Raw genomic sequence first — 72089 nt, 5'->3', positions numbered from 1 at the left:
GGAATTAGAGAGAATGTTCTACATGAAAAAGTTGCATCTCAATGATATCTTTCCAACGGCATATCATTTGAATCGTTTCGACAACAGGTTTGTAAAAAATTCGTGAAAAACGACCGCTGCCATTTGTCGTCTGCCACACGATTTTCGAAATTAACTTAAAACTGTAAGGGATCTCAAAACCATTTCTACATATGAAAGTTGCGCCTTGTCCATAGCTTTCCAACGACGTATTACATGCCTCGTTTCGACAAACGGTTAAAAAACTAGAGCGAAAACAGTACCAAAAATTTAAATTTTTTTGAAAAACATAATTCCGGGATTTAGTAAATTTGAAACTGCTCTTAAACTATAATGAATTAGAGAAAGAAATATATATGAAAAATATGAGCCTCGACGATATCTATCCAACGGTGTATCATTTACTTCATTCCGACAAGCGGTTTAGAAAAAAATGCGAAAAATGCTCGCTGCCACTCTTTGTGGGCCGCACCATTTTCAAAACTATTCTTAAACCATGAGGAATATCGAAAAGTGTTCAACATAGAGAAGTTGCGTCTAATCCATAGCTTTTCAACGATATATTACACACCTCGTTCCGATAAACGATTAAAAAATTAGAGCAGAAACAGTACCGAAAAAACACTGCGTGCAGTTTTTTGCCACGGGAAGTTCACTCGCCTCAGTACTACAGCACACTTGGTTCAAACAATGACGAGCACTTGCATTGAGCGTGCAGTGCGGAAGTGTTATCAGAATAGACCGACTGTAACAACTCATCCACAATTTCATGTATGAATCAGAAACTTCATTGAAAACTAACAAACTATAATCTGAGTCATTGAAGCAATTGCAATTTATCATAACATCGGAAAGAGTCAATATAAGAGCTTTTCAGCAAGTCCATATACTCAACTATCATTGAGTCTTTCACAATTGCTAACACTCATGCAATATTTTTGGGTATGAAGTTTTAATCGGACACAGAGAAAGATAGGGGCTTATAGTTTTGCCTCCCAACCTTTTACCTCAAGGGTAATGTCAACAATAATAGTTCATGAAAACTCACATCCAATTAGCTATATATATTAAGATCTTTCCAATACATTGTGCTTTCCAAAGGATAAAATGTAAAAAGTAAAGGTGAAGATCACCATGACTCTTGTGTAAAGTATAAGACAAGAATAAAAGATAGGCCCTTCGCAGAGGGAAGCACAGGTTGTCATGTGCTTTTATGGTTGGATGCACGAAATCTTAATGCAAAAAACGTCACTTTATATTGCCACTTGTGATATGGACCTTTATTATGCAGTCCGTCACTTTTATTTCTTCCACATCACAAGATCATATAAAGCTTATTTTCTCCACACTAATAAATCATACATATTTAGAGAGCAATTTTTATTTCTTGCAACAATGACAACTTACTTGAAGGATCTTACTCAATCCATAGGTAGATATGGTGGACTCTCATGGCAAAACTGGGTTTAAGGATATTTGGAAGCACAAGTAGTATCTCTACTTGGTGCAAAGAATTTGGCTAGCATGAGAGGGAAAGGCAAGCTCAACATGTTGGATGATCCATGACAATATAATTTATTTCGGATGTAAGAAAACATACACCCATTACGTTGTCTTCCTTGTCCAACATTAACCTTTTAGCATGTCATATTTTAATGAGTGCTCACAATCATAAAAGATGTCCAAGATAGTATATTTATATGTGAAAGCCTCTCTTTCTTTATTACTTCCTATTAATTGCAACGATGACCAAAACTATGTTTGTCAACTCTCAACAACTTTTACTCATCATACTCTTTATATGTGAAGTCATTACTCTCCATAAGATCCATATGATCTCTTTATTTCTTTTTATTCTTTTTATTTTATTTTATTTTTATTCCCTCAAGATCATAGGAAGATAGCAAAGCCCTTGACTCAACACTAATCTTTATTATATATAGCTCACGGACTCGATTACATAGAAAGATCATAAAGCAAAACTCAAAACTAGATCATACTAAAACTTTATTCTACTAGATCAAGATATTACTAAAAGGATCGAACTGAGAAAACCGATAAAGATAAAAAAGTGTGATGGTGATACGATACCGGGGCACCTCCCCCAAGCTTGGCAGTTGCCAAGGGGAGTGCCCATACCCATGTGTTTATGTCTCTTTCTTCAGGGGTGGTGATGGTGATAATAATGACAATTGTGCCTTCAGCTTTTTTATGTTGTAGTTGAGAAGAGCGATCTCCTCCTTTAAATCATCGACCTTCGATTCCAGCTTCAAGATTTTGTCACATAAATCGCCTTTGCTTTTCTGCTGAAAACGAGAAGGAATAGATCGGTTGTTAGACAGTTTAGCCCTCTTAGGGAGACTAGACTTCTTGAACTTCACGTGCATATCCCCAGGTTGAGGTAAAGGAACATCCTCCTCCTCCGAGCTTGAATCATTGATCATCCTCAAATGAGAATCCTCCTCATCATCCGTAGTTCAATCACAAGGAGATAGGTCCCCATAGGTCTTTGGGTCAGCAATGAGATGTGAGACATAGCTCTCTCCGTCGGAGTCTTGAGATGACATCTTGCTCTAAATCTGCAGCAAAAATAGCTTGAGACAAAGATAGAGGATATTTGCGTGGTATGGTGGTCAAAACCTTCAGGAGATTATATAATGAATTTTTACCGACCAAAAGAAGTATCGTGCAAGAAATCGGAGTCTGGAAGGCACATGAGGTGCCCATGAGGCAGGGGCGTGCCCAGGAGGGTAGGGCGCGCCCTTCACCCTCATGGATGCCTCGTGTCCCTTTCAGACTACTTTTTATTTTCCTATTTTCTTAAATATTCCAAAACGGAGAAAAATTGCCATTAGAACTGTTTTGGAGTCGGTTTACTTACCGTACCACATACCTATTCCTTTTCGGAGTCTGAGATGTTCTGGAAAGTGTCCCTTATATATTCCTCCAGGGTTACGGTTTCAATAACATTAGTTTCAACATTTATTGGATTACCTGAGATATAATGTTTGATTCTTTGACCGTTCACCACCCTCGGATTTGTGCCTTCAAAGTTGTTGATTTTTATGGCACCGGAACGATAGACCTCTTGATAATGTAAGGACCTTCCCATTTAGAGAGTAGTTTGCCTGCAAAAAATCTTAAACGGGAGTTGTATAGCCACACATAATCACCTACATTAAACTCACGCTTTTGTATCCTTTTGTCATGCCATCTTTTAACTTTTTCTTTAAACAGTTTGGCATTCTCATAAGCCTGGGTTCTCCATTCATCAAGTGAGCTAATGTCAAAAAGCCTCTTCTCACCGGCAAGTTTGAAAATCATAATTGAGCTCTTTAATGGCCCAATATGCCTTATGTTCTAGTTCGAGAGGTAAGTGACAAGCTTTTCCATAAACCATTTTATACGGAGACATACCCATAGGATTTTTATATGCAGTTCTATAAGCCCATAATGCGTCATCAAGTTTCTTGGACCAATTCTTTCTAGATCTATTAACAGTCTTTTGCAAAATTAGCTTAAGCTCTATATTACTAAGTTCTACTTGACCACTAGACTGCGGGTGATACGGAGATGCAATTCTATGATTAACATCATACTTAGCAAGCATCTTACGAAAAGCACCATGAATAAAATGTGAACCACCATCAGTCATTAAGTATCTAGGGACTCCAAACCTCAGAAAAATAACTTCTTTAAGGATCTTAATAGAGGTGTTATGATCAACACTACTAGCTGGAATAGCTTCTACCCACTTAGTAACGTAATCAACAACAACTAAAATATGTGTATACCCATTAGAGGAAGGAAACGGTCCCATATAATCAAAGCCCCAAACATCAAATGGTTCGATAACAAGTGAATAATTCATAGGCATTTCTTGACGTCTACTAATATTACCAATTCTTTGACATTCATCACAAGACAAGACAAACTTACGGGCATATTTGAAGAGAGTAAGCCAATAAAAACCGGATTGCAATACCTTATGTGCAGTTCTATCTCCAGCATGGTGTCCTCCATAAGCCTCGGAGTGACACTTGCGTAGGATCTATTCCAGTTCATGCTCAGGTACACAACGTCTAATAACACCATCTACTCCTTCTTTATAAAGGTGTGGGTCATCCCAGAAGTAATGTCTTAAATCATAGAAAAACCTTTTCTTTTGCTGGTATGTGAAACTAGGTGGTATAAATTTAGCAATAATATAATTAGCATAAACAGCATACCATGGATCAGTACGAGAAGCATTTATGACAGCTAATTGTTCATTAGGAAAGCTATCATCAATAGGCAGTGGGTCATCAAGAACATTCTCTAACCTAGTCAAGTTATCTGCAACGGGGTTCTCAGCTCCCTTTCTATCGATAATATGCAAATCAAATTCTTGTAGCAAGAGAACCCATCTAATAAGTCTAGGGTTAGCATCTTTCTTTTCCATAAGATATTTAATAGCTGCATGATCAGTGTGAACAGTTACTTTAGAATCAACAATATAAGGTCTGAACTTATCACAAGCAAATACAACTGCTAAAAATTCTTTTTCAGTAGTAGCATAATTTCACTGGGCACTGTCTAGAGTTTTACTAGCATATTGGATAACATTTAATTTCTTATCAACTCTTTGTCCTAGAATAGCACCTACAGCATAATCACTAGCATCACACATAATTTCAAAGGGTAAATTCCAATCAGGTGGCTGAACAATAGGTGCAGAAATCAAGGATTTCTTAAGTATTTCAAATGCTTCTACACAATCATCATCAAAGACAAAAGGAACATCTTTTTGTAAGAGATTAATCAGAGGCCTGGAAATTTTTGAGAAGTCTTTAGTGAACCTCCTATAAAAACCGGCATGACCAAGGAAACTTCTTATACCTTTAATGTCCTTAGGACACACCATCTTTTCAATAGCGTCAACCTTAGCTTTATCAACTTCAATACCTCTTTCAGAAATTTTAAGCCCCAAGACAATACCTTCATTAACCATAAAGTGACACTTCTCCCAATTCAAGACAAGATTAGTTTCTTCACATCTCTGCAACTCTCGATCAAGGTTGCTTAAGCAATCATCAAAAGAAGTTCCATATACGAAGAAATCATCCATGAAAACCTCAACAATCTTTTCACAGAAGTCAGAGAATATAGCAGTCATACATCTTTGAAAGGTAGCAGGTGCATTGCATAAACCAAAAGGCATATGTCTATAAGCAAAGGTACCGAAAGGGCAAGTAAAAGTGGTCTTTTCCTGATCCTCTTTCGACACAGGTATTTGAGAGAAACCAGAATAACCATATAGAAAGCAAAAATGTGTATGTTTAGATAATCTTTCTAGCATTTGATCAATAAAAGGTAAAGGGTAATGATCCTTTTTAGTAGCTTTATTTAATTTGTGGAAATCAATTACCATTCTATAACCTATAACAATTCTTTGTGGGATCAATTCATCTTTATCATTAGGAACAACAGTAATACCTCCCTTCTTAGGGACACAATGGAAAGGACTCACCCATTGACTATCAGCAACGGGATAAATTATACCTGTCTCTAGAAGTTTTAGTATCTCTTTTCTTGCCACTTCTTTCATCTTAGGATTTAACCGTCGTTGGTGGCCAACAACCGATTTAGCGTCTTTCTCCAATTTTTTTGTGCTGGCATAGAGTGGGACTAATGCCCTTAAGATCGTCAAGAGTATATCAAATAGTTGTACGGTGCTTCTTCAGAGTTTTCAATAATTTCTTTTCTTCAAGCTCTGAAAGGTTAGCACTAATAATAACAGGATATATCTTCTTCTCATCAAGATAAGCATATTTAAGAGTATCAAGCAATGGTTTAAGCTCAAACACGGGATCACCCTTGGGTGGAGAAGGGTCCCCTAGGATTTCAACAGGCAAGTTGTGTTTTAAAATAGGTCCCTGTTTAAAGAATACTTCATCTATTTCCCTTCTTTCATCCATAAACATATCATTTTCATGGTCTAGCAAATATTGTTCTAAAGGATCATTAGGAGGCACGACAATAGAAGCAAGACCAATAATTTCATCTTTACTAGGCAATTCTTTATCATGGGGTTGTCAAAGAAATTTAGCAAAATTAAACTCATGAGACATATCTCCCAGACCAATAGTAACAACATCCTTTTTGCAATCTATCCTAGCATTAACAGTATTCAAGAAGGGTCTACCAAATATAATGAGACAAAAGTTATCTTGTGGAGAACCAAGAACAAGAAAATCAGCCGGATATTTAACTCTCCCACACAAGACTTCAACATCTCTAACAATCCCAACTGGTGAAATGGTGTCTCTATTGGCAAGGTTAATTGTAACATCAATTTCCTCTATCTCAGCAGGTGTAATATCATGTAACATCCCAAACTTTCAATTTGGAATGTTATACATTAGATCATCATGCATATCATATTTTATTGTGCTTTTTGGCTGATCCTAGAAAATTCTACGCAACTCAAGGACCCACGGAGAGAGTTGGGGATTTCGTTATTTTCATATTTGAGTTTTCTCAAATTTTGAGAATAGGATCATTTGATTTTATTTATTTTATCATCAATTATTTCTATTACAAAAATATGAGAGAGGGAATAAAATGACTTTCCCAAAATAAAGAAATAATGAGGATTTAATAATAAAATCAAATAAGATTTTATTTCGGAGTTTTTCGGTGTTTTATTTGAATTTAGGAAAAAAGTGCGTTTTTCAAAATTGCATTTAGGTCCCAAATAAATGTTCACCTTGTGCGACTTAATTTTAGAAGCCCGTGAAAATTTATTTCGGAATTTTTGGAGTCCGTTTAGTATTTCTTTTTATTTTTCTTCCGAGTGGAATAATTAAAAAAAATGTGAACCGACTTAACGGGCCGTGTCCGACCTGGACGGGCTTTATATAGCCGGGGAGAGCCCAGCCCCAGCCCCCAGCAAACCCTAGCCGCGCGCCTCGAGCTCCGCGCCGCCGTCGCCGCCGTCCGCCGTCGGATCCTGCCGCCGAGGTTCGTCGTGCCTCGTTTTCCGTGCCGAAAAAAGAGAAAAAAATATCGGCGTTCATCGTTTTTTTTTCTCGGATTAAATCCGCGATTTTTCTGATCGCGATTCCTGATCCGATTTTCGTTTTAGTTTAACTTTTCGCTCGTTTATCGGAATCAAGCGATTCAAGCGCCTAGAGTTTCGTCTCGAAACCCTTTATCCGTTTAACCAACTTAAACAAGATTTTGCTACTGTAAAATTTGCCCTAGATCCAGGTTACTAGAATGAAGTTGTTTCTTTCGTCGTTTGACTTTCGTTGCTTCGTTCGATTTGATTCTTTTGCCAACCGGAGTTCTTCAGTTGAACCTTCTGGTTAGATCTCTTATTTGAGTTGTACCTGTGCATTAGATGAGTACTTATTGTATGCTTGTTTGTTTGTCTGTGATAGAATACCCGGAGTGCGCCGCCTGTTACTTCGAATCGCTAGGTTTCGCGGATCATCAGCAAGGCAAGTAACACTTTGATCATACCTTTTCTACTACCCAGTTTTATTGCATTAGATCAAATCCTCACACACTGCATGTTTAGGATCTAATTAAATTGTGGGATGGGAAGTAGCTGAGGTAGTACCTATTACCTGTTATTATCAAACCTTTGGGAGTTACTTCTACGTTTTCTTATTATGCCCTACTATGCTAGTACACGTGGATTGGGTGAGTGATATCCATGACAGATGTGAGTTTTATTAATTAATGGTTTATCTAAGGTGGCAACTTAAACACACATCTGGGTGGATTGAGGCACCTGGGTATTCCAGGACTTGCCTGTTTTCTTTTGGACCGCCACCCAGGCCCAAAGGGATCATGAGATTATTCATGCTAGAAACTTCCGTGTGCAGCCACAAGCTATTATGGGCTCTAGCATAGTTGACTAAGTTGTGCGAACTTTTACAATGGTAGACTAGCAGATTTAGGGGATGTAGGTGGTACGGTCTACCCGATCGTAAGGTGCTAGCACTTCTGAAAGACTATGTCTCGGTCATCCGTCTTCTCAAACACCATGCAGTGCGAGAAACCAAACGGAGGCAATCGAGTCTTGTGGGGAAAAGTGCGCAAACCTCTGTAGAGTGTATAAACTAATCATGATTAGCCGTGTCCCCGGTTATGGACATCTTGAGTATCTAGTACCTAGATTTTCATGTGAATCTCAACATGTTACTCTAAATTAATTTTGTTGGGTTATGTTTAATGATGATGCTTAATTGAGATTGAGGATGCTGTCAACCATTCTCAATGTTTAACAACCACCATGATAGTTAAATAAAATTATTCCTTTGAAGTAGGGAAAAATTGGCTTTACGCAAAACTATAACCATAGAGCTTTCCACCAGCCAAATATGCATGTAGTATAGCTGTTTCATTCCATTACTCTCTATGTGTTACCTTGCCAGCATATTCCATGTGCTGACCCGTTTTCGGGCTGCAACATTAATGTTGTAGACTTTTTAGATGACGATTAAGGAGTTTTTAGGCCGTGGTTCTATACTCAGTGATGCCGTTGGAGTTGATGGACTCACTTATCTTCCAAGCCTTCCGTTGTTATCATTATTAGATGGCCTTAAGCCATATTTATTGTAATAAGTTCTCTTTTGAGACACTCGATGTAATAAGTGTGTGATTGCTACTCTGCTATAAATCCTCCGAGTACTGTGTGGTGTCAGCCTTACTGATCCAGGGATGACACCGAAGCACAGAGATCAGACTGTTTGAGGTCTGGTCGCTACAGAGATGGTATCAGAGCACACGCTGACTGTAGGACCCGACCACTAAGCTAAAGACCTAGATTACTATTCACTCTCTTCTCTTCTGACTTCTCATCTTTTCTAATCTTTAGGATGGCGGATGCAAGGAACAAGTTCACGCAACCAGATGAAGATACTTCCTTTGGACGACACTTGAAGGAAGTCACTCGATACCTGAACATAGGAGTACCAAGCTTCATGGGAACCTACAACGCCACTTTACCTGAAGAAGAGCGCTGGATGATTCAAGTTCAAGTTCCAGGAAGGACGTTCATGCCAGTCACTGAGCCCATAGAGTTTTCTTTTGATGCACCCACTTGGAGTCTAGGAAAGAGCATGACAGCTCACATCGCCATGGGACGTATTGGAGAAGTCTACCGCAAGGATCTCAAGGATACTATCTACCAGATTTGTGGGCGCCGAGATGAACACTGGGAGATGATCAGCACCAGGAAGGATAGATCAATCGCATCTTTTATTCAGGAGTTAAACCAGCACATTTGACGACAGGAGAACCAGATGTGCGCCGACATGATAGATCTGAAGAAGGCTAAGACTAGAATCAAGGAACTGGAGGAAGAACTCAAGGCTACACGTGAAGATTATGAAGAGGAAACTGAAGTATTGGTGGATAAGAATGCCGACCTAACAAAGAAGATTGGAATATTTATGGGAGGCCCTACACCAGTAGATGAAGACGAAGAACCCAAGGAGATTAGCCCGGAAGACTACATCATCATTGACGGCACCGACTCGGAAGCAGATAGTAGCGATGATGACTATGTTGATGAAGCAGGAGCAGATATTATGGAGTCAACAACCGTAGAATATTTCTAGTAGACCACCTCATCAGTAGTAGTAGTCCACCATGTAAATATAGTAGTCTGAGCACTTTTGCGATAGTTAGATCGATTGTATGCCCTTGTTTGATTGAATGAAGTGAATTGTTTGCTTTTGCCTCATGTGCATTATGGGTAGTGTTTCCTCTTTAGGCCCCCTCTATTCTTATATCTCATCTTTTCTAAACCCTCAGATGCCTCCGAGACGTGACCCCGGATTTGCCTTTCCACCGGAGCTCACCCAGTTGATCCAGCAGCATAACACATTGATGCAGTTGCTAGTCCAGAATCAGAATCAGGGGAACAACAACAACAACAACCCACCACTACCACCACCTGTTGACCACTTAGCCCGTTTTTTAGGCTGAATCCGCAGGTGTTTTCCAGTAGCACCGAGCCGATAGTAGCAGATGATTGGCTCCGCAAGACAGCTAGGGAGTTGACCACAGCAGGATGCACAGATGCAGAGAAGGTGAAGTTTGCCGCACATCAGCTTGAAGGACCCGCAACATCATGGTGGGAGAATTTCACAGACACTTTCCCTGTAGACACTGTCACATGGGACCAGTTTCAGCAGGCTTTTCGTACTGCCCATGTTTCAGCAAGAGCTATGGCCATGAAGAAGCGTGAGTTTCGCAACTTGCACCAAGGAGGATGAACAGTTGGCCAGTATGTGGAGGAGTTTAGTAAGTTAGCACGTTATGGCCCAGATGATGTCGCTACGGATGCAGCTAAGCAGGAGAAGTTTCTGGAAGGACTGAATGATGAGTTGAGCATGCAGTTGATGGTAGCCACCTTCAACAACTACCAGGAGTTGGTAGATCATGCTCTTATGATTGAAGGGAAGCAGCAGCAAATTGAGAATCGCAAGAGGAAGTATGGACAAGGAAAGTACACTTCAGGAGCTTAGCAGAAGCCACGTTTTATCCCTAGACCGGGAGGACATTTTCAGCATACCCATGGAGGAGGTAGCTCGCACAATCACAATGGCACCAAGAATGGAAATGGCAATGGAGGAAGCAACGGCCAGAACCGCACCAACCCATCCACCCCACCAAGAAGGACCTGAGCCAAGTCACTTGTTTTAAGTGTCAGAAGACCGGACATTATGCCAATGAATGTCCTGAAGGCCAAAATGGCAATGGAAGTTATGGGAAGAAGCCGAACCCTTTCAATAGGGGACAAGTGAACCACGTTAGCATGGAGGAGGTTGAAGCTCAGCCCGATGCAGTAATAGGTTTTTGGTTAAGTCATTTACTGCACTCGTTCTTTTTGATACTGGTGCATCGCATTCATACATATCAAGGGGATTTGTGGATAAGTATAACCTACCAACCCAAGCCCTTAGGTCACCCATGTTAGTAACCTCGCCTGGAGCAGAGTATGTGGCTAGTCTATGGTGTGATCGGTTACCATTAAGGATTGGTAACTATGTTTTTCCCTCAGACCTAATAGTATTGGAATCTCAAGGATTGGATGTGATATTAGGCATGGATTGGTTATCAAAGTATGAATGGAATATTGAATGTGCTAGTAAATCAATTTTGCTTACGACCCCAGAAGGGAGAAGGATCAAGTATGTATCCCAGCATGTGCCGAAGAGGACTCAAGTAAATTGCTTAACAAGAGTTGTGCAGGAGGAAGTACCAGTGGTAAGGGATTTTCCCGATGTATTTTCGGAAGAGTTGCCCGGCATGCCATCGGATAGAGATATTGAGTTTTTGATTGAGCTATTGCCAGGCACAGGGCCAATATCAAAGAGACCATATAGGATGCCAGCAAAGGATTTGGTGGAAATTAAGAAGCAGATTAAGGAGTTACTAGATAAGGGATATATTCGCCCAAGTTCTTCGCCTTGGGGATCGGCAGTACTTCTAGTGGAGAAGAAGGATGGATCGTTAAGGATGGTTGTTGATTATCGAGGATTGAATGAAGTAACGATCAAGAACAAGTACCCACTACCAATGATCAACGATCTATTTGATCGATTGCAAGGAGCTAAGGTATTTTCCAAGATCGATCTGCGATCAGGATACCACCAGTTGAAGATTCGAGAACAGGATATTCCGAAGATAGCTTTTACCACCAGGTATGGGCTATATGAGTATACCGTTATGTCATTTGGTCTGACTAATGCACCTTCCTATTTTATGAACATGATGAACAAAGTGTTTATGGAGTTTTTGGATAAGTTCGTCGTAGTGTTCATTGATGATATCCTGGTTTACTCGAAGAATGAAGAGGAACATAAGGAGCATTTGCGTTTGGTACTTGGAAAGCTCAGAGAACATCAATTATATGCCAAGTTCAGCAAATGTGAGTTTTGGTTGAAGGAAGTAGGATTCCTCGGACATATTATATCTGGAGAAGGTATAGCAGTTGATCCCACCAAAGTTGAAACCGTGACCAAGTGGGAAGCCCCAACAACAATTGGAGAGATCCGGAGTTTTCTTGGACTCGCAGGATACTACCGGAGATTTATTGAGAATTTCTCAAAGATTGCGAAGCCTATGACTGAGTTGTTGAAAAAAGATACCAAGTTCATATGGATGAAGGAATGTGAGGATAGTTTCCAGGAGTTGAAGAAACGTTTGGTTACCTCACCAGTGTTGATTTTGCCAGACCAGACCAAAGATTATGAGGTGTATTGCGACGCTTCATGTCGAGGACTTGGAGCAGTGCTTATGCAAGAACGGAGAGTTTTCTCATATGCCTCAAGACAACTGAAGCCTCATGAGTTGAATTATGCTACGCATGATTTGGAATTAGCAGCCGTAGTACATGCACTGAAGACTTGGAGACATTTCCTCATTGGAAATCATTGCGAGGTGTACACAGATCATAAGAGTTTGAAGTACATTTTCACACAGAAGGAGTTGAATCTCAGACAAAGGAGATGGTTGGAGCTCATCAAGGATTATGATATGAAATTGCATTATCACCCCGGAAAGGCTAATGTAGTAGTAGACGCATTAAGCCGTAAGAGCCATGTCAATACGTTAATGACGGGAGAAATACCCAAGGAGTTAGCAGAAAATCTTCGTGAACTATGTTTGGAAATAGTTCCAAGAGGCTATGTAGCAGCATTGGAGATTCAGTCAACTTTGATGGATAGAATCAGGGAAGGTCAGAGGACCGACAAAGAGATTGCCGCTATAAAGGAGAAACTGAGTAAAGGAAAAGCTAAAGGATTTCGTGAGGATAAGCACGACACCCTATGGTTTGAAGACCGTGTTTACGTGCCCAATGACCCGGAGATCAGGAAGTTGATTTTGCAAGAGACACACGATTCACCATATTTGGTTCACCCAGGAAATACCAAGATGTATTTGGATTTGAAGGATATTTTCTGGTGGACCGGAATGAAGAAGGATATTGCGGAGTATGTAGCAGTTTGTGATGTATGTTAGAGAGTAAAGGCAGAACATCAGAAGCCAGCAGGATTGTTACAACCATTGCCGATACCCGAATGGAAGTGGGATAAGCTAGGCATGGATTTTATCATGGGATTGCCCAGGACTTGTTCAGGCTATGACTCAATTTGGGTTGTAGTTGATCGATTGACGAAAGTAGCCCATTTCATCCCAGTAAAGACCACTTACACCAGTGCTAAGTTGGCAAAGATATACATGACCAGGATCGTATGTCTGCATGGAGTTCCAAGGAGTATCTTATCGGATAGAGGAACCCAGTTTACCTCAAAGTTCTAGAAGCAGTTGCACGAAACTTTGGGTACCAGGCTAGAGTTCAGCACAACTTTTCATCCACAGACAGATGGACAGACCGAGAGAGTCAATCAGATTTTGGAGGATATGCTGAGAGCTTGTGAGCTAGATTATGGATCTAGTTGGGACGATAATTTGCCATATGCAGAGTTCTCTTACAACGACAGTTATCAAACCAGCTTGAAGATGGCCCCTTTCGAAGCTTTGTATGGAAGGAGGTGCAGGACACCGTTGTCGTGGGACGAAGTTGGAGACCGCCAGTTGTTTGGACCCAACCTGATTAAAGAGTCTGAACAGAAGGTGAAGTTGATTCGCGATAGGCTCAAGGTAGCCCAGTCCAGACAGAAGAGTTATGCAGATTCTAAACGCAAGGAGACAGTTTACGAAGTCGGAGATAGAGCTTATCTTCGAGTATCTCCACTTCGAGGAACAAAGCGTTTTGGAGTTAAAGGGAAGTTAGCACCACGATTTGTAGGACCATATCGAGTTTTGGAGCGTATGGGAGAAGTGGCCTACAAGTTGAAATTGCCCGAAGGATTGTCAGGAGTACATGATGTGTTCCATGTTTCTCAGTTAAAGAAATGTCATGCGGAGATGGCTGACATACCATTGAGAGACACAGTGCCTTAGGAAACTATTCAGTTGGATAACGATTTGACCTATGAGGAGAAACCAGTTAAGATTCTAGAGTTTGCCAGCCGAGTTACCCACAGCAAGGTTATCAAGTTTTGCAAAGTTCAGTGGAGCCACCACACGGAGGATGAAGCCACCTGGAAGTGAGACGAAGATTTTCTCAAGGACCACCCTCACCTATTTTCTAGCCAACCCGAATCTCGAGGGCAAGATTCATCTTAAGGGAGGTAGGTTTGTAACATCCCAAATTTTCAATTTGGAATGTTATACATTAGATCATCATGCATATCATATTTTATTTTGCTTTTTAGTTGATCCTAGAAAATTCTACGCAACTCAAGGACCCACGGAGAGAGTTGGGGATTTCGTTATTTTCATATTTGAGTTTTCTCAAATTTTGAGAATAGGATCATTTGATTTTATTTATTTTATCGTCAATTATTTCTATTACAAAAATATGAGAGTGGGAATAAAATGACTTTCCCAAAATAAAGAAATATTGAGGATTTAATAATAAAATCAAATAAGATTTTATTTCGGAGTTTTTCGGTGTTTTATTTGAATTTAGGAAAAAAGTGCGTTTTTCAAAATTGCATTTAGGTCCCAAATAAATGTTCACCTTCTGCGGCTTGGTTTTAGAAGCCCGGGAAAATTTATTTCGGAATTTTTGGAGTCCGTTTAGTATTTCTTTTTATTTTTCTTCTGAGTGGAATAATTAAAAAAAATGCGAACCGACTTAACGGGCCGTGTCTGACCTGGACACCGACCTGGGCGGGCTTTATATAGCCGGGGAGAGCCCAGCCCCAGCCCCCAGCAAACCCTAGCCGCGCGCCTCGAGCTCCACGCCGCCGCCGCCGTCGTCCGCCGCCGCCGCCGGATCCTGCCGCCGAATTTCGTCGCGCCTCGTTTTTCGTGCCGAAAAAAAGAGAAAAAAAATATCATCCGCGATTTTTCTGATCGCGATTCCTGATCCGATTTTTGTTTTAGTTTAACTTTTCGCTCATTTATCGGAATCAGGCGATTCAAGCGCCTAGAGTTTCGTCTCGAAACCCTTTATCTGTTTAACCAACTTAAACAAGATTTTGCTACTGTAAAATTTGCCCTAGATCCAGGTTACTAGAACGAAGTTGTTTCTTTCGTCGTTTGACTTTCGTTGCTTCGTTCGATTTGATTCTTTTGCCAACCGGAGTTCTTAAGTTGAACCTTCTGGTTAGATCTCTTATTTGAGTTGTACCTGTGCATTAGATGAGTACTTATTGTATGCTTGTTTGTTTGTCTGTGATAGAATACCCGGAGTGCGCCGCCTGTTACTTCGAATCGCTAGGTTTCGCGGATCATCAGCAAGGCAAGTAACACTTTGATCATACCTTTTCTACTACCCAGTTTTATTGCATTAGATCAAATCCTCACACACTGCATGTTTAGGATCTAATTAAATTGTTGGATGGGAAGTAGATGAGGTAGTACCTATTACCTGTTATTATCAAACCTTTGGGAGTTACTTCTACGTTTTCTTATTATGCCCTGCTATGCTAGTAGACGTGGATTGGGTGAGTGATATCCATGACAGATGTGAGTTTTATTAATTAATGGTTTATCTAAGGTGGTAACTTAAACACACATCTGGGTGGATTGAGGCACCTGGGTATTCCAAGACTTGCCTGTTTTCTTTTGGACCGCCACCCAGGCCCAAAGGGATCATGAGATTATTCATGCTAGAAACTTCCGTGTGCAGCCACAAGCTATTATGGGCTCTACAATAGTTGACTAAGTTGTGCGAACTCTTACAGTGGTAGACTAGCAGATTTAGGGGATGTAGGTGGTACGGTCTACCCGATCGTAAGGTGCTAGTGCTTCTGAAAGACTATGTCTCGGTCATCCGTCTTCTCAAACACCATGCAGTGCAAGAAACCAAACGGAGGCGATCGAGTCTTGTGGGGAAAAGTGCGCAAACCTCTGCAGAGTGTATAAACTAATCATGATTAGCCGTGTCCCCGGTTATGGACATCTTGAGTATCTAGTACCTGGATTTTCATGTGAATCTCAACATGTTACTCTAAATTAATTTTGTTGGGTTATATTTAATGATGATGCTTAATTGGGATTGAGGATGCTGTCAACCATTCTCAATGTTTAACAACCATCATGATAGTTAAATAAAATTATTCCTTTGAAGTAGGGAAAAAATGGCTTTACGCAAAACTGTAACCATAGAGCTTTCCACCAGCCAAATATGCATGTAGTATAGCTGTTTCATTCCATTACTCTCTATGTGTTACCTTGCCAGCATATTCCATGTGCTGACCCATTTTCGGGCTGCAACGTTAATTTTGTAGACTTTTCAGACGACGATTAAGGTGTTTTTAGGTCGTGGTTCTATACTCAGTGATGCCGTTGGAGTTGATGGACTCACTTATCTTCCAAGCCTTCCGTTGTTATCGTTATTAGATGGCCTTAAGCCATATTTATTGTAATAAGTTCTCTTTTGAACACTCGATGTAATAAGTGTGTGATTGCTACTCTGCTGTAAATCCTCCGAGTACTGTGTGGTGTCAGCATTACTGATCCAGGGATGACACCGGAGCACAGAGATCAGACTGTTTGAGGTCTGGTCGCTACATATCATGCATAATTTCTTTATATAAGGAATGAGGTATTGCACTTGCACTAGCACCCATATCACATAAGCCATGATAGCAATGATCTCCTATTTTAACAGAAATAACATGCATGCCTACAAGAGGTCTATGTTTATTTTTAGTGTCATGTTTAGCAATTCTAGCAGCTTCATCACAGAAGTAAATAACATGCCCATCGATATTATTGGCCAAGAGATCTTTAACCATAGCAATACTAGGTTCAACTTTAATTTGATCAGGGGGTGTAGGTGTTCTAGTATTACTCTTACGAACCACAGTTGAAGCTTTAGCATGATCCTTGATTCTAACAGGGAAAGGTGGTTTCTCAATATAAGCAGTAGGAACAACAAGATCAACATTATAAGTGATAGTCTTTTCTTCAACTTTAATAGGTGCAACTACTTTTACTTCAACGGGAGGATTATATTTAAACCACTTCTCCTTAGGTAGATCAACATGATTAGCAAAGGATTCACAGAAAGAAGCTACTATCTTAGAGTTAAGTCCATATTTAGTGCTGAATTCACGGAAAACATCGGTATCCATAAAAAGAATTAACACAATTAAACTTGGGTGTTATACCTGACTCCTTACCTTCGCCGAGATCCCAATCTTCAGAGTTGCATTTAATTCTTTCCAATAAATCCCATTTGAATTCAATAGTCTTCATCATAAAAGAACTAGTAAAAGAAGTATCGAGCTTGGAGCGATTATTGAGAGAAAGCCGAGCATAAATTTTTTGAATAATAATTTCTCTTGAGAGCTCTTGATTGGGGCATCAATATAACATTGACTTAAGCCTCCCCCAAGCTTGAGCGATGCTTTCTCCTTCGTGAGGCCAAAAATTATATATATATATAATTACGATCACGATGAACTAGATGCATAGGATAAAACTTCTGATGAAATTCCAATTTCAATCGGTTGTAGTTGCATGATCCCATATCATCACATAGCCTAAACCATGTCAATGCCTTTCCCTTCAAAGATAAGGGAAGACCTTCTTCTTGATAACATCCTCGGGCCTACCTGCAAGCTTAAATAATCCACAAACTTCATCCACATAGATTAGGTGCAAATCGGGATGTAATGTTCCATCACCTGGGAAAGGATTAGCTAGCAGTTTCTCTACCATACCCGAATGAATTTCAAAGTGAACATTTTCAGTAGGTTCAGTAGGTTGAGGAGAAACTCTTTGCTCTACTGGTCGGGGTGAAGATACCCCGAACAAGCCCCTCAAAGGATTACTTTCCATAGTAACAAGTGACAGTAAATTTCAGCACACTATATAAATTTTTCCTTACCAAATTCCACCTACCAAAGGCGCTTCACTCCCTGGAAACGGCGCCAGAAAAGAGTCTTGATGACCTATAAGTATAGGGGATCTATCGTAGTCCTTTCGATAAGTAAGAGTGTCGAACCCAACGAGGAGAAGAAGGAAATGATAAGCAGTTTTCAGTAAGGTATTCTCTGCAAGCACTGAAATTATCAGTAACAGATAGTTTTGTGATAAAGTAATTTGTAGCGGGTAACGAGTAATAAAAGTAAATAATGTGTAGCAAGATGGCCCAATCCTTTTTGTAGAAAAGGACAAGCCTAGACAAACTCTTATATAAAGTAAAGCGCTCCCGAGGACACATGGGAATTATCGTCAACTAGTTTTCATCACGCTCATATGATTCGCGTTCGTTACTTTGATAATTTGATATGTGGGTGGACCGGTGCTTGGGCACTGCCCTTCCTTGGACAAGCATCCCACTTATAATTAACCCCTCTTGCAAGCATCCGCAACTACAAAATAAGTATTAAGGTAAACCTAACCATAGCATGAAACATATGGATCCAAATTAGCCCCTTACGAAGCAACTCATAAACTAGGGTTTAAGGTTCTGTCACTCTAGCAACCCATCATCTGCTTATTACTTCCCAGTGCCTTCCCCTAGGCCCAAACAATGGTGAAGTGTCATGTAGTCGACGTTCACATGACACCACTAGAGGAGAGACAACATACATCTCATCAAAATATCGAACGAATACCAAATTCACATGACTACTTATAGCAAGACTTCTCCCATGTCCTCAGGAGCAAACATAACTACTCACAAATCATTTTCATGTTCATAATCAGAGGGGTGTTAATATGCATAAAGGATCTGAACATATGATCTTCCACCGAATAAACCAACTAGCATCAACTACAAGGAGTAATCAACACTACTAGTAACCCACAGGTACCAATATGAGGTTTGGAGACAAAGATTGGATACAAGAGATGAACTAGGGATTGAGATGAGATGGTGCTGGTGAAGATGTTGATGAAGATTGACCCCCTCCGATGAGAGGATCGATGGTGATGATTGGTTTCACCAAGGTTCCGCCTCGTGGCGGTGGAGTTTCGTCTCGAAAGCTCGCGTATGATTTTTCCCCGGACGAAAGACTTCATATAGCATAAGATGGGCACCGGAGGCCTGCCAGGGGCCCACGAGACAGGGGGGTGTTCCTAGGGGGTAGGGCGCGCCCCCACCCTCGTGGCCATGGTGTGGGCCCCCTCTGGTTGATTCCTTCGCCAATATTTTTTATATATTCCAAAACATGCTCCCGTGGAGTTTCAGGACTTTTGGAGTTGTGCAGAATCAGTCTCTAATATTTGCTCCTTTTCCAGCCCAAAATTCTAGCTGCCGGCATTCTCCCTCTTTATGTAAACCTTGTAAAATAAGAGAGAATATGCATAAGTATTGTGACATAATGTGTAGTAACAGCCCATAATGCAATAAATATTGATATAAAAGCATGATGCAAAATGGACGTATCAGTTCACAACAGTACCAAAAGTGGTGATTTATTTTCTTGTACTAACGAAGCTTACGAGATTTTCTGTTGTAGTTTTGTGTTGTGAAGTTTTCAAGTTTTGGGTAAGGATTTGATGGACTATGTAATAAGGAGTGGCAAGAGCCTAAGCTTGGGGATGCCCAAGGCACCTCAAGGTAATATTAAAGGATGTGGAAAATCCTAAGCTTGGGGATGCCCCGGGAAGGCATCCCCTCTTTCATCTTCATCTATCGGTAACTTTACTTGAGGCTATATTTTTATTCACCACATGATATGTGTTTTGCTTGAAGCGTCTTGTATGATTTGAGTCTTTACTTTTTAGTTTGCCACAATCATCCTTGCTGTACACACCTTTTGAGAGAGACACACATGAATCGTGATTTATTACAATGCTCGATGTGCTTTACTTATATCTTTGAGCTAGGCAAAATTTTCTCTAGTGCTTCACTTATATCTTTTTAGAGCACGGAGGTGGTTTTATTTTATAGAAATTTATGAACTCTTGTACTTCACTTATATTATTTTGAGAGTCTCTAAACAGCATGATAATTTGCTTTGGTTATAAAATTAGTAATAATACGATAGCCATCCAAGAGGGATATAATAAAAACTTTCATATAAAGTGTATTGAATACTATGAGAAGTTTGATTCCTTATGATTGTTTTGAGATATGAAGATGGTGATATTAGAGTCATGCTAGTAAGTAGTTGTGAATTTGAGAAATACTTGTGTTAAAGTTTGTGAGTCCTGTAGCATGCACGTATGGTGAACCGTTATGTGATGAAGTCAGAGCATGATTTATTTTTTGATTGTCTTCCTTATGAGTGGCGGTCGGGGATGAGCGATGGTCTTTTCCTACTAATCTATCCCCCTAGGATCATGCACGTGGTACTTTGTTTCGATGACTAATAGATTTTTGCAATAAGTATGTGTGTTCTTTATGACTAATGTTGAGTCCATGGATTATACGCACTCTCACCTTTCTGCCATTGCTAGCCTCTCTAGTACCACGCTACTTTCACCGGTACCATAAACCCACCACATATCCTTCATCAAAACAGCCACCATACCTACCTATTACGGCATTTCCATAGCCATTCCGAGATATATTGCCATGCAACTTTCCATCGTTTCGTTTATTATGACACGGTCCATCATTGTCATATTGCTTTGCATGATCATGTAGGTCACATCGTATTTGTGGCAAGCCACCGTTCATCATTTTTATACATGTAGCTCTTGATTCATTGCACATCCCGATACACCACGGGAGGCATTCACATAGAGTCATATTTTGTTCTAAGTATCGAGTTGTAATTGTTAAGTTGTAAGTAGATAAAAGTGTGATGATCTTCATTATTAGAGCATTGTCCCATGTGAGGAAAGGATGATGGATACTATGATTCCCCCACAAGTCGGGACGAGACTCCGGACGAAAAAAAAGAGGCCAAAAAATGAGAGAAGGCCCAAATAAAAAAATGAGAGAAAAGAGAGAAGGGACAATGTTACTATCCTTTTTACCACACTTGTGCTTCAAAGTAGCACCATGATCTTCATGATAGAGAGTCTCCTATGATAACTTTCATATACTGGTGGGAATTTTCATTTTATAACTTGGCTTGTATATTCCAATGATGGGCTTCCTCAAATTGCCCTAGGTCTTCGTGAGCAAGCGAGTTGGATGCACACCCACTTAGTTTCTTTTTGAGCTTTCATAAACTTATAGCTCTAGTGCATCCGTTGCATGGAATCCCTACTCACTCACATTGATATCTATTAATGGGCATCTCCATAGCCCAATGATACGCCTAGTTGATGTGAGACTATCTCCTTCTTTTTGTCTTCTCCACAACCACGGTCTATTCCACCTATAGTGTTATATCCATGGCTCACGCTCATGTATTGCGTGAAAGTTGAAAAAGTTTGAGAGAACATCAAAAGTATGAAAACAATTGCTTGGCTTGTCATCGGGTTTGTGCATGATTTAAATACTTTGTGTGATGAATATGGAGCATAGCCAGACTATATGATTTTGTAGGAATAAGCTTTCTTTGGCTATGTTATTTTGAGAAGACATAATTATTTTGTTAGTATGCTTGAAGTATTATTGTTTTTATGTCAATATTAAACTTTTGTTTTGAATCTTACGGATCTGAACATTCATGCCACAATAAAGAGAATTACATGGATAAATATGTTACGTAGCATTCCACATCAAAAAATTTGTTTTTATCATTTACCTACTCGAGGACGAGCAGGAATTAAGCTTGGGGATGCTTGATACGTCTCCGACGTATCTATAACTTTTTATTGTTCCATGCTGTTATATTATCTGTTTTGGATGTTTTATATGCATTAATATGCTATTTTATATGATTTTCGGGACTAACCTATTAACCTAGAGTCCAGTGCCAATTTCTATTTTTTTTCTTCTTTTAGAGTTTCGTAGAAAAGGAATACCAAACGGAGTCCAAACGGAATAAAACTTTTGCGATGATTTTTCTTGGGCCAGAAGACACCCAGGAGACTTGGAGTGCAAGTCAGAGGAACCTTGAGGCGGCCACAAGGGTGGAGGGCGCACCTAGGGGTGTGGGGAGCGCCCCCCTACCTTGTGGGCCCCTCATAACTCCCCTGACCTAATTCTTTTGCCTATATATACTCTTAAATGCCCGAACTCATCTGGAACCATTCCGATGTCCAAACATAGCCTTCCAATATATCGATCTTTATGTCTCGACCATTTCGAGACTCCTCGTCATGTCCGTGAACACATGCGAGACTCTGAACTACCTTCGGTACATCAGAACACATAAACTCATAATACCGATCGTCATTGAATGTTAAGCGTGCGGACCCTACCGGTTCGAGAACTATGTAGACATGACCGAGATTCACCTTCGGTCAATAACGAATACCAGAACCTGGATGCTCATATTGGTTCCTACATATTCTACGAAGATCTTTATCGGTCAAACCGCATAACAACATACGTTGTTCCCTTTGTCATCGATATGTTACTTGCCCGACATTCGATCGTCGGTATCTTAATACCTAGTTCAATATCATTACCGGCAAGTCTCATTACTTGTTCTGTAATGCAACATCCCGTAACTAACTCATTAGTCACATTGCTTGCAAGGCTTATAGTGATGTGCATTACCGAGAGGGCCCAGAGATACCTCTCTGATACACGAAGTGACAAATCCTAATCTCGATCTATGCCAACTCAACAAACACCATCGGAGACACCTGTAGAGCCTCTTTATAGTCACCCTATTATGTTGTGACGTTTGATAGCACACTAAGTGTTCCTCCAGTATTCGGGAGTTGCATAATCTCATAGTCATAGGAACATGTATAAGTTATGAAGAAAGCAATAGCAACAAACTAAATGATCATCGTGCTAAGCTAATGGATGGGTCAAGTCAATCACATCATTCTCTAATGATGTGATCCCATTAATCAAATGATAACTTATGTCTATGGTTAGGAAACTTAACCATCTTTGATTAACGACCTAGTCAAGTAGAGGCATACTAGTAAAAATCTTGATCTATCTATGGTTAGGAAACTTAACCATCATGATATAAGGAAAAATAAATAACAACTTTATTATTGCCTCTAGGGCATATTTCCTTCAAGAACCCTTTCTTTGATTGATCCATTTTGAACTTCTTCAAAACTATATCAGGGTATGTGCTTTTGTGAAACTCAAATTAAGCATCTTGATCTATCTCTATATATCTTGATGCCCAATATATAAGTATCTTCACCGAGGTTTCTCATTGAAAAGTTCCTATTCAAGTATCCTTTTATGCTATTCAGAAATTCAGTATCATTTCTGATCAGCAATATGTCATCCACATATAATATCAGAAATGCTACAGAGCTCCCACTCATTTTCTTGTAAATACATGCTTCTCCAAAAGTCTGTATAAAACCATATGCTTTGATTACACTATCAAAGCGTATATTCCAACTCCGAGAGGCTTGCCCCAGTCCATAAATGGATCGCTGGAGCTTGCACACTTTGTTAGCACCTTTTGGATCGAAAAAACCTTCCGGTTGCATCATATACAACTCTTCTTTAAGATATCCATTAAGGAATGCAGTTTTGACATCCATTTGCCAAATTTCATAATCATAAAATGCGGCAATCTCCAACATGATTCGGACGGACTTAAGCATCGCTACGGGTGAGAAGGTCTCATCGTAGTCAACTCCTTGAACTTGTCGAAAACCTTTCGCAACAAGTCGAGCTTTGTAGACAGTAATATTACCTTCAACATCAGTCTTCTTCTTGAAGATCCATTTATTCTCTATGGCTTGCCGATCATCGGGTAAGTCAACCAAAGTCCACACTTTGTTCTCATACATGGATCCCATCTCAGATTTCATGGCCTTAAGCCATTTTGCGGAATCTGGGCTCATCATCGCTTTCCTCATAGTTTGTAGGTTCGTCATGGTCAAGTAACATGACTTCTAGAACAGGATTACCGTACCACTCTGGTGCAAATCTTACTCTGGTTGACCTAACAGGTTTGGTAGTAACTTGATCAGAAGTTTCATGATCATCATCATTAGCTTCCTCACTTACTGGTGTAGGAATCACTCGAACTGATTTCTATGATGAACTACTTTCCAATAAGGGAGCAGGTACAATTACCTCATCAAGTTCTACTTTCCTCTCACTCACTTCTTTCGAGAGAAACTCCTTCTCTAGAAAGGATTCATTCTTAGCAACGAATATATTGCCTTCGGTTCTATGATAGAAGGTGTACCCAATAGTCTCTTTTGGGTATCCTATGAAGACACATTTCTCCGATTTGGGTTTGAGCTTATTAGGTTGAAGCTTTTTCACATAAGCATCGCAGCCCCAAACTTTAAGAAACGACAACTTGGGTTTCTTGCCAAACAACAGTTCATAAGGTGTCGTCTCAACGGATTTCGATGGTGCCCTATTTAACGTGAATGCGGCCATCTCTAAAGCATAACCCCAAAACGATAGCGGTAAATCAGTAAGAGACATCATAGATTGCACCATATCTAATAAAGTGCGGTTACGACATTCGGACACACCATTACGATGTGGTGTTCTAGGTGGCGTTAGTTGCAAAACTATTCCACGTTGTTTCAAATGAAGATCAAACTCATAACTCAAATATTCTCCTCCATGATCAGATCGCGGAAACTTTATTATCTTGTTACGATGATTTTCCACTTCACTCTGAAATTCTTTGAGCTTTTCAAATGTTTCAGACTTATGTTTCATCAAGTAGATATACCCATATCTGCTCAAATCATCTGTGAAGGTAAGAAAATAACGATACCCGTCGTGAGCATCAACACTCATCGGACCGCATATATCAGTATGTATTATTTCCAACAAGCCTGTTGCTCGCTCCATTGTTCCGGAGAACGGATTCTTGGTCATCTTGCCCATGAGGCATGGTTCGCAAGCATCAAGTGATTCCAAAAGCCCATCAGAATGGAGTTTCTTCATGGGCTTTACACCAATATCACCTAAACGGCAGTGCCACAAATAAGTTGCACTATCATTATTAAACTTATATCTTTTGGCTTCAATACTATGAACATGTGTATCACTACTATCAAGATTTAGTAAAAATAGACCACTCATCAAGGGTGCATGACCATAAAAGATATTATTCATATAGATAGAACAACCATTATTCTCTGATTTAAATGAGTAACCATCTCGCATCAAACAAGATCCAGATATAATGTTCATGCTCAACGCTGGCACCAAGTAACAATTATTCAGGTCTAAAGCTAACCCCGAAGGTAGATGTAGAGGCAGCGTGCCAACGGCGATCTCATCGACTTTGGAACCATTTCCCACGCACATCGTCACCTTGTCCTCAGCCAATCTTTGCTTAATCCATAGTCCCTGTTTCGAGTTGCAAATATTAGCAACAGAACCAGTATCAAATACCCAAGCACTGCTGCGAGCATTAGTAAGGTACACATCAATAACATGTATATCAAATATACCTTTCACTTTTCCATCCTTCTTCTCCGCCAAATACTTGGGGCAGTTCCGCTTCCAGTGAACAGTCCCTTGGCAGCAAAAGCACCCAGTCTCAGGCTTAGGTCTAGACTTGGGTTTCTTCACTTGAGCAGCAACTTTCTTGCCGTTCTTCTTGAAGTTCCCCTTCTTCCCTTTACCCTTTTTCTTGAAACTAGTGGTCTTTTTGACCATCAACACTTGATGCTCCTTCTTGATTTCTACCTCCACAGCCTTTAGCATTGCGAAGAGCTTAGGAATCGTCTTATCCATCCCTTGCATATTATAGTTCATCACGAAGCTCTTCTAGCTTTGTGGCAGTGATTGAAGAACTATGTCAATGACACTATCATCAGGAAGATTAACTCCCAGCTGAGTCAAGTGATTGTGGTACCCACACATTCTGAGTATATGCTCACTGACAGAACTATTCTCCTCCATTTTGCAGTTGTAGAACTTATTGGAGACTTCATATCTCTCAATCCAGGCATTTGCTTGAAATATTAACTTCAACTCCTGGAACATCTCATATGCTCCATGATGTTCAAAACGTCGTTGAAGTCCCAGTTCTAAGCCGTAAAGCATGGCACACTGAACTATTGAGTAGTCATCAGCTTTGATCTACCAGGTGTTCATAATATCTGGCGTTGCTCCTGCAGTGGGTTTGGCACCTAGCGGTGCTTCTAGGACATAATTCTTCTGTGCAGCAATGAGGATAATCCTCAAGTTATGGACCTACTCCGTGTAATTGCTACCATCATATTTCAATTTAGCTTTCTCTAGGAACACATTAGAATTAAACGAAACAACAACACGGGCCATTTATCTACAACAACATAGACATGCAAAATACTATCAGGTACTAAGTTCATGATAAATTAAAGTTCAATTAATCATATTACTTAAGAACTCCCACTTAGATAGACATCCCTCTAATCATCTAAGTGATCACGTGATCCATATCAACTAAACCATGTCCGATCATCACATGAGATGGAGTAGTGTTCAATGGTGAACATCACTATGTTGATCATATCTACTATATGATTCACGTCGACCTTTTGGTCTTAGTGTTCCGAGGCCATATCTGCATATGCTAGGCTTGTCAAGTTTAACCTGAGTATTCGGCATGTGCAAAACTGGCTTGCACCCGTTGTATGTGAACGTAGAGCTTATCACACCCGATCATCACGTGGTGTCTCAGCATGACGAACTGTAGCAACGGTGCATACTCAGGGGGAACACTTTTATCTTGAAATTTAGTGAGAGATCATCTTATAATGCTACCGCCAAACTAAGCAAAATAAGATACATAAAGGATCAACATCACATGCAATCAAATAAGTGATATGATATGGCCATCGTCATCTTGTGCCTTTTGATCTCCATCTCCAAAGCACTGTCATGATCACTATCGTCACCGGCTTGACACCTTGATCTCCATCGAAGCATCATTGTCGTCTCACCAACTATTGCTTCTACAACTATCGCTACCATTTAGTGATAAAGTAAAGCAATTACATGGCGATTGCATTTCATACAATAAAGCGACAACCATATGGCTCCTGCTAGTTGCCGATAACTATGTTACAAAACATGATCATCTCATAAAACAATTTATATAATCACGCCTTGACCATATCACATCACAACATGCCCTACAAAAACAAGTTAGACGTCCTCTACTTTGTTGTTGCAAGTTTTACGTGGCTGATACGGGCTTAGCAAGAACCGTTCTTACCTACGCATCAAAAACAACAACACGGTATAGTGATTGCTTTTTGATCTTCAAAAAGAACCCTGTTCATTGAATCCGATTCAACTAAAGTTGAAGAAACAGACACCCACTAGCCACCAGTGTGCGAAGCACATCAGTAGAACCAGTTTCACGTAAGCCTACGCATAATGTCGGTTTGAGCCGCTTCATCCAACAATACTGTTGAATCAAGAATGAACTAGTGACGGCAAGCAATATGTATATACCCACGCACACAACTCCTTTGTGTTCTACTCATGCATATAACATCTACGCATAGACATGGCTCTGATACCATTGTTGGGGAACGCAGTATTTCAAAAAAAATCCTACAATCACGCAAGATCTATCTAGGAGATGCATAGCAGCGAGAGGGGTAGAGTATGTCTACGTACCCTCGTATGCCAAAAGCGGAAGCGTTATGAAACGCGGTTGATGTAGTCGAACGTCTTCGTGATCCAACCGATCAAGTATCGAACGCACGGCACCTCCGCGATTTGCACATGCTTAGCTCAGTGACGTCCCTCGTACTCTTGATCTAGATGAGGCCGAGGGAGAGTTTCTTCAGCACGACGGTGTGATGACGGTGATGATGAAGTTACCGACGCAAGGCTTCGCCTAAGTACTACAACGATATGACCGAGGTGGAATTCTGTGGAGGGGGCACCACACACGGCTAAACAATCAACTTGTGTGTCTATGGGGTGCCCCTACCCCGTATATAAATGGGTGGAGGAGGGGGCCGGACGGCCACCTTGGGCGAGGAGTAGGTTCCCCCCTTTCCTAGTCCTACTAGGAGGGGGAAGGAAGGGAGAGAGGGGAGGAAGGAAAGGGGGGGCCCTCCCAATACGGATTGGGCTTGGGGGCGTGCCCCTCCTCTTGGCCTTCTCCTCTCTCTTCCACTAAAGCCCATGTAGGCCCATTAAGCCCCCGGGGGGTTCCGGTAACCTCCTAGTACTCCGGTAAATGCCCGAACTCCTCCGGAACCATTCCGGTGTCCAAACATAGCCTTCCAATATATTGATATTTATGTCTTGACCATTTAGAGACTCCTCGTCATGTCCGTGGTCACATCCAGGACTCCGAACTACCTTCAGTACATCAAAACATATAAACTCATAATACCGATCGTCATCGAACGTTAAGCGTGCGGACCCTATGGGTTTGAGAACTATGTAGACATGACCGAGACTCACTTCCGGTCAATAACCAATAGCGGAACCTGGATGCTCATATTGGTTCCTACATATTCTATGAATATCTTTTATCGGTCAAACCGCATAACAACATACGTTGTTCCCTTTGTCATCGGTATGTTACTTGCCCGAGATTCGATCATCGATATCTCAATACCTAGTTCAATCTTGTTACCGGCAAGTCTCTTTACTTGTTTTGTAATGCATCATCTCGCAACTATCTCATTAGTCACATTGCTTGCAAGGCTTATAGTGATGTGCATTACCGAGAGGGCCCAGAGATACCTCTCCGATACACGGAGTGACAAATCCTAATCTCGATCTATGCCAACTCAACAAACACCATCAGAGACACCTGTAGAGCATCTTTATAGTCACGCAGTTATGTTGTGATGTTTGATAGCACACTAAGTGTTCCTCTGGTATTCAGGAGTTGTATAATCTCATAGTCATAGGAACATGTATAAGTCATGGAGAAAGCAATAGCAATAAACTAAACGATCATAGTGCTAAGCTAACGGATGGGTCAAGTCAATCACATCATTCTCTAATGATGTGATCACGTTCATCAAATGACAACTCATGTCTATGGTTAGGAAACTTAACCATCTTTGATTAACGAGCTAGTCGAGTAGAGGCATACTAGTGACACTCTATTTGTCTATGTATTCACACATGTACTAAGTTTCCGGTTAATACAATTCTAGCATGAATAATAAACATTTATCATCATATAAGGAAATATAAACAACAACTTTATTATTGCCTCTAGGGCATATTTCCTTCACCTGGGGGGTGCCTCGAGAGGGCACAACAGACCAGGGCGCACCTGGGCCCCCAAGCGCGCCCAGGTGGGTTGTGCCCACCTCGATGGCCTCCCGCACCGCCTCTTTGCTCTATAAATACCCCAATATTCCATAAACCCTAGGGGAGTCAACGAAAATCAATTATAGCCGCCGCAAGTTCTAGAACTACCAGATCCAATCTAGACACCATCACAGAGGGGTTCATCATCCGCATTGGTGCCTCTCCGATGATGCGTGAGTAGTTCATTGTAGACCTACGGGGCCGTTGTTAGTAGCTAAATGTCTTCCTCTCTCTCTTTTGATTCTCAATACAATGGTCTCTTGGAGATCCATATGATGTAACTCTTTTTTGCGGTGTGTTTGTTGGGATCCGATGAACTTTGAGTTTATGATCAGATCTGTGTTTTTATCCATGAAAGTTATCTGAGTCTTCTTTTGATCTCTTATATGCATGATTACTTATAGCCTCGTATTTCTTCTCCAATATTTGGGTTTCGTTTGGCCAACTTGATCTATTTATCTTGCAATGGGAAGAGGTGCTTTGTGATGAGTTCGATCTTACGGTGCTTGATCCCAGTGACAGAATGGGAACCACCACGTATGTATCGTTGCTATTAAGGTTAACAAGATGGGGTCTATTTCTACATAAATAGATCTTGTCTACATCATGTCATCGTTCTTATTGCATTACTCCATTTTTCCATGAACTTAATACACTAGATACATGATGGATAGCGGTCGATGTGTGGAGTAATAGTAGTAGATGCAGGCAGGAGTCGGTCTACTAATCTTGGATGTGATGCCTATATAATGATCATTGCCTAGATATCGTCCTGATTATTTGAAGTTCTATCAATTTCCCAACAGTAATTTGTTTAGCCACTGTATGCTATTTTTCTCAAGAGAAGCCACTAGTGAAATCTACGACCCCTGGGTCTCTTCTTTATTATATTTGCCTTCGCGATCTATTTTTATTTGCTTTTATTTTCAGATCTATTAAACCAAAAATACAAAAATACCTTGCTGCAATCTTTGTTTATTTGGTTTATCTCGCATTCCCGCGAGATCTATTTATCCAATCTACTACAATTTTACCTATCTTTTTACCCGTGAGGGATTGACAACCCCTCTCTATACGTCGGGTTGCAAGTATTTGTTCTTTGTGTGCAGGAGTTGTTTACGTGGTGTTGCGTGGTTCTCCTACTGGTTCGATAACCTTGGTCTCATGACTGAGGGAAATACCTACCGTTGTTGTGCTGCATCATCCCTTCCTATTTGGGGAAATACCAACGTAGTTCAAGCAAATATCAGATCCATGTATGAAACCAAAGTATGGACTTTGGAAGTATTACCTGAAGGGCAAAAGGTCATTCAGAATAAATGGATCTTTAAGAAGACCGGCGTTCATGGTAATGTCACCATTTATGAAGCTCGACTTGTTGCAAAGAAGTTTCTGACAAGTTCAAGTAGTTGACTATGATGAGACTTTCTCACCCGTTGTTGGGGATATTACTACTAAGTATAAACCGGCCATGAGGAGCCGGATTATGCCCACAATGAGTTAGTCATGTTTGAAGCCCATGAAGACAAGGAGTATGGCGCTTTACGGAGGAGATCTAACATGAAGGCCCAGGGCCCAAAGGCGGATTAGGGCCCATAGACATAAACCGCCATATGATATGCAACTTATGTTGTAAGACAAGGAAAAGTAGAAATCTAGCCGGGCACATTTATGAGCCGGACTCAGGATTCTGTAAACCACCGGGCGTCAACCTGTGTATATAAAGGGACGACCCGGCGATGGTTTAGGGACAGCAAACAACAACTCGAGAGCCAGGCAAAGCGGATTGCTCCCTGGTCATCGAAACCCTAGCAATTCCATCACAACTGGAGTAGGCTTTTACCTTCACCGTAAGGGGCCGAACCAGTATAATTCCTTGCGTCCCGTGTTCCGCTTTAACCCCTCTAAGCTACTACGTTGCGATGGCTCCGCGACTAAGTCCTTACGCTAGGACATCTGCCGTGACAAACCCACGATAGTTGGCGCCCACTGTGGGGCTACCGCATGATGGTTTCGAGTTCTTAGAGGGCAGCTTCGAAGGACTCAAGGGATACGCTGTGGGACGGATGACCAAGAGTCTCACGGCAAGCTCTACATCGATGACGCAGGCTGGGGCCCCGAGGCTGGCTCGATTGAGTACAGGTACCGGGTCCCCTTTGGTGGAATACACGTCTTCATTGGCTAGATCGGCGAATCGGGCCCTGAGCTGGACATCTGCACCGACATCATCGAGATGGCTCAGCGTGCAAGACCTACCCGGGTTCAGCCTGCCGTAAGGCGTGCCTTCGTGGGAGTCATCCATGAAGCAGAATCTGAGGATAGATCAGTATCTGGTGGCGAAACCGTCGTTTACTCTGATGACGAGTCTTCAATCGGAGAGAACGAGTCGCTGTATCAGCTGCATGATGGCCGGATTGGTGGCGGTTCCGCTGGCGACAGTATTTCGGACCTCTCTCATCCGCCGAGCCGGGTTGCAATTTTCATGGCCGGTACACAATCGGTGCATCATTCTTCAACCGTAGCAACAACGATTTTCGGTTCAGTCGCTCCAACGCCAGCTGGGGTAGGAGGCCCCGCGCCAGTGCCGGTTCAGGTTTTGTCCGATTTATTCGACACTTTGGCAACATTGCTGGCAGCTGAGGTTAATCCGGTAGATCAGGATCAACATAACACAGAAATTGCAAAGGTGAAGGATCAGATAGCTCAAGCTAAGGTAGATCTGGCAGCAGAGAACACTAGGATGGCCATAGAGCGGGCCGAGTTAGAGGCACATGCTTATCGGCTTATGCTGGATCAGAGTGCATCAAATGATGTCATGAGGAGAAGGTACTGGTCTCACCTGCCTCCGGTTTACGAGGGAAGGAATCTCTTTAACACGCCAGGGGCAGGAACCAGCAACCAGCCAGTGGTAAACCAGGTGGAGGCACCTGGAACGGGGGCGTCGGTTCAGCCACGCACGACGGATCCGCCTCGTTAGAACGATGTCCTGTCACAGCATGTCTCAATGCCTCCGGATCATTACTCTAACCGGTTGGATAACATCGTTGCCGCCACTTCACGATTGGCAGCTCTCCCAATCGAAGGAGAGTCTCCAGTAGCAGTTGAAACACGACAGGATAGAGAGCTCCTTCAGACAGATTTGACCCAACAGCAGGCTTATTCGTACAGTCACGAGAGGATTCATTCCACCCCCCGCCCAAGTCGGAGCTACAGCAGGCATATTGATGAGCCTGCTGTATCAAGCAGTGTGCGAAACTGTAACCCGTCGCGAGGGCATAACCCGGCGGGCGGCGGTGCTAATGCCCAGGATGTGGTGGATCACGGTAGATCACGTCGAGAAGCCGAGTTAGCAGCGCAATACGCGGCCCGTCAGCTTACTCCGGTTCATCCAACCACTTCGGTGGAATCAGGTGTGGTTTTCAGTTCTTTGGGGGGGCATGTCTCACCCTGGCCTTACGTAACGTGCGGCTGCCCAAGGATTTCAAGGGTCCTCATAAGGTACCCAATTACACTGCCGATTTACCCCACGAATTATGGGTCGAGAGTTATGAGATGGCGATGGAGATGCTAGACGTAGATGATGCGACATGTGCTAAGTACTTCACCATGATGCTGGAAGGAACAACTCGTACCTGGCTGAAAAGTTTACCAGCTAACTCCATTGGATCATGGGCTGAGTTAAGAAGCCGATTTATCCAGAATTTCAAAGATACGTGTAAGCAGCCCATGTCAATTATGGACCTAGCCGCATGTGTTCAAGAGGAAGGGGAGTCTACAACCCATTGGGTGAAATGAGTATCAGCTATTCTGCATTCGTCAGACCGCATCAATGCTGATACAGCAGTCTTGACATTGGAAGGAAATTACCGGTTTACGCCTTTGAAGCTGAAGTTGGGAAGACTCAAGCATCACTGCAATGACATGGCAACGCTTATGGCAGCTCTGGTTAAGTATGCCGACTCGGATAGTACCAAGGACCCTAAGTCTAATGATGAAAAGCAGGGGAAGGGAAAGAAGAATGGCAGTACCAAGGGGCAGCAGCATAACCCGGTGGGTCATGGGAACAACGGTAAGCGCAAGGCGGATAACAGTTTGGATTTTGTGGCGAACACCAACACCCAGGATAATGGTCAGCGCCGTAAGGGTAAACCGCCCCGGCGGAGTGGAGGATCAGGTCCCAATCTTGAGCGCCTGTTAAACCAGCCTTGCCCAAAGCACGGGTCGCGAGTAAGGCCAGCTACGCACCTTTGGAAAGATTGCTTTATTATGCGGGAATTTGAAAATTCGAATCTTTTCCAATACGACCATGGACCGCTTAGCGGTTCAGGAGGCGGTTCTCATGGGCCGGGTTATGGTGGACTGTTCAGGATTTCAAGGAAACCAAACCGGACATGGCAATCAAGGCAGCCAGGGAAACTAGGGCGTTTATAATCATCAGGGGAGTCAACAGCAGCAATCAAGGCAGTCAGGGCAACCAGGGCGGTTATAATCATCAGGATTATCAGAGTAATCCGAAGCAGTTGAATAGTGGGCAGTACCATGTCTTCACCACTAGCTTATGTAAGCGCGATCAGAAGCTTCATAAAAGGGCAGTAAATTCCGTTGAACCGGCGGTGCCCCATTATTTGCGCTGGTCTGAATAACCCACTTTGTGGAGTCGAGAGGATCATCCACCCGGGTTGATAATCTGGGTCATCTGGCCTTAGTGGTGGCACCTCAGGTTGGGGGGTATAAGTTCACCAAGGTACTCATGGATGGAGGGAGCAGTATCAATATCCTTTACTATGAAACCTTCCATCGCATGGGGTTGACAGATAAAAATCTTAAACCATCGGACACCGTTTTTCATGGTGTGGTGCCTGGTAAATCGGCATACCCAGTTGGCAAGATAGCTCTAGAGGTTGCTTTTGGAGATGATCATGATTCAAGATCAGAAATATGGACTTTTGAAGTGGTGAAAATCAAGAGCCAATATCATGCCCTGTTTGGACGGCCAACTTATGCTAAGTTCATGGCAAGGCCCTGTTATGTTTATCTGTAGCTTAAGATGCTAGGTCATAAGGGGACCATCACAGTGCATGGGAGCCGGAAGATTGCTTTGGAATGTGAAGAAGGTGATGCGGCCTATGCTGAGTCGGTTTGTGCAACAGAGGAGTTGAAGTTCTACAAAGACAATGTTGATCCGGTGGATACGACTTCTCTGAAAAATCCAACTACAGAGCATGATCCGGCTTTGAAGTTTAAATCGGCTGAGGAGACTAAGCTGGTTGACTTTGTTCCTGACGATTCATCCAGGAAGTTCAGCATCAGCGCTAACCTGGATCCGAAATAGGAAAGCGCGCTCATCGAGTTCATCCGTGAGAACTGGGACATCTTTGCATGGAAACCTTTTGATATGCCAGGTGTACCATGGGAACTCGCTGAGCACACTCTTAATATAGATCCTAAGTTTAAACCGGTCAGGCAGTTTCTTCGCCGCTTCAATGAAGAAAGACGCAAGGCTATTGGTGAGGAGGTAGCCCGGCTCTTGGCGGCAAGGTTTATTGTGGAGGTTTTTCACCCTGAGTGGCTAGCTAATCCAGTGCTGGTACTTAAGAAGAATGGCACTTTGCGTATGTGTGTGGACTACACAGATTTGAACAAGACTTGTCTAGCTGATCCCTTTGCTCTCCTTCGTATTGATCAAATCATTGATGCTACGGCGGGTTGTGAGCGTTTGAGTTTCTTGGATGCTTATTCGGGCTATCATCAGATCCAAATGACAATTAAGGACCAGGAGAAGACAGCTTTTATAACTCCCTTTGGAGCCTTCTACTATGTATCTATGCCTTTTGGGCTTAAGAGTGCCCAGGCGACTTATCAGCGCTGTGTGCAGAATTGTCTTCATGACCAGATTGGGCGAAATGTCCATGCTTATGTAGATGATATTGTGGTAAAGTCTAGAAAGGAGGTGACGTTGATAACTGACTTGAAGGAAACCTTTGATAATCTTCGGGTCTATAAGATGATGCTTAATCCAGCCAAGTGTGTTTTTGGTGTTCCGGCAGGAAAGCTCTTGGGTTTTCTAGTGTCTAACCGGAAATGAGCAAGGCTATTACGTCTCTGGCTAAACCGGCGTGTATCAACGATGTTCAACGTCTGGCGGGCCGCATCGACCCGGTTTATCAGCCGTTTAGGAGAGAAAGCAATCCCTCTATATCAGATGATGAAGAAGACAGACAATTTTGTCTGGAGTGATGCTGCTAATGCGGCGTTTGAGGATTTGAAGAAGCAGTTAGCCGAGCCACCTATTCTTGTTGCTCTGGTCGATAAAGAGCCCTTGTTGTTATATGTGGCTGCTAATGCCCGGGCTGTTAGTGAGGCTATTGTGGTGGAGCGCAAGGAGGCCGGAAAGGAGTATCCAGTTCAATGGCCGGTTTATTATATCAGTGAGGTGCTTATTGAGTCCAAGCAGAGGTACCCGCATTGGCAAAAACTGGTGTATGGAGTTTTTATGGCAAGCCGGAAGCTCAAGCAGTATTTTCAGGGTCATCCTATCACTGTGGTCAGTTCTTCCCCCTTGGGGGATATCATCCAAAACAGGGAAGCAACTGGCCGGGTTGCCAAATGGGCCATTGAGCTTGGACCTCACGGGTTAAAATATATGCCTCGCACAGCGATCAAGTCTCAAGCACTTGTGGATTTCATCAATGACTGGACAAAGTTGCAGGCACCGAAGGAAAAGTCAGATAACACATATTGGACTATTCATTTTGATGGGTCCAGACAATTGGAGGGCTCGGGGGCTGGAGTTGTATTAACTTCCCCACGAGGTGATAAGTTTTGTTATGTTCTCCGTTTAATGTTCCCTTGCACTAACAATGCAGCTGAATATGAGGCCTTGCTCCATGGTCTTCGAATGGCTAAGGATATGAATTTAAGCTGGGTTAAGTGCTTTGGTGACTCGGACCAGGTAGCTCAACAAGTGTGTGGCACTTGGAATTCCAAGGATCCACTCATGGCGACGTATCGATGAGAGGTGGACATGGTGGCTGGTCATTTCAAGGGTTATCAGGTCGACCATGTAGACCGGCGAAAGAATGAAGCAGCGGACGCTTTAAGTCGTTTGGGCTCTCAACGTAAACCGGTACCACCTAATGTTTTTCTGGATGTTTTGCATAACCCGCCGGTCAAGCTACCTACAGAGTAGGATTTGGCTGTTCCTGACCCGGAAGCTCAATTGGTGGCGGCTCTTCATGTTATCCCAGATTGGACAGTCCCATATTTGGTGTATATGAACCGGGGCGAGTTACCGGAGGACGAAACTTTGGCCAGGCAGATAATCCGACGATCCAAGTCAATGATCATTATCAATGGGGAGTTGCATAATTGTAGTGTAACAGGGACATTTCAGCGTTGTGTGTCTCCTGAAGAAGGCCGTGAGATTTTGCGTGGGATCCACGAAGGAGATTGTGGTCACCACGCCGGGTCAAAATCCTTGGTAGCTAAGGCTTTTCATCACGGCTTCTATTGGTTGACGGCTCATGCTGATGCCGAGGATTTGGTAAAGAGGTGTGATGGTTGTCAGAAGTTTGCATACCGCGCTCATGTTCCGGCTCAAGAATTAAGGATGATTCCAATCACTTGGCCGTTTGCAACTTGGGGGCTTGATATGGTTGGCCCCTTTAAGAGGTGCAAGGACAAGAAGACCCACCTTCTGGTGGCACTTGATAAATTCACCAAGTGGGTGGAGGCAGAGCCAGTCAGTAAGTGTGATACAGCTACGGTGGTTCAATTCATCAAAAAGGTGATCTTCCATTTTGGTTTTCCACACAGCATCATAACCGATAATGGTACTAATCTTTCCAAGGGTGCTATGGAAGAATTTTGTCAACATGAGCACATCTGGCTTGATGTGTCAACAGTGGCTCACCCCTAATGTAATGGTCAAGCAGAGAGAGCCAATCAAGAGATTTTGAGAGGCATCAAGCCCCGGCTTATGGTTCCCTTAAAATGGACGCCGGGTTGATGGGTGGAGGAGTTACCTTCTGTGTTATGGAGCATCAATACCACACCGAACAGATCTACAGGTTACACACCTTTCTTCATGGTTTACGGAGCAGAGGCGGTTCTCCCTAGTGACATCCGTCATGACTCGCCCCGTGTGGCCACTTATATTAAAGCTAATAATGAGAAAGCACGTCAGGATTCACTTGACATGTTAGATGAGGAGCGTGATATTGAAGCGGTTCGTTCGGCTATTTACCAGCAAGACCTGCGTTGTTATCACAGCCGCCGGGTTAAAACCAGAACTTTTCAAGAAGGCGATCTGGTGCTTTGGTTCATCCAGGATCAGACTGATATGCATAAGTTGTCCCCACCTTGGGAAGGACCTTTTGTGGTCAGCAAAAATCTGCACAACGGATCATACTACCTTATCGATGTTCGAGAGCACAAAGACTCACGTAAATCGGAGGAGACCCAACGGCCATGGAATATAGCTCATCTTCGGCCTTGCTATACTTGAGCCACAGGCTCTTCTTATGTACATAGTTATGACAATGTATATATTATGATCAATATAATAAACCAGAGCCCCAGCTAAAGCGAGGTCTCTGTTGTTTTTCTTACATCATGAGTGGTTACACGGGGGCTTCTGTTTATGAAGCGGAGTTCTATTTACCCATTGGTCCGGCTTATAAAGCCATATATATATATATATATATATATATCACTTGGGGGCTTGGTCGTATTCGAACCATAGCTACACCTCTTGATCGACATAAGGCCACCAGGGAAATCACTTGGGGCTTGGTTGTATTTGAACCATAGCTACACCTCGTGGTCGGCTTAAGGCCAAAAGGAAATTACGTGGGGGCCAAAGAGAGTGTTGCAAAAGCACATCTCAAACATAGGCACCCACTGAGCACAACTCAAATGTTGCTTGGGGGCTCTTTGCTTCTTAAAGAACAAAGAGTCTACACCCTTGCAATAGGCTATCAAGCCAGGCTTGGAAGCCAGGTGTCTTCACCTAAAACCCCGGGTTATCCTACCTTTCTAAGTAAGCCACTCCATCCAGGTAATCCTGGTATGACCCGCCGAACGTTTGACAAGTCAATCTCGTAGACCCTGAACTTGTCAAAGTTAAAACGACGATTGGTTAATGTGAGGTCCATCTTAAAAGGCTTTGTAAAATGGTTTAACTCAGTGGCCTGGCAGCCCATGAAAAGCCTCCCATGTTCTTTTTATGTTTTTATTTGCCAAGTTCTTTCTCCTTTGATGAGGTTTATAATATCTTATGATAAACCGGCGTTTATTGACCCGACTTGGCTTTCAACTATAAGTTGTCAGTACATGATCAGTTATAATCCGGTGTTGATTGACCCGGTTTGGCTTTGACTACAAGTCGCCAGTATGATATAGGAATAATCTGGTGTTTATTACAACCCGGCATGGTTTTATTATAAGCCATCAAAGTAAGGAGGGGTTATCAGTATTCAAGATTTGAGTTATCACCCTTCCGACAAAATGTTGGTAGGCCAACGATGTGATTCAATATCATAGGTATGATATATTTCATATTTGATTATTATTATTTGCAGCCTGGTTATAAACCTGGGCTATATGTTGGGCATTATGATCCGCCTGGCGATAAACCACCAGGGCATTTTATACTTGTCATATGTAGAAACAGATTCAACAAAGCTATTACGGATCATAAGCAGATATAACATAAATTATAGTGGATTAACAGTATCAGGCAAAAATGAATATGCACGATGGCATAGAGAGCAAGTGTTTAAACTAGCCTATTACAAGGCGCTTTAATGCCCAAAAGGATAACTGTTTTTTCAAGCAAAGGATTGCAGTATGCAGAGGGCTAAACCGGCCTCCGGATCATGATTCTTCAGGCTGACTTGATGGTTGTGGGTCATCCTGTGCCGGTTCATCCTCCTCCTCTCTACCCAGCAACTAGAAGTCAATGGTTGTCCAGTCGATTCCAGTTAGCTCCTTGAATACAGCTTCATCGCTTATAAGGGTGGAGGGGTCAACATCAGGGGCATAGGTATGCTTACGGATTGGCGGGATAAGATCTTCCACATCATGAGTTGGTGCAGGATGTCATGTGTTGTCAGTATCATAAACCGGCTGATAATGAGAAAGATCTGTTTCTTTAGCCAATTTGCTCGCTAGGGGGCACATTTCCTTGGTCAACCTTTGAAGATCATCATTGTTAAATTCTGAACCGTCTTCCTTTAGGCTCGGATAGCCGCTTCCTATATCTGCTGAGTCAAGATCTGGTATCCAAGCTTTAGCCAGGATTAGCGCAGTCAGAGCACCTGACCTTGCAACAGATTTTTTAACTCGATCAACCGGGCAGGCAACATTGACAGCTTTTCAAGTGTTTCCTTGATCAAGGTTGGGGGCAGTTTGTTATGAGCAGCAGTGCAAATGGCCTGTTGGGCACCAGAATATAATTGCTCTATCAGAGTATAGGCAGCCTTCAGCTTCTTCTACATATCAGAGCCCAGGTGGGTAATGCGGGATCCTGCATCATTGCACATATTGATAAACCGGCTATTTATGGGATAATACATATTGAAGCTTATCATAAAGGTACTTACCAAAAACAACACTGGTCATGGCATTGATTTGCCGCTTCAAGCCAGTCAACTCTTCTACTACCGGTTTAAGCAATGTTTCAGCGTCCTCCGCCCGTTTTAGCAGAGCTGCTTTTTTAGTACCCCATCCTGCCCATTCACTTTTGAAGCTTTCCTTCAGTTATTCCATAGCAGTTAAAGCGCCAGTCAGCTCCTCTTTAGCCTTGAAGGTTTCAGCTTGCTGGGACTTAATATTTTCCTGAAGGTCGGTGATTTGAGATTCTTTCTGGCTAAGGTCAGCCTACAAGCGACATTTTATAAGTCAGTAGTGCATGTTGGAAGTCCCAAGCACATAACAAGTTATACACTTGGCACTTGGGGGCTAATGCATATGGTTTTTCTAGACTGACATTTTAAGTCCCAAGCACATAACAAGTTATATTCTTGGCACTTGGGGGCTAATGTATATTTGCTCAAGACAGAATTATGGATTTTTCCATCAACCGGTTTACAAAGATGGTTATCAAGAGTTTTGGAAGCTTCATGACAGGAAGGTACCGATTCATCCTAAAGGTATAAACCGATCCCTGGGGGCTACACAAGCAAAATGCAGGATTCATACTTTAAAAGTTCTGGTTCATCATAAAACGATAAACCGGCCCTTGGGGGCTACACATGCAAAAAATGAAGTAATATGAAGTCCCGGTTCATGTTGATATCATAAACCGACCCTTGGGGGCTGCTGGAGTTGATAGTAGAAATGGAACACGAGAAACAGTTAAGAAGAGTTAACAGTGTTTACCTCGTATCACTCCTTCATCAGGCCTACAAAACCGGCTTCATAGTCCCGGTTGGTATATAGGCGGTTCAAGAAACTAGAATGAATCTCTTGAGCATTTAGGTGGGCATAGCTGGATAAATCCGTTTTCCACTTGCCCTTGTCCATAGCAGAAAACTCTTCCTTGGCACTATGCTTTGATAAAAGTGATAGGATTGCTAGGGGTGGTGTGGCTGATGCCAGTGACAATGACGTCGTCTGATTGTTCCTCAGTGGCTTTGGCCGGGCTTGGCGGTTTATCTGCGGCTTTGGCTAGGCTTGGCGAGTCAGTAGCACGGCCGGTGGGATCCTCTTCCATCGGTTCAGCAAAGGTATCATGGTATTCTGGTGGTGGATCATCATGTATGTCATCAGTGTTCGTCTCAAACTATTCTGGGTTATCTTCAGCTGGGTTATCATCAGCCGGGTTATCATCAGTCGGGTTATAATCCGTTGGTTTATTCAATTTGGCCTTTTTGCTGGGCCTGGCCTTGGCTCTGAAAGGAAAAGATATAAAGGTTAGTATAACACGCAGGTATAAAGCGCCAAAAAATTAAGTTCAAAGTGTTTACCCAGGAACAGTCTTAAGAGGAGGGAGCTATGTGGCCGTTGACTCGCCAGATGATGAATGACGCGTTCCCTGATAATTTGAATCGGACGAATTAAGAGGTTGTCGGAAATAGCCTGCCTTGGGATAAGAAGTATCAGAAGTATGTGAGACCTTAGATTGACGTTTCCGAATCGGAGTGTTCGGTAAACCGACTGAAGTGACCACTTGGCCGTTGTGTCGGGTTGTGCGGCGAGCTTTGCGTTGCTGCTTCGTCAAAAGAAAGTTTGGGTCCAAGTGAGCTAGGGGTGAGAAAATCTTACTTTCCGGTTTGCTTGACGGATTTTCTGTGTTGGTAGAGGATCTGAACCGGAGGAAAGAATAATTACCTCTGCGACATCGGCTTGGCTGCCTTCAGCGTCATCCTGATAATAGTCATTGTCAATGAGGTGTATGAAAAACGAACCAAGAGAGTCAAGTTCTACCTCTAAGTCCGGATTATCCAGGTCATCAACAACGTTCGGTTCAGAGGGTTCAGCGTTTTTCTTCTTGGCAGGTCTTTTAGTAACCTTGGTCTTGGGGCGAGGCGTCTTGGTCAGTTTGTCCTGTGGTTTCTTCTTCTAGAACAGATCATCGCCCTATCAAAGATGGACAAAATTTTGAGAGAATATTTAAAAGGATCAAGCTAAAACAGAAGTTATATGATTCTTATAGCTGGCAGTTTATTTGAAGTGCAGAAAGGACTTAGCCCTGTCTTGCTGCAAAAAGCCTCCGATTCATTCAATATTTTCTTGACAGACTTAGTAACTTCAACCTCTGTTAGCTGAATGTTAATATGGCGTTGAAGATCTTTCAAGTCCCCTATGTACTCACACATTAAACCAGGGCGCCGGCTTCAAGGCATAATGCTCTAGGATATCCAGCAGCGAACAAAGTCAACTCCTGTTAAACCATTTGCCATAAAGGCTCTGAGCTTTGAGAGTTGTGCTCATAGTTGGATCGTTCCTTTGCAATCAGCCTCTGAGGAAATGAATGTGTGTTGCTAAGCCGGTGAGGACGATAACCCGGCAGAGGATTCTCATCAGTTGGAGACGTATCTCGGCAATAAAACCAAGTCTGATTCCAATCATTGGGGTGACTATGAAGCTTGGCGTGAGGGAAACTAACACCCTTCCTCTTTTGAATAGCCATTCCACCAAGTTCAGTATTGGGTCCGTCTGTAAACTATGTACGACGGTTCAAGTAGAAGAAATCCCTAAACAGTTCAACTGTGGGCTCTTCTTGAAGATAAGCCTCGCAAAATACTTGGAAATTGCAAACATTGGACACCAAGTTTGGTCCGATGTCCTGAGGATGGAGTTGGAAGCTAGCAAGCGCATCTCGAAAAAAAATTGATCCCGGAGGGCTAAACCCTCGACCCAGGTGGTCAATGAACACGACTACTTCTCCATCCTTGGGCTCGGGAGGATTTTCCGAACCAGGGGCCCTCCAGTGGATGGCTTATTTCTTTGCTAAAACGCCGGTTGCAACACATCCGGTTAGTTGCTCTTCAGTAACCCAGGAAGGGACCCAGTTACAAGCATAAAACTGTTTGGCCATTTCAAATGAAAAGCTGGAAAAAGATCAAATGCCGGTTTAAGGTTTATGACAGACAAGCATAAAGCGATGCAAGATCAGAAGGAGAAGACAGAGGCGGATGCACGTTGTTAAACCGGAGCCTGACATTGGAGGGGTTACAAAAATAAACGAATCGATGGTTTAAGAGGGGACTAATGGTACCCGCCGGATTATCATTTTCTACCTGCAGGATTATTATTTTCAAAAAAAGTTAAACCGCCTACATTGATATGGAAGGTACAGGTCTAAAATGTCTAAGTAAGGGAAAAACAAGTTTCACAGATTGATATTGTAATTTCAGATCTGCAGCGTATTGATATGTCCATTTTGCATCATGCTTTTATATCGATATTTATTGCATTATGGGCTGTTATTTCACATTATGTCACAATACTTATGGCTATTCTCTCTTATTTTACAAGGTTTACATAAGGAGGGAGAATGCCGGCAGCTGGAATTCTAGGCTGGAAAAGGAGCAAATATTAGAGACCTATTCTGCACAACTCCAAAAGTCCTGAAACTCCACGAAATACCTTATAATAAATAATGAAAAATCCTCGCCAAAGATGAAGACCAGGGGGCCCACACCCTTTCCACGAGGGTGGGGGGCGCCCCCCCTAGGGCGCGCCCCCCTACCTCGTGGCCCCCCTAGTGGCTCTCCGATGACCATCTTCTCCTATATGAAGTCTTTCGTCGAGAAAAAAATAAGAAGCAACCTTTCGGGACGAAACTCCGCCGCCACGAGGCGGAACCTTGGTGGAACCAATCTAGGGCTCCAGCAGAGCTGTTCTACCGGGGAAACTTCCCTCCCGGAGGGGTAAATCATCGCCATCGTCATCACCAACGCTCCTCTCATCGGGAGAGGGTAATCTCCATCAACATCTTCATCAGCACCATCTCATCTCAAAACCCTAGTTCATCTCTTGTATCCAATTCTTGTCTCCAAGTCCGGGATTGGTGCTAGTAGGTTGCTAGTAGTGTTAATTACTCCTTGTAGTTGATGCTAGTTGGTTTAATTGGTGGAAGATCATATGTTCAGATCCATTATGCATATTATTACCCCTATGATTATGAACATGAATATGCTTTGTGAGTAGTTACGTTTGTTCCTGAGGACAAGGGAGAAGTCTTGCTATTAGTAGTCATGTGAATTTGGTATTCGTTCGATATTTTGATGAGATGTATGTTGTCTAGCCTCTAGTGGTGTTATGTGAACGTCGACTACATAACACTTCACCATTATTTGGGCCGAGAGGAAGGCATTGGGAAGTAATAAGTAGATGATGGGTTGCTAGAGTGACAGAAGCTTAAACCCTAGTTTATGCGTTGCTTCGTAAGGGGCTGATTTGGATCCATATGTTTCATGCTATGGTTAGGTTTACCTTAATACTTTTGTTGTAGTTGCGGATGCTTGCAGTAGAGGTTAGTCATAAGTGGGATGCTTGTTCAAGTAAGAACAGCACCCAAGCACCGGTCCACCCACATGTCAAATTATCAAAGTACCGAACGCGAATCATATGAACGTGATGAAAACTAGCTTGACGATATTCCCATGTGTCCTCGGGAGCGCTTTTCCTTATATAAGAGTTTGTCCAGGCTTATCCTTTCCTACAAAAAGGATTGGGCCACCTTGCTGCACTTTATTTACTTTTGTTACTTGTTGCTCATTACAAATTATCTTATCACAAAACTATCTGTTACCACTTATTTCAGTACTTGCAGAGAATACCTTGCTGAAAACCGCTTATCATTTCCTTCTGCTCCTCGTTGGGTTCGACACTCTTACTTATCGAAAGGACTACGATAGATCCCCTATACTTGTGGGTCATCAAGACTCTTTTCTGGCGCCGTTGCCGGGGAGTGTAGCGGCTTTGGTAGGTGGAATTTGGTAAGGAAAGATTTATATAGTGTGCTGAAATTTACTGTCACTTGTTACTATGGAAAGTAATCCTCTGAGGGGCTTGTTTGGGGTATCTTCACCCCGACCAGTAGAGCAAAGTGTTGCTCCTCAACCTACATAACCTACTGAAAATGAAAATGAAAATACTTGCTTTGAAGTTCCTTCGGGTATAATAGAAAAACTGCTGGCTAATCCTTTTTTAGGAGATGGAACAAAACATCCTGATGAACATCTAATATATGTGGATGAAGTTTGTGGATTATTTAAGCTTGCAGGTGTACCCGGAGATGTTGTTAAGAAGAAGGTCTTCCCCTTATCTTTGAGGGTAGATGCATCGACATGGTATAGGCTATGTGATGATATGAGGTCTTGGAATTACAAACGATTGAAATTGGAATTTCATCAGAAGTTTTATCCTATGCATCTTGTTCATCGTGATCGCAATTATATATATATATAATTTTTGTCCTCGCGAAGGAGAAAGCATCGCTCAAGCTTGGGGGAGGCTTAAGTCAATGTTATATTCATGCCCCAATCATGAGCTCTCAAGAGAAATGATTATTCAAAATTTTTATGCTCGGCTTTCTGGTAACAATCGCACCATGCTTGATACTTCTTGTGCTGGATTTTTTATGATGAAGACTATTGGATTTAGATGGGATTTATTGGATAGATTTAAATGCAACTCTGGAGATTGGGACCTCGACAATGGTAAGGAGTCAGGTATGACACCTAAGTTTGATTGTGTTAAATCTTTTATGGATACCGATATTTTCCGTAAGTTTAGCACTAAATATGGACTTGATTCTGAGATAGTAGCTTCTTTCTGTGAATCTTTTTCTACTTATGTTGATCTCCCTAAGGAGAAGTGGTTTAAATATCATCCTCCCATAGAAGTAAAAGTAGCTGCACCAATTAAAGCTAAAGAAAAGACTGTCACTTATAATGATCATATTGTTCCTACTTGCTATGTTGAGAAACCACCTTTCGCAGTTAGGATAAAGGATCATGCTAAAGCTTCAACCGTGGTTCGTAAAAGCAATATTAAAACATATACACCTCCTGAGAAAGTTAAAGTAGAACCTAATATTGCTATTGTTAAAGATCTCTTGTCTAATAATATTGATGGGCAAGTTATTCAGTTCTGCGGTGAAACTGCTAGAATTGCTAAACCTTGTGCTAAAGATAAAAATAGACCTGTGGTAGGCGTGCCTGTTATTTCTGTTAAAGTAGGAGAACATTGTTATCATGGCTTATGTGATATGGGTGCTAGTGCTAGTGTTATACCTTATGACTTGTATAACTGAGTTAGAAGATATTGATGTCACAATTAAACTTGCTAATATAGATACTATTTCAGCAGTGGGAATTGTTAGAGATGTTGAAGTCTTGTGCGGGAAAACTAAGTATCCTGCTGATTTTCTTGTTCTTAGTTCCCCACAAGATAGCTTTTGTCCCATTATATTTGGTAGACCCTTCTTGAACACTATTAATGCTAAGATAGACTGCGAAAAGAATGTTATTACTATTGGCTTGGATGATATGACTCATGAATTTAATTTCTCTAAATTTAGTAAACAACACCATGAAGAAGAATTGTCTAGTAAGGATGAAATTATTGGTCTTGCTTCTATTGCCGTACCTCCTAGTGATCCTTTAGAACAATATTTGCTAGACCATGAGAATGATATGTTTATGAATGAAAGAAGGGAAATAGATGAAGTATTCTTTAAACAGGAACCTATGGTGAAACACAATTTGCCTGTTGAAATCCTAGGGGACCCCCCCTCCACCTAAGGGTGATCCCGTATTTGATCTTAAACTGTTGCCTGATAATCTTAAATATGCTTATCTTGATGAAAAGAAGATATATCCTGTTATTATTAGTGCTAACCTTTCAGAGCATGAAGAAGAAAGATTATTGAAAACTCTGAAGAAGCACCGTGCTGCTATTGGATATACTCTTGATGATCTTAAGGACATTAGTCCCACTCTATGTCAACATAAAATAAATTTGGAAGCAGATGCCAAACCAGTTCATGATCCTCAACGACGTCTGAATCCTAAAATGAAAGAAGTGGTAAGAAAAGAAATACTAAAGCTTCTGGAGGCAGGTATAATTTATCCCGTTGCTGATAGTCAGTGGGTAAGTCCTGTTCATTGTGTCCCTAAGAAGGGAGGTATTACTGTTGTTCCTAATGATAAAGATGAATTGATTCCACAAAGAATTATTACAGGTTATAGGATGGTAATTGATTTCCGCAAATTAAATAAGGCTACTAAGAAAGATCATTACCCCTTACCTTTTATCGATCAAATGCTAGAAAGATTATGCAAACATACACATTACTGCTTTCTAGATGGTTATTCTGGTTTCTCTCAAATACCTGTGTCGGCTAAAGATCAATCAAAGACTACTTTTACATGCCCTTTTGGTACTTTTGCTTATAGACGTATGCCTTTTGGTTTATGTAATGCACCTGCTACCTTTCAAAGATGCATGATGGCTATATTCTCTGACTTTTGTGAAAAGATTTGTGAGGTTTTCATGGACGACTTTTCCGTCTATGGATCTTCTTTTGATGATTGCTTGAGCAATCTTGATCGAGTTTTGCAGAGATGTGAAGAAACTAATCTTGTCTTGAATTGGGAAAAGTGCCACTTTATGGTTAATGAAGGTATTGTCTTGGGGCATAAAGTTTCTGAAAGAGGTATTGAAGTTGATAAAGCCAAGGTTGATGCTATTGAAAAGATGCCATGTCCCAAGGACATCAAAGGTATAAGAAGTTTCCTTGGTCACGCCGGATTTTATAGGAGGTTCATTAAGGACTTCTCAAAAATTTCTCGGCCTCTGACTAATTTATTACAAAAAGATATACCATTTGTCTTTGATGATGATTGTGTAGAAGCATTTGAAATACTTAAGAAAGCATTAGTCTCTGCACCTATTGTTCAGCCACCTGATTGGAATTTACCCTTTGAAATTATGTGTGATGCTAGCGATTATGCTGTAGGTGCTGTTCTAGGGCAAAGAGTTGATAAGAAATTAAATGTTATCCATTATGCTAGTAAGACTCTAGACAATGCTCAAAGAAATTATGCTACTACTGAAAAAGAACTTTTAGCAGTTGTATTTGCTTGTGATAAGTTCAGACCTTATATTGTTGATTCTAAAGTAACTATCCACACTGATCATGCTGCTATTAAATATCTTATGGAGAAGAAAGATGCTAAACCTAGACTTATTAGATGGGTTCTCTTGCTACAAGAATTTGATTTGCATATTGTTGATAGAAAAGGAGCTGAGAACCCCGTTGCAGACAACTTATCTAGGTTAGAGAATGTTCTTGATGACCCACTACCTATTGATGATAGCTTTCCTGATGAACAATTAAATGTCATAAGTACTTCTCGTAGTACTCCTTGGTATGCTGATTATGCTAATTACATAGTTGCTAAATTCATACCACCTAGCTTCACATACCAACAAAAGAAAAAGTTCTTCTATGATTTGAGACATTACTTTTGGGATGACCCACATCTTTATAAAAGGAGTAGATGGTGTTATTAGACGTTGTGTACTTGAGCATGAACAGGAACAGATCCTACGCAAGTGCCACTCTGAAACTTATGGAGGACACCATGCGGGAGATAGAACTTCACATAAGGTATTGCAATCCGGTTTTTATTGGCCTACTCTCTTCAAGGATGCCCGTAAGTTTGTCCTATCTTGTGATGAATGTCAAAGAATTGGTAATATTAGTAGACGTCAAGAAATGCCTATGAATTATTCACTTTTTATTGAGCTGTTTGATGTTTGGGGCTTTGATTATATGGGACCTTTTCCTGCCTCTAATGGATATACACATATTTTAGTTGTTGTTGATTACGTTACTAAGTGGGTAGAAGCTATTCCAACTAGTAGTGCTGATCATAACACTTCTATTAAAATGCTTAAAGAAGTTATTTTTCCGAGGTTTGGAGTCCCTAGATATTTAATGACTGATGGTGGTTCACATTTTATTCATGGTGCTTTCCGTAAAATGCTTGCTAAATATGACGTCAATCATAGAATTGCATCTCCGTATCACCCACAGTCTAGTGGTCAAGTAGAATTGAGTAATAGAGAACTCAAATTAATTTTGCAAAAGACTGTCAATAGGTCTAGAAAGAATTGGTCCAAGAAACTTGATGATGCATTATGGGCCTATAGAACTGCATATAAAAATCCTATGGGTATGTCTCCGTATAAAATGGTATATGGAAAAGCATGTCACTTACCTCTCGAACTAGAACATAAGGCATATTGGGCTATTAAAGAGCTCAATTATGATTTCAAACTTGCCGGTGAAAGAGGTTATTTGATATTAGCTCACTTGATGAATGGAGAACCCAAGCTTATGAAAATGCCAAGTTGTTTAAAGAAAAGGTTAAAAGATGGCATGACAAAAGGATACAAAAGCATGAGTTTAATGTAGGTGATTATGTATTGCTATACAACTCTCGTTTAAGATTTTTTGCAGGGAAGCTTCTCTCTAAATGGGAAGGCCCCTATGTTATCGAGGAGGTCTATCGTTCCGGTGCCATAAAAATCAACAACTTCGAAGGCACAAATCCGAAGGTGGTAAACGGTCAAAGAATTAAACATTATATCTCAGGTAATCCCATAAATATTGAAACCAATATTATTGAAACCGTAACACCGGAGGAATACATAAGGGACACTTTCCAGAACGTTTCAGACTCCGAAAAGGAATAGGTATGTGGTACGGTAAGTAAGCCGACTCCAAAAAAAATTTAAGGCAATATTTCTCCGTTTTGGAATATTTAGAAAAATAGATAATTAAGTAGCAGTCCGTGAAGGACACGAGGGCCCCACGAGGGCGGAGGGCGCGCCCTACCCCCTGGGCGTGCCCCCTACCTCGTGAGCACCTCGTGTGCCGTCCGGACTCTGTTTTCTTGCATCATACGTATTTTGGTCGGTAAAAATTCATTATATATTCTCCCGAAGGTTTTTGACTCCCATATCACGCAAATATTCTGTGTTCTTGTTTCGAGCTGTTTTTTTGACAGATCTAGATTATCATGACGTCCCCAAGTGCTTCCAAGGACAAGTTCTTCGAGAAGGTCATCAACCCTTACCTCGCGGAGGGGCTGCGACACCCTCAAACCATTGAGATGTGTGATGGGTTGCTGCACATCTGCGATGCTAAGGGACCAAAGGGAACCGGAAGCATGGAGACGAGGCTCGAAGCAATGGAGCAACAAGTTTTCAAGTGCCAGGGGATGGTGGAGCGTGGAATCAACGCTAGCCACACGATGCTCGCGGAGTTCACTAACAACTACAAGCCGGATGCCAAGAACACCGAGGAGGCCATCTTCAAGCTACATGAGAAGATCGAGCACCTCCAAGCCCAAATCTATGACCTGCAAAACCAAAACTGTGAGTATGAATATAGATTCAAAAGAATGAGTTTGGCTGCAGATTCGAGGATTCAGGAGACTCGATCATCCTTCTATGATGGTGAACCTATGCCCTGGAAGATGGATGACAAGCCCGCATCATCAACAACACCTCCACCTTCTTCACCAACCAAGGAGATATAATCACATGGGTATGGGCACTCCCCTTGGCAACTGCCAAGCTTGGGGGAGGTGCCCCGGTATCGTATCACAATCACAACTCCTATCTTTACCGTTTTCCTTAGTTCGATCCTATTAGTAGTATTTTGATCTAGTAGAATAAAGTTTATGGCATGATCTAGTTTTGAGTTTTGCTTATGATCCTCTATGTAATCGAGTCCGTGAGCTATATAATAAAGATTAGTGTTGAGTCAAGGGCTTGATTTTCTTGCTATGATCTTGGGTGAATAAAAGAAAAGAGAAAAAGAATAAGAAGAAACAAAAGTTCATATTGATCTTATTGATAGTAATGACTTCACATAGAAAGAGTGTGATGATTAAAAGTTGTTGGGAGTTGGCAGACATAGCTTTGGTCATCGTTGTAATTAATAGGAAGTAATAAGGAAAGAGAGGTTTCACATATAAATATACTATTATTGACATCTTTTATGATTGGGAGCACTCATCAAAATATGACATGCTAAAGAGTTGATGTTGGACAAGGAAGACAATGTAATGGGTTATGTTTTCTTATATCTGAGATAAAGTATGTTGTCATGGATCATCCAACATGTTGAGCTTGCCTTTCCCCCTCATGCTAGCCAAATTCTCAGCACCAAGTAGAGATACTACTTGTGCTTCCAAATATCCTTAAACCAGTTTTGCCATGAGAGTCCACCATGTCTACCTATGGATTGAGTAAGATCCTTCAAGTAAGTTGTCATCGGTGCAAAGCAATAAAAATTGCTCTAAATATGTATGATTAGTGTGGGAGAAATAAGCTTTATACGATCTTGTGATGTGGAAGTAATAAAAGCGACGGACTGCATAATAAAGTTTCGTATCACAAGGAGCAATATAAAGTGACGTTCTTTCGCATTAAGATTTTGTGCATCCAACCATAAAAGCGCATGGCAACCTCTGCTTCCCTCTGCGAAGGGCCTATCTTTTATTATTATATTCTACCTTATGCAAGAGTCATGGTGATCTTCACCTTTCCTTTTTCATTTTATCCTTTGGCAAGCCCATCATGTTGGAAAGAACCTGATATATATATTCAATTGGATGTAGGGGGGCATGAGTTATTATTGTTGACATTATCCTCGAGGTAAAAGGTTGTGGGGAGAAACTATAAGTCTCTATCTTTCTATGTGTCCGATTAAAACTCTGTAACCACAAGTATTGCGTGAGTGTTAGCAACTATGAAGGACTAGATGATAGTTGAGTATGTGGACTTGCTTTTTAGCTCTAACATAGACTCTTTCTGATGTTATGATAAATTGCAATCGCTTCAATGACTGAGGTTATAGTTTGTTGGTTCTAAATAAGGTTTCTGATTCATACTTTTGTGTTGTGAATAGATCATCACTTGAACATAGGTAATCATATGACAATATCTATATATGTTGCTATTACGAGAATAATCATGATGCCCTCATGTCCGTAATTTATTTTTATCGACGCCTCTACCTCTAAACATGGGGACATATTTATTGTTATCGGCTTTCCTTGAGGACAAGCGAGGTCTAAGCTTGGGGGAGTTGATACGTCCATTTTGCATCATGCTTTTATATCGATATTTATTGCATTTTGGGCTGTTATTTCACATTATGTCACAATACTTATGGCTATTCTCTCTTATTTTACAAGGTTTACATAAGGAGGGAGAATGCCGGCAGCTGGAATTCTGGGCTGGAAAAGGAGCAAATATTAGAGACCTATTCTGCACAACTCCAAAAGTCCTGAAACTCCACGGAATACCTTATAATAAATAATGAAAAATCCTCGCCAAAGATGAAGACCAGGGGGCCCACACCCTTTCCACGAGGGTGGGGGGCGCCCCCCCTAGGGCGCGCCCCCTACCTTATGGGCCCCCTGGTGGCTCTCCGATGACCATCTTCTCCTATATGAAGACTTTCGTCGAGAAAAAAATAAGAAGCAACCTTTCGGGACGAAACTCCGCCGCCACGAGGCTAAACCTTGGCAGAACCAATCTAGGGCTTCGGCAGAGCTGTTCTGCCGGGGAAACTTCCCTCCCGGAGGGGGAAATCATCGCCATCGTCATCACCAACGCTCCTCTCATCGGGAGAGGACAATCTCCATCAACATCTTCATCAGCACCATCTCATCCGAAAACCCTAGTTCATCTCTTGTATCCAATTCTTGTCTCCAAGTCTGGGATTAGTGCTAATAGGTTGCTAGTAGTGTTAATTATTCCTTGTAGTTGATGCTAGTTGGTTTAATTGGTGGAAGATCATATGTTCAGATACTTTATGCATATTATTACCCCTCTGATTATGAACATGAATATGCTTTGTCAGTAGTTACATTTGTTCCTAAGGACAGGGGAGAAGTCTTGCTATTAGTAGTCATGTGAATTTGGTATTCGTTCGATATTTTGATGTGATGTATGTTGTCTAGCCTCTAGTGGTGTTATGTGAACGTCGACTACATAACACTTCACCATTATTTGGGCCTAGAGGAAGGCATTGGGAAGTAATAAGTAGATGATGGGTTGCTAGAGTGACAGAAGCTTAAACCCTAGTTTATGCGTTGCTTCATAAGGGGCTGATTTGGATCCATATGTTTCATGTTATGGTTAGGTTTACCTTAATACTTTTGTTGTAGTTGTGGATGCTTGCAATAGAGGTTAATCATAAGTGGGATGCTTGTTCAAGTAAGAACAGCACCCAAGCACCGGTCCACCCACATGTCAAATTATCAAAGTACCGAACGCGAATCATATGAATGTGATGAAAACTAGCTTGACGATATTCACATGTGTCCTTGAGAGCGCTTTTCCTTATATAAGAGTTTGTCCAGGCTTGTCCTTTGCTACAAAAAGGATTGGGCCACCTTGCTGCACTTTATTTACTTTTGTTACTTGTTGCTCGTTACAAATTATCTTATCACAAAACTATCTGTTACCACTTATTTCAGTACTTGCAGAGAATACCTTGCTGAAAACCTCTTATCATTTCCTTCTGCTCCTCGTTGGGTTCGACACTCTTACTTATCTAAAGGAGTACGATAGATCCCCTATACTTGTGGGTCATCACATATCGGTAAATGAAAATATATTCAGACTCAAAATACAGCTGTTTAAGTAGTTCATCAGGTCCAGATGAGTTTTTTCTATACGAAGAAGATGCTCTAAGGATGCAAAAAGGAATTATAACTGCGACTGTGCAAGAAAATGTCAGATTTGAGATCGCCATTTACACTACGGAGGTGAATAGAGAAGAACATCTTCGAGCTTTGATGAACACCGAAAACCTAATGGTGGATCTAGAGCAAGGAAAAGGGAAACTTACTGTTGTTGACGGAATAGCGAAGGCGCACCGTGTTTCTCTGGTACGTTCAGGTTGATGGAGCGGCCGGAGTTGAAGTTGAGGGTGGAGCTTGATGACGGCGGCTGCGCGTAAGGGTCAGGTCGATGCAAGGAAGAAGGAACGAGGAGTCACGGGGGGAGGGGAATGAAAAGGACCCCCCGGTCTTATTTATAAGGTGAAGGGATAAGTGACAGGCGCGAAAATCAAGGAGCCCAAAAGTTGGATATGTGACAGAGTTGTCGCCTCGATTGTCGGAGGCTCATTAATGAAGGTGAGATATATACAATTTTTAATAACAGTGATGTCATCATGGTTTATTATGAGTCTGGAAGATGGCATGATGGCGGTTTACAAGATTTACGCGAAGGTGCTGAAGGAGGAATTTTCTAAGTGTTGAAGATTGACATGAACAGGTTCAAATCAATCTGGGGCCTAATGTTGTGGATATTACTACTAAGTACAAACCGGCCATGAGGGGCTGGATTATGCCCACAATGAGTTATTCATGTTTGAAGCCCATGAAGACAAGGAGTATGGCGCTTTACGGAGGAGATCTAACATGAAGGCCCAGGGCCCAAACGCGGATTAGGGCCCATAGACATAAACTGCCATATGATATGTAACTTATGTTGTAAGACAAGGAAAGGTAGAAACCGAGCCGGGCACGTTTATGAGCCGGCCTCGGGATTCTGTAAACCGCCGGGCGTCAACCTGTGTATACAAAGGGACGACCCGGCGGCGGTTTAGGGACAACAAACAACAACTCGAGAGCCAGGCAAAGCAGATTGCTCCCTGGTCATCGAAACCCTAGCAATTCCATCACAACTGGAGTAGGCTTTTACCTTCACCGTAAGGGGCCGGACCAGTATAATTCCTTGTGTCCCTTGTTCCGCTTTAACCCCTCTAAGCTACTACGTTGTGATGGCTCCACGACTAAGTCCTTACGCTAGGACATCTGCCGTGACAAACCCACGACACCCGTAGCGATGCTAAAGTCCATTGGGATTATGTTAGTAGTTGCTGCATTCATTGATTACGAAATCTTGCGGATGGATGTCAAAACAGAGTTTCCTTAACGGTTTCCATGAGGTAAGATTTTATGTGATACAACCAGAAGGTTTTGTCGATCTTAAGGATGCTAAAAGGTATGAAAGCTCCAGTGATCCTTCTATGGACTGGAGCAAGCATCTCAGAGTTGGAACATATGCTTTGATGAGGTGATCAAAGTTTTTGGGTTTATACAAAGTTTCCAAGAAACTTGTATTTACAAGAAAGTGAGTGGGAGCACTACAACATTTCTGATATAGAATTTCTGGAAAGCATAAAGGGTTGTTTGAAAGGAGTTTTTCAAAGGAAGACCTGGGTAAAGCTGCTTACATATTGGGCAACAAGATCTATAGAGATAGATCAAGACACCTAATAAGACTTTCACAGAGCACATACCTTGACATGATTTTGAAGGAGTTAAAAATGGATCAGTCAAAGAAGGAGTTCTTACCTGAGTTGTAAGGTGTGAAGTTGAGTAAGACTCAAAGCTCGACCACGACAGAAGAAAGAAAAAGGACAAAGGTCATCCCCTATGCCTCAGCAATAGGCTCAATACGGTATGCCATGTTGTGTACCGCACCTGATATGTGCCTTGCCACGTGTCTGGCAAGGGGGTACAAGAGTGATCCAGGAGTGGATCACTGGACAGCGGTCAAAATTATCCTTAGAGGAATAAGAAAATGTTTCTCACTTACGTTGGTGATAAAGAGTTCAGCGTAAAGGGTTACGTCGATGCAAACTTTAACACCAATCCGGATGAGTCTCAGTAACAAACCGGATACGTATAGTTGAGCGGCCATTTGGAATAGCTCAAAGTGGAGCATGGTAGCAGCATCTAGAATATGACATAGAGATTTGTGAAGTACACGTGGATTTGAATGTTGTAGACCCATTGACTAAAACCTCTCTCACAAGCATAACATGATCAAACCCTAGAACTCATTGGGTGTTAATCACACGGTGATGTGAACTAGATTATTGACTCTAGTGCAAGTGGGAGACTATTGGAAATATGCCCTTGAGGCAATAATAAATTGGTTATTATCATATTTCCCTATTCATGCTAATCTTTTATTATCCATGCTAGAATTGTATTGATCGGAAACTCATATACATGTGTGGATACATAGACAACAACGTGTCCCTAGTGAGCCTCTACTAGACTAGATCGTTGATCAAAGATGGCTATGGTTTCCTAGCCATAGACATGAGTTGTCATTTGATAACAAGATCACATCATTAGGAGAATGATGTGATGGACAAGACCCAAACCATAAGCATAGCATATGGTCGTGTCAAGTTTATTGCTATTTTTTCTGCATGTCAAGTATATATTCCTATGATCATGAGATCATGCAACTCACTGACACCGAAGGAGTACCTTGTGTGTATCAAACGTCGCAACGTAACTGGGTGACTATAAAGGTGATCTACAGGTATCTCCGAGGCTGTCTGTTGAGTTGGCAATCAAGACTAGGATTTGTCACTCCATATGACGAAGAGGTATCTCAGGGCCCACTCTGTAATACAACATCACAATAAGCTTGCAAGCAATGTGACCAATGAGTTAGTCACGGGATCTTGTATTACGAAATGAGTAAAGAGACTTGCCGGTAACAAGATTGAACTAGGTATGGAGATACCGACGATCGAATCTCGGGCAAGTAACATACCGATAGACAAAGGGAACTGCATACAGGATTAGCTGAATCCTTGACATCGAGGTTCGACGGATAAGATCTTCATAGAATATGTAGGAACCATTATGGGCATCCAGGTCCCGCTATTAGTTATTAACTGTAGAGGTGTCTCGATCATGTCTACATAGTTCTCGAACCCACAGGGTCTACACACTTAATGTTTGGTGACAATATAAGTATACTCGAGTCATTATGGTGGTTACCGAAGGTAGTTCGAAGTACCGGATGAGATCCCGGACATGATGAGGAACTCCGGAATGGTCTGGAGGTGAATATTGATATATTGAACAAAGGGTATTGGACTCTGGAAGTGTTCCGAGGGTACCGGGTGATGACCAGCATGACTGAAAGGGGTTTCGGGAGGCCCCGGCAAGTGTTGGGGGGCCCATGGGCCTAGAGGAGGGGGCACACCAGCCCACTAAGGAGTTGTGCACCCCTAACCCCCTTTCCATGCTTCTTGAGGAGGTGGGGTGCCTCCCTAGGGTTTCCTCCACTTGCCTTGGGGGCCAAGGCACCTAGGAGGAGGCGCCCAAACCCATCTAGGGTTTCCCCCTTGGTGGCCACCACCCCTAGATGGGATCTAGGGGCGCCCCTCCCTCCACCCTCCCCCCTATATGTAGAGGAGGGGAGAGAGGGAAGCTGCACCCATACGCATCTATGCGTGCCATGGTGCTGCTCCTCCTCTCCCTCATAGGCATCTTCTTCTCTCTAGTGCTTAGGGAAGCTCTGCTGAGATTTCTCCACCACCACCGCCATCACACCGTCGTGCTGCCGGAGGACTCGAGCTACTACTTCACCGTCACTCGCTGGATCGACGAGGTGAAGATGTCATCAATCCAGACGTGCGTTGAACGTGGAGGTGTCATCCGTTCGGCACTTGGATCGGGAGTTCGCGGGGCGGATCGTGATTGGATCGCAAAGACGTTCGACTACATCAACCGTGTTTCTTAACGCTTCCGCTTAGCGATCTACAAGGGTATGTAGATGCAATCTCTCCTCTCGTAGATGGTCATCTCCTAGATTGATCTTGGTAGGCGTAGGAAATTTTTTGTTTCCCATGCAACGTTCCCCAACAGTGGCATCATGAGCTAGGTCTATGCATAGATGACATCACGAGTAGAACACAAAGGAGTTTATGGGCGTTGATATTCAGATTGCTTCCTTCCTTGGTCCTTTCTCGATTTGGCGGTATTGTGGGATGAAGTGGCCCAGACCAACTTTACATGTCCACGTACATGAGACCGGTTCCATCGACAGACATGTGACTTTGTTGCATAAAGATGGCTGGCGGGTGTCTGCCTCTCCCACCTTAGTTGAATCAGACTCGACAAAGGCGGTCCTTGTAGAAGGTTAAATAGCAACTTGCATATCACTGTTGTGGCTTTGTGTAGGTAAGAATCATTCTTGCTAGATACCCATAGCAGTCACATAAAACATGCAGCAACAATTAGAGGACGTCTAACTTGTTTTTGCAGGGTATGTTGTGATATGATATGGCCAAAGACATGATGAAATATATTGATGTATGAGATGATCATGTTTGTAATAGTTTATATCGACTTGCATGTCGATGCATATGGTAACCGACAGGAGCCATAGGGTTGTCTTTAATTATTGTATAACCCGTGTGTCAATCATTAAGCGCTATGTAATGCTTTACTTTATCACTAAGCGGTAGCAATAGTAGTAGAAGCATGGTTGGTGTGACAGCCCCGATGGCGGCACGATGATGGAGATCATGATGATGGAGATCATGGTGTCATGCCGGTGATGATGGAGATCATGCCGGTGCTTTGGAGATGGAGATCAAAAGCACGAGTTGATGGCCATATCATGTCACTTATGATTTGCATGTGATGTCAATCCTTTTATGCATATTATTTTGCTTAGGACGACAGTAGCATTATAAGGTGATCCCTCACAAAAATTTCAAGATAAAATTGTGTTCTCCCCAAGTGTGCACCATTGCGAAAGTTCATCGTTTCGAAGCACCACGTGATGATCAGGTGTGATAGACTCTATGTTCACATACAATGGGTTCAAGCTTTGGGTTCGAGCTTTTCTGACCGAAGCCTGTCGACATAAGAATCATATCCCCAAACCTTAAGAAACAACAACTTTGGTTTCTTGCCAAACCATAGTTCGTAGGGTGTCGTCTCCACGGACTTAGATGGTGCCCTATTTAAAGTGAATGTAATTGTCTTTAATGCATAACCCCCAAAAATAGCGGTAGACTGGTAAGAGACATCATACACCATATCCAATAAGGTTCAATTATGACGTCCGGACACACCATCATGCTATGGTGTTCCAGGCGGCGTCAACTGTGAAACGATTCCACCTTGTCTTTAGTGATTGCCAAACTCATAACTCAGATACTTTCCCTTTGATCAGATCGAAGGAACTTGATCTTCTTGTTACGATGATTCTCAACTTAACTCTGAAATTGCTTGAACTTTTCAAACATTTCAAACTTATGCTTCATTAAGTAAATATACCCATATCTACTCAATTCACCGGTGAAGGTGAGAAAATAACGATATCCACCGCGCGCTTCAACACTCATTGGACCGCACACATCAGCATGTATGATTTCCAACAAGTCACTTGCCCGTTCCATTGTTCCAAAGAATGGGGTTTTAGTCATCTTGCCAAAGAGGCATGGTTCGCATGTATAAGTGATTCATAATCAAGTGACTTCAAAAGTCCATTAGCATGGAGGTTCTTTCATGCGCTTTACACCAATATGACCTAAGCGGCAGTGCCACATGAAAGTGGTACTATCATTATCAACTCTACATCTTTTGGCATCAATGTTATGAAAATGTGTATAACTACACCTGGGATTCAATAAACCATTCACATTGGGTGCATGACCATAGAAGGTATTATTCATGTAATCAGAATAACCATTATTCTCTGACTTAAATGAATAATCGTATTGCAATAAACATGATATAATCATGTTCATGCTCAACGATGACACCAATGCAAACAACATTTATCTAAGTTCAACACTAATCCCAAAGGTAGAGGGAGCGTGCGACGGTGATCACATCAACCTTGGAAACACTTCCAACACACATCGTCACCTCGCCCTTAGATAGTCTTTGTTAATTCCATAGCTTTTGTTTCGAGTTACCAATATTAGCAACTGAACCGGTATCTAATACCCAGGTGCTACTAGGAGTACTAGTAAGGTACACATCAATAACACACATATATCAAATATACTTTTATTGAAGTTGACAGCCTTCTTATCTACCAAGTATTTGAGGCAGTTCCGCTACCAGTGACCGTTCCCCTAATTGAAGCACTTTGTATCGGGTTTGGGTTCTTGGGTTTCTTCACTAGAGCGGCAACTGGCTGGCCATTCAAGAAGTTTCCCTTATTGCCATTGCCCTTCTTTGAAACCAGTGCTCTTGTTAACCATCAACACTTGATGCTCCTTCTTGATTTCTACCTTTACGGCCTTAAGCATGATGAACAACTCCGGGATTATCCTCCCTTGCATGTTATAGTTCATCACGAAACTCTAGTAGCTTGGTGATAGCGACTGGAGAACTTTTGTCAATCACTCTCTTATCTGGAAGATTAACTCCCACTTGATTCAAGTGATTGAAGTACCCAGACATTCTGAGCACATGCTCACTGGCTGAGCTATTCTCCTCCATCTTGTAGGGAAAGGTCTTGTCATAGGTCTCAACCTCTCAACACGGGCATGAGCCTGAAATACCAATTTAAACTCTTCGAACATCTCATGTGTTCTATGGCATTCAAAATGCTTTTGGAGCCCCGACTCTAAGCCATAAAGCATGGCTCACTAAAATATCATGTAGTCATCAGAACGTGTCTACCAGATCTTCACAACATCCACATACGACGCCAGAGGGGTTGGCACACCGAGCGGTGCATCAAGGACAGAAGCCTTCTATGTACCAGTGAGGACAATCCTCAGACTACGGCCCTAGTCCGCACAATTTCTTACAATATCTTTGAACTTAGTCTTTCTCTAGGAACGTATTAAAACAAAGAGCTAAAGCATGAGCTATTCATCCACAACATAATTTGCCAAGACAATTTAGACTATGTTCATGATAATTAAGTTCATCTAATCAAATTATTCAATGAACTCCCACTCAGATAGACATCCCTCTAGTCATCTACGTGATACATGATCTGAATCGACTAGGCTGTGTCTGATCATCATGTGAGACGGACTAGTCATCAATGGTGAACATCTCCATGTTGATTGTATCTACTATACGACTCATGTTCGACCTTTTGGTCTCTCGTGTTCTGAGGCCATGTCTGTACATGCTAGGCTCGTCAAGTTAACCTAAGTGTTTTGCATGTGTAAATCTGGCTTACCCCAGCTGTATTCGAACGTTAGAATCTATCACACCCGATCATCACGTGGTGCTTCGAAACAACGAGCCTTCGAAATGGTGCACATTTAGGGGGAACACTTTCTTGAAGGTATCATCTTATTTATGCTACTGTCGTTCTAAGCAAATAAGATGTAAACATGACAAACATCACATGCAAATCATAAAGTGACATGATATGGCCAATATCATCTTGCGCCTTTGATCTCCATCTTTGAGGCGCGGCATGAACACCATCGTCACTGGCATGACACCATGATCTCCATCATCATGATCTACATCATCGTGTCTTCATGAAGTTGCCTCGCCAACTATTACTTATACTACTATGGCTGACGGTTAGCAATAAAGTAAAGTAATTACATGGCATTTTCATTGACACGCAGGTCATAAATACATTAAGACAACTCCAATGGCTCCTGCCGGTTGTCATACTCATAGAAATGCAAGTCGTGATTCCTATTACAAGAACATGATCAATCTCATACATCACATATATCATTCATCACATCCTTTTGGCCATATCACATCACATATCATACCCTGCAAAAACAAGTTAGACGCCCTCTAATTGTTGTTGCATGTTTTACGTGGCTGCTATGGGTTTATAGCAAGAACATTTCTTACCTACGCAAAACCACAACGGTGATATGCCAATTGCTATTTACCCTTCATAAGGACCCTTTTCATCGAACTTGATCCGACTAAAGTGGGAGAGACAGACACCCGCAAGCCACCTTATGCATCAAGTGCATGTCAGTCAGTGGAACCAGTCTCACGTAAGCGTACGTGTAAGGTCGGTCCGGGCCGCTTCATCCCACAATGCCGCCCTATCAAGATAAGACTAGTAACAGTAAGCAAATTGAACAAATCATCACCCACAACTACTTTGTGTTCTACTCGTGTATAGAATCTACACATAGACCTAGCTCATGATGCCACTGTTGGGTAACGTAGCAATAATTCAAAAAAATTCCTACGTGTCACCAAGATCAATCTAGGAGATACTAGCAACGAGAGAGATGGAGTGCATCTTCATACCCTTGAAGATCGCTAAGCGGAAGCGTTATAAGAACGCGGTTGGTGGAGTCGTACACGCGGCGATTCAGATCGCGGTTGATTCCGATCTAAGCGTCGAACAACGGCGCCTCCGCGTTCAAAACACGTACAACCCGGGAACGTCTCCTCCTTCTTGATCCAGCAAGGTGAGAGGAGAAGTTGAGGGAGAACTCCGACAGCACGGTGGCGTGGTGGTGATGGAGCTTATGGTTCTCCGGCAGGGCTTCGCCAAGCGCTACTACTACGGAGGAGGTGTTGGGGAGGGAGAGGGCTGCGCCAGGGGAAGGGTGCGGCTGCCCTCTCTCTCCCTCACTATATATAGGGGGAAGGGGGAGGAGGAGGCACCCTAGGGTTTCCCTAGGGTAGGGGCGGCGGCCACAGGGGAAACCCTAGATGGGTTTGGGCGCCCCCACCCCTAGGAAACTTGCCCCACAGGCCGAGAGGGGTGGCTGCCCTAGAGTAGGCGCCCCCACCTCTCTAGGTTACGTGAGATGGGGTAGGAGGGGCGCTCAGCCGCTTAGTGGGCTGATGTGCCCCCTCCCCTTGGCCCATAAGGCCCCCAACGCTTGCCGGGACCTTCGAAACCCCTTTTGGACACGCTAGTCGTCACCCGGTACCCCCGGAACAATTCCGGACTCCAATACCCTTCGTCCAATATATCGATCTTCACCTCCGGACCATTATGGAACTCCTCGTCACGTCCGAGATCTCATCCGGGTCTCCAAACAACCTTCGGTAACCACATACTATTTCCCATAACAACTCTAGCGTCACCAAACCTTAAGTGTGTAGACCCTACGGGTTCGGGAACCATGTAGACATGACCGAGACATCTCTCCGGCCAATAACTAGTAGCGGGATATGGATACCCATGTTGGCTCCTACATGTTCAACGATGATCTCATCGGATGAACCACGATGTCAAGGATTCAATCAATCCCGTATGCAATTCCCTTTGTCTATTGGTATGTTACTTGCCCGAGATTCGATCATCGGTATCCCCATACCACGTTCAATCTTGTCACCAGTAAGTCCCTTTACTCATTCTGTAACGCATGATCCCGTGACAAACTCCTTAGTCACATTGAGCTCATTATGATGATGCATTACCGAGTGGGCCCAAAGATACCTCTCCGTCATACGGAGTGACAAATCCCAGTCTCGATTCGTGCCAACCCAACAGACACTTTCGGAGATACCTGTAGTTCACCTTTATAGCCACCCAGTTACGTTGTGAAGTTTGGTACAGCCAAAGCATTCCTATTGTATCCGGGAGTTGCACAATCTCATGGTCTAAGGAAATGATACTTGACATTAGAAAAGCTTTAGCAAACGAACTACACGATCTTGTGCTACGCTTAAGATTGGGTCTTGTCCATCACATCATTCTCCCAATGATGTGATCCCGTTATCAACGACATCCAATGTCCATGGTCAGGAAACCACGACCATCTACTGAACAACGAGCTAGTCAACTAGAGGCTTACTAGGGACATATTACGATCTATGTATTCACACATGTATTACGGTTTTTGGTTAATACAATTATAGCATGAACAATAGACAATTATCATGAACAAGTAAATATAATAATAACCATTTTATTATTGCCTCTAGGGCATATTTCCAACAACTTGTTGACAGGAGATTAATATAATAGAGAATAGACCCGGGGCCATAGGTTTCACTAGTGGCTTTTCTCAAGATAGCATAAGTATTATGGTGGGTTTAACAAATTACTGTCGAGCAATTGATAGAAACGTGAATAATTATGAGAATATCTAGGCATGCTCATGTATTTAGGCATCATGTCCGTGACAAGTGGACCGAAACGATTCTGCGTCTACTACTATTACTCCACACATTGACCGCTATCCAGCATGCATCTAGAGTATTAAGTTCATAAGAACAGAGTAATGCATTAGGCAAGATGACATGATGTAGAGGGATAAACTAAAGCAATATGATATAAACCCCATCTTTTTATTGAAGGAAATATGCCCTAGAGGCAATAATAAAGTTATTATTTATTTCCTTATATCATGATAAATGTTTATTATCCATGCTAGAATTGTATTAACTAGAAACTTAGTACATGTGTGAATACATAGACAAACAGAGTGTCACTAGTACGCCTCTACTTGACTAGCTTGTTGAATCAAAGATGGTTAAGTTTCCTAACCATAGACATGAGTTGTCATTTGATTAACAGGATCACATCATTATAGAATGATGTGATTGCTTGACCCATTCCGTTAGCTTAGCACAATGATTGTTTAGTTTGTTGCTACTGCTTTCTTCATGACTTATACATGTTCCTCTGACTATGAGATTATGCAACTCCTGAATACCGGAGGAACACTTTGTGTGCTACCAAACGTCACAATGTAACTAGGTGATTATAAAGGTGCTCTACAGGTGTCTCCGATGGTACTTGTTGAGTTGGCATAGATCAACATTAGGATTTGACACTCCGATTGTCGGAGAGGTATCTCTGGGCCCTCTCGGTAATGCACATCACTATAAGCCTTGCAAGTAATGTGACTAATGAGTTAGTTGCGGGATGATGCATTACGGAACGAGTAAAGGGACTTGTCGGTAACGAGATTGAACTAGGTATTGAGATATCGACGATCGAATCTCGGGCAAGTAACATACCGATGACAAAGGGAACAACGTATGTTGTTATGCGGTTTGCCGATAAAGGTCTTCATAGAATATGTAGGAGCCAATATGAACATCCAGGTTCCGCTATTGGTTATTGACCGGAGACGTGTCTCGGTCATGTCTACATAGTTCTCGAACCCGTAGGGTCCGCACGCTTAACGTTCGGTGATGATCGGTATTATGAGTTTATGTGTTTTGATGTACCGAAGGTAGTTCGGAGTCCCGGATGAGATCGGGGACATGACGAGGAGTCTCAAAATGGTCAAGACATAACTATCGATATATTGGACGACTATATTCGGACATCGGAAAGGTTCCGAGTGATTCGGGTATTTTTCGGAGTACCAGAGAGTTACGGGAATTCACCGGGAGGGTCAATGGGCCTTCGTGGGCTTTAGTGGAAATAGAGGGCGGCAAGGAAGTGTGGGGTGCACCCCCTAGGCTCAAACCAAATTGGTTTAGGGCTTTGGGGGCCGGCCCCCTCTTTCCTTATCCTCTCCTCCTCTTTCCTTCTCCTCCTAGTTGGACTAGGAAAGGGGGAACCTACTCCTAGTAGGAGTAGGATTCCCCCCTTGGGGCGCACCCTATGAGGACGCCGGCCCCCTCCCCTTGCTCCTTTATATACGTGGCCAGGGGGCACCCCATAGACACACAATTTGATTGTTCCAAGTCGTGTGCGGTGCCCCTCTCCACCATAATGCACCTCGGTTATATCATAGCGGTGCTTAGGCGAAGCCCTACGTCGGTAGCATCATCATCACCGTCATCACGCCGTCGTGCTAACTGGACTCTCCCTCGAAGCTCTGCTGGATCGGAGTTCGTGGGACGTCACCGAGCTAAATGTGTGCTGAACTCGGAGGTGCCGTACGTTCGGTACTTGTATCGTCCGGATCATGAAGACGTATGACTACATCAACCGCGTTCTCATAACGCTTCCGATTACGGTCTATGAGGGTACATAGACGATACTCCCCCCTCTCGTTGCTATGCATCACCATGATCTTGCGTGTCCGTAGGAATTTTTTTGAAATTACTACATTCCCCAACAGTGGTATCAGAGCCAGGTTTATGCGTAGATGTTATATGCACGAGTAGAACACAAAGGATTTATGGGTGTGGGTATATACATATTGCTTGCCGTCACTGGTTGATTCTTGATTCAGCAGCATTGTTGGATGAAGCAGCCCAGACCGACATTACGTGTACGCTTACGTGAGACTGGTTCTACCGACGTGCTTCGCACAAAGGTGGCTAGTGGGTGTCTGTTTCTCCAGCTTTAGTTGAATCGGATTCAATGAACATGGTTCTTTCTAAAGATCAAAAGGCAATCACTATACCGCGTTGTGGTTTTTGATTCGTAGGTAAGAACGATTCTTGCTCAGCCCGTAGCAGCCACGTAAATCTTGAAACAACAAAGTAGAGGACGTCTAACTTGTTTTTGCAAGGCATGTTGTGATGTGATATGGTCAAGACGTGATGAGATCTAAATTGTTGTATGAGATGATCATGTTTTGTTAAAGTTATCGGCAACTGGCAGAAGCCTTATGGTTGTCTCTTTATTGCATAAGATGCAAGTGCCATGTAATTGCTTTACTTTATCGCTATGTGATAGCAATAGTTGCAAAAGCAATAGTTGGCAAGATGACCATGTGACGACACATTGATAGAGATCAAGATGATGGAGATCATGGTGTCATGCCAGTGAAGATAAAGATCATGACGGTACTTTGGAGATGGAGATCAAAGGCGCAAGATGATCATGGCCATATCATGTCACATATTTTGATTGCATGTGATGCTTATCCTTTATGCATCTTATTTTTCTTAGTTTGGTGGTAGCATTATAAGATGATCTCTCACTAAATTTCAAGGTACAAGTGTTCCCCCTGAGTATAGACCGTTGCCAAAGTTCGTCGTGCCGAGACACCAGGTGATGTTCGGGTGTGATAAGCTCTACGTTCACATACAACGGGTGCAAGCTAGTTTTGCACACGCAGAAATACTCGGGTTTAACTTGACGAGCCTAGCATATGCAGATATGGCCTCGGAACACTGAGACCGAAAGGTCAAGCGTGAATCATATAGTAGATATGATCAACATAGTGATGTTCACCATTGAAACTACTCCATCTCACGTGATGATCGTACATGGTTTAGTTGATTTGGATCACGTGATCATTTAGATGACTAGAGGAATGTCTATCTAAGTGGGAGTTCTTAAGTAATATGATTAATTGAACTTTAATTTATCATGAACTTAGTCCTGATAGTATTTGCATAACTATGTTGTAGATTAATAGCTCGCGATCACTACAAAAAAAAGACACATCCGTGACATTTTGGGCCGAACAAAAAAAAATCTGTCATACTTATGACACTTCTATGACGATAATTGTGACAAAACCCGGTATCGTCATAGATGTGGTGGGGTCCTACTTCTATGACAAAAAATCATGACAGAAAATGGGCTTTTCGTCCTGGGCAGGCCGGAGACACAGCTGCATGACATTCTTTGGGCCATCCATGACGAAAAAAACCATGGTAGAAGCGAGGGCGAGGAAAATATCAGGGTGTTCCCGGTTATGATGGGTGGTCGGGGCCGAGCGATGCGTGTTTCTCTCCTACACGCACGCGCGTGGGTGCGAGGCGTTAGGCTCTAACTGAACCCAAGCGAGGCGTTGGGCTCTAACTGAACCCGAGCAATTGCACTGCAGGCTACGCGTTACTGAACCCGAGCGATCCATCGATGGGTGTTAACTGAACCCGATCGAGCGATTCCTTCGCTACTGCTGCTAACTAAAGCCGATCGATGCTGCCTCTGGATGAACAGTGAGCGTTGCTGGGGGTTTGGATGAACATTTCCCGGTGGGGGTGGATGAACAGGAACCCGTGGTGTTTCCTCTGGATGAACAGGACCCTGATCGATCGAGCCGGTTGGGGCTGGATGAACAGGACCCTGTCGAGGGCAAGATGAACAGGACCACCCCGTGGAGGGCTGGATGAACAGTAGACGGTGGAGGGCTGGATGTATAGTAGCTCGTGGAGGGGTGGTTGAACAGGAGCCCATGGAGAGGGCTGGTTGAACGGTAGCCGGTGGAGTAGCGTGCGGTGGAGGCTAGATGAACAGCAGCCCGTGGATGAACAGTCGTAGGTGGAGGCTCGAGGAGGTCGACGGTGGATGAACAGTAGCCCATGGAGGCTGGAGGGGGTCGATGGTGGAGATGAACAGTATCCTGTGGAGTCCCGTTTTGCGGTACGCCACACCCCTCCCGATGAACAGGACCCCCGTTTCGACCGTAGTGCTCCAACACAAGTCTGTTTCCTCCGTTTTGCGGTACGCCACACCCCTCCCGATCAACAGGACCCCCGTTTCGACCGTAGGTGGTCCGGTTCCTCCGTTTTCTGATACGCCAGACCCCTCCCGATCAACAGGATCCCGTTTCGACCATGACCGGTCGAACACAAGGCCGTTTCCTCTCTTCTGCGGTACGCCAGGCCTCGTTTCCATCGGATGTTCCGTCCAAGCCCTCCCGATGAACACGACGACACATTACGTTCCGACTCAGCCGATTGGCTCCCCATGAACACGACGACGGCGTTGTTTCTCCGTTCCGACCCAGCCATGTACACGAGCCCTGGCCGTACGTACGCGCGAGTAGGCATTCGAGACCCCGCCCGTATGTACATACGTGGCCGTATTTACTTTCTTGCACCCTGGCCGTTGTACGTACGTGTACATGCTACGTGCGTGCCTTTGCTACGACATGTGCGCGCCTCTACATCGACCAGTATGTACGTACATGTTCGCCACCAAAATGACAACGCTACGTACGCTTCGACCAGGTGGGTCCCGACTGTCAGGCACTTCCTTGCGTGCGAAGATGTAGCTGGTGGGTCCCAGCAGTCAGGGGGGCGAATCGTTTTTTTGCCCAAATGCACTTCCTTGCGTGCGAAGATGTAGCTGGTGGGTCCCAGCAGTCAGGGGGAAACGTTTTTTCGCGAAATACGGTGGCCCGTCCGGTCGGTCCCCACTGTTAGGTGGAGGAATAATTATTTTGCGCGTAATAAGGAGGCACTCCTTGCTGTGGCCGTTGACCCAGCTGTTAGCCTCTCCACGTACAGTCTATGTCCAATGGAAGCCATTCCTTGACCACGTTGACCACGCCACGCCGAGAGCACCAGGGCGGTGGATGACGGTGAGGCCTAGGAAGGGGACGACACGGAGCCGGGGAAGACACGGCAGTGGAAGCCCGTGCGGAGAGGGGTACGAGGGTTCACTGGTTCGGCTATGATGTGAGGCTGTCGTCGCTGCAGGGCCTGGCTAGCAGTGGGAATAGTAGGGGGCGGTGAGGCCTCCGCGGCAGCACAACCGGCCACGGGAGGCAGGAGCATGCGGCACGACCGGCGCTGCTTTGGACGTCTCGAGCAAGAAGACCAGAGGTTGAAGAAGCACTACGGTCGTTGGATGGACATCGTACGGTCACTGGAGCTAGAATCGTTCATATTGACTAAGTTGACAAAGCACTTCGTCCCCGTCAACTTAGTAGGCCCACAAGTCAGCCACCCACCAAGGTGGGTCCCAACTAGCAGGGGGAGTATTCATTTTTTTTGTGCATAATAAGGCAGCACTTCCGGTGGGTCTGAGCTGACAGCGGGGGGGGGGCGTTTTTTTCGCAAAATACGGTGGCCCTTCCGGTGGGTCCCAGCTGTCTGGGGGAAACATTTTTTTGCCAAATACAGTGGCCCGTCCGGTGGGTCCCTGCTGTCAGGTGGAGGAATAATTATTTTCCGCGTAATGAGGAGGCACTTCCTTGCGGCTGCCGCGAACCCAGTTGTCAGCCTCTCCACGTACAGTACTCTTCCGATGGAAGTCGCTCCTTGACCACGTAGACCACGCCGCGCTAAGAGCACCATGGTGGTGGACGACGGCAAGGCCTAGGAAGGGGACGACGCGGATCCGGCGAAGACGCGGCAGTGGATGCCCACGCATAGAGGAGTATGAGGGTTCACTGGTTCGTTGTGGTGTGAGGCTGCCGTCGCCGCAGAATAACAGGGGGTGTGGGTGAGTAGAGGGATGGCCTGGCCAGCAGTGGGAGTAGTAGGGGGCGGTGAGGCCTCCGCCACATCGCAGTCGGCCACGGGAGGCAGGAGCACGAGGCACGACCGGCGTTGGTTTGGGCGGCTGGAGCAAGAAGACCAGAGGTTGAAGAAGCACTACGTCCGTTGGATGGACATCGTATGGTCACTGGAGTTAGAATCGTGCATATTGACTAAGTTGACAAAGCCCTCCGTCCCCGTCAACTTAGTAGGCCCACAACTCAGCCTCCCACTATACTGGGTCCCAGCTAGCAGGGGGTGTTCATTTTTTCTGCATAATAAGGACGCACTTCCTTGCGTGCGAAGATATAGCTGGTGGGTCCGAGGTGTCAGCGGCAGTAACATTCTTTTTGCAAAATACAAAGGCCCTTTCGGTGGGTCCCAGATGTCAGGTGGACGGATCATTATTTTGCGCGTAATAAGGAGGCATTTCCTTGCATGCGGTCATGGACCCAGCTATCAGCCTCTCCACGTACAGTCCACTTTAGATGCATGTCGGTTGTTGACCACATTGACCAGGCCGCGCCGAGAGCACCATGGTGGTGGACGATGGCGAGGCCTAGGAAGGGAACGACACGGAGGCAGGGAAGACTCAGCAGTTGTTTCCCACGCGGAGGGGAGTACGACTGTACGAGGGTTTACTGGTTCGCCTGTCGTCGCCGGAGAATAACAGCATGTGTGGGTGAGTAGAGGGATGGCTAGGACAGCAATGGGAGTACGGTGGGGCAGTGAGGCCTACGCGGCAGCACAACAGGCCACGGGGAGGAGGAAGGAGGCAGTCCCGTCGGCGCTTGTTTGAGTGGCTGGAGCAGGAAGAGCAGAGATTGAAGAAGCACGACGGCCGTTGGATGGACATCCAACAGTCACTGCTTGTGCGCCAAAACTTTTTTAGGAAAGCCTCAAATCTGTGGAAAACAGCATACAGCCCATTTGCCATTATTTCTAATAATTTATAGCCCACTTGCTATTTATTAAGGTTTTTTTGGATCCCATATTCTTTTTGTTAGCATTACAGCCCATATTGTGGCCACGGTTAAAAACTTATACGAAATTTTGCATATTTCGATGCGGTCCGAACTATTTATAATCCGGAAATTTCAAGTCACATTCAAACTGATTTTAAAAATAAATGTATATCAATATAAAATCCAACAAATTATCCACACATAAAAATTACTGCAATTTAAAATCTCGAAATGAAAAAAAATAAATTTGAAACTAATTGCCGGTTTGATGTGTTTTAAAAATGTATAGCCCATTTCTCATTACTGATAGGCCATTTTTTTGTCCAGCCGAATGAAGCTCTCCTCGTCTTGAAAGATTTGCAGCCCAACAGGCCTGACAAAGCGACTTACTTGGCAAATCATAAATAAACTGGGCTAGCCATTTTCAGAAACAAAAAAACTACTGGGCTGGTCTGTGGTAAACATAAAAGAGAAGGTTGTCTAGACAGGCCAGAGTGCCCCACACAGCCCAGTTGACACCCTGCTTCCGTCTCAAAAACAAATTAGATAAATGCCACTCCAATTATGGCGATTCATAAAAATGCCACTGCAATTTCCAAACTTTGAAAAATGCCATTGCAATTTTTGCAAACTTTGGAAAACGCCACTGCAATTTGCAAGCTTTGAAAAACGCCACTCCAGAGTTCGAAAAATGCCACTGGAAATGGCATGAAATGGCATTTTTCAAAGTTTGTAAATTGCAGTGGCATTTCTCAGAAACACCATATTTGGAGTGGAATTTATCAAATTAACCCAAAACAAAAATAATTGGGCGAGCTACTGGGTCCCTGGTGTCAGCCGCTCGTTATGCAGTTCTCTCGTTTATTGACTATGTTGACAATGGCATGGGACCCAGATATCAGAAATCCATTAGGAGGAGCCATTTTTTTATTGGCTTGAAATAAGGAGGCACTTGCTTGCGTACTGCCATGACCTTGGCGGGTCCCTGCTGTCATACTCTCCATGTACAATCATCTCCTGATTGTGTACGCGTCAACTTGGTAGGCCCACAAGTTAGCCTCTAAACCCGTGGAGGACAAATACAACCCATTTAAAAAAATAACAGCCCATTCCGTACGTTCAAACGGAAAGTTCAACATTCAGAGCAAAGTAACAGGTCTGATCCACATATAGAGTACTGAACTTCCACATTGACAACCATCATAGCCAAGTTAACTATCTACTCCCACTAATACTCTAGTAGCGTACAAGTACTAACTTACTCTTAGCTAACTAGATGATGCCGGCCGCCATTTGTGGTACCCGCTAAACGCCGGCACCGGCGTCCTCCGCCTCGCCTCGGACTTGCCAGAGGTGCGATAGGGCGCATTGCTCACGCGCGTTGGCCCTTTCCATGCCGGCGTGGTCCACCGAAGCTTCGGCTTCTAAGCGGGAAACCCACTT

This window comes from Triticum aestivum, chromosome 5A (assembly GCF_018294505.1).
Source record: "Triticum aestivum cultivar Chinese Spring chromosome 5A, IWGSC CS RefSeq v2.1, whole genome shotgun sequence".
Classification (NCBI taxonomy): Eukaryota; Viridiplantae; Streptophyta; class Magnoliopsida; order Poales; family Poaceae; genus Triticum; species Triticum aestivum.
Note: the sequence above shows the minus strand (reverse complement) of the source record.